Here is a 72,089-nt window from a genome sequence, read left to right on the forward strand (position 1 = left end):
TACATCAGGCAAAACTACCGACTCGACAAATTATTATTTTTTTTTTTTTTTGCTTTTTTTTATAGATGTGTTTATAATATCTTCATCTACGTTTGTGCAAAAAATTGTGGCCCAACTCACGTGAAAAGTAGGAGTTCTTATGGTTCTCATAACTCGTGGTGGTTCTTAATTGAACCGAAGCCTTAAAGATGTATAAGTAAATATGTGTATACCTTAACAAACAAACAAATGAATTCAATCACGCACAATCTTTTTGGACATTTCAAGATATTCATCCATTATGTCTAATGAAAGCCCATATGCTAGTTGCCGTAGAGCGGCAGTACATTTTTGTATAGAAGTGAACCCGAGTCTACCTCTCGCATCTTCCCTTTGTTGAAAAAAAATGGATATTGCTTTGACAAATCATTCGATAAACGCATAAATAATTGTCTACTCTTTCGAAAATGTCGACTAAAATGTTCTTCATCGTAAACGGGACCAGGCTAATATAGTGATGTATCAATGTTTGGTTTGCCCCCTCTCGATCACGATGAAGTGGTGGTTGTCTCGTTAGCCCTCGTCGCCTTTGAGACCGCTCAACCAAGTAGTTAATCGTTATCCTACCCGCTTCCATAATGAGACCATCTTCTTCGGAAGAATCGGATGAAGAAAATGCATTCCGTTCCATTTTTTGTGAGAGTAAGAAAGTTTAAAAAAAATGTGAGAAACGAGAGAGTAGGAGAGGTATTTTAGAAAGAATAATGGTGAAATGGGAGTTTGAAAGGGTTTTTGTAGGTTTTTTAAATAAAATTCGATTTTTTTATTAAACTCCAATGGCTATATTTAGCCTCCCAAGCCAACGGTCAAACAATCCCACCCGCTACCATACTCGCGTGAACCCCTTCCCGCTGGCGCTAGCTGAACCGCGTTGCGGTGTTCGTGAGTGATTCGATGTTTACGTGGCTTGCGGCAGGCTGCTCATGTGGCCACATGTAGTCTAAGGTGCCTCTTGATGTGTTTTATTACTATGAAGATGCCCTAGTACGTTTGTGATGTATGGACAATAATGTAAATGATGATCGAAAATCCTTTGTACAAAACTATTGGCATAAGATGGTTAAAAAATTCTTGAAAATCAATTTTATGAACTTCATGTGTTGATACTGCTTCATTTTTTTGGGATTCTGATGATGACTGTGTATTAGTCATTTACCATGATGATTTTTACATGCACTAATTTTAACTTTTTGATTATTCACAAAACAAACAAAAGTTGGTTTTCAAATTCGTTTTGTTTTAATCAGACTATCATTAGTTCACACATGAACCGACGACACCAATTTACATGTGATTTAGTGTATCAAATATATGAATTCACATATGAACTTACATTGAGTTTAAATCAAATCCAGATGCAATAATAATAATAATAATAATAATAATAATAATAATAATAATAATAATAATAATAATAATAATAATAATAATAATAATAATAATAATAATAATAATAATAATAATAATAATAATAATAATAATAATAATAGTAGAAAATAAACTAGTTAAACAAATTTATAGTTTGATTCTGATAGACTAATAATACCAAAATGTTGAACTCATAAATTTAAGGGTTATAATCAGTGGCGGATCTAGGGGGTTTTTGGGGGTTCCCAGGAACCCTCTTGGTTTGGGAAAAAATGAAAAAAAATTAATGAAAACCTTATACAATTTGGAAAAAAATAGTGAAAATCTATCAAAAGGAACTCGGTAGAAAAAATCCTGAATCCGCCACTGGTTATAATGGTATATACTAAGTAAATAAAGTAGGATGATAAGCTAACCAGTGGCGGACCCAGAAAATTTTTTTAAGGGGTGCGGATAAGTGGTTTAACCAACTTTTCAAGGGTTCAAGGGGTGCGGATAAGGGGTTTAACCAAATTTTCAAGGGGTGCGGAGAGAATTTTACCTTATAAAATACACTAAATTTTTTTTTTCAGGGGGTGCGCCCGCCCACCCTGAACCCTTACTAGGTCCGCCCTTGAAGCTAACTGTTTTTATTTTTAAACATTATCTGTATATGACACATATTTTTAATTGTATAATCTCTAGTGTGTGCTACCTTTTTTGTGAAAGTGTAGAATCTCAAGAAACGTGGAAAATGGATTATACGCCATGCAAATTCCCGTTTCTAGAAAGTTAGTTATGTGGTCAGATCAACACGTAGGCCCTTTCTTAACTGTAAAGAGAAAACTTAAAATTGTTAAATGTTAAGGACTTTCTTTTAATAAAGACGAAATTATATCAAATAAGTCAATTCAAACTATTTAAAATGATTATATTTTATGATATATTTTAGGAGAAAAAGAGCACTTCTTTTTGCGAGAAGAGAAAATGATGGATCAATTATAGCTATTTCAGTTAATAATGTAAGAAGTGACAATTCATTTAAAACAAGGATTTGGTGTGGGGGCGTGGGTGGGTTGGGGCGGCGGTTTGGGTTCAATGCCGGCTGCTCCACTCTGGGCAAGCGCTGGGCATGGCGTTGCTCCTTTGGCGTGTGGATTGAGCCTGGCGTGGGTCGGGGGCTGGGTGACATGACTGACTTTGGTTGGCTGGTTCGATCTAGCCGTTGGGGGTAGCCGTTGTCAAACCAAAAAAAAAATTCACATGGCTGGCCACGCCAAGCTAAGCCACATCGCACCACACCCTTAGTTTTTGAGTATTAGCTTGTGGATCACACCCTCGCCACGTGCCGAGCAATCCCCTCCAACCCAAACCCCTCCACACCACACCCCATAGTCTTAAGAGCGTTTGTTATATATATTCATCTAACCCTTAAAATCAATTATATATTTCCTCTTTCTAAACTATATATATTATGTATTTATCTATTTTATTAAAGTTATTCTTATTGAATGACTATTTTACCTTTAATAAATTTATTGAATAATAATTTATATATTTCCCATTTCTAATATCATTATGAATTACAGATTTCCTCTTTTCAAACACAAAAATATTTATTGGGTATGTTATGACTTTATTTTTTCTCAAACGAAGTGACACCTGAAACTATTAGTTTGTTTATGTTACAATTTTTTTTTTCCAACAAACCGAACCAATATCGATCGAACTCTTGACACATCTTCGCACCAACATGTGGGTTGAATCCCGCTAGTTATTATCACAAGGACACCTTAAAGGAGTTGACTTTGAAATTCAAAATTGAACAATCGGGTATAATATGAAACTAATGTTTGATTCAGAGGGAGGAAAGGGGGGGGGGGGGGGGTTTGTGATTAGACGATACGTTTGTGATTAGAAAACCTTGAAAATAGCTTTGAAGCAGTCAGGGGCGAACTATAGAACGGGCGGGGGGCATCCAAACCCTCGAACTTTTCGCTCAGTAGTGTTATATATGTAGTTTTCGTATAGAAATTTTTGGGTATATACGTTTTCGACCCCCAGTTCTATAGAAATTTTTTGGTATATACGTTTTCGATCCCCTCGTCATTCGGGTCAAACTTAATCTCCTTGATATAAAATAGAGGGAATAAATCTTATATTGGCAGTTTAAAATAATTACGCTGAACAACAATATAATTTTGAATACGTCATTGGATTGGGCATCATCGGTTGCTACATTTATCTCTTTTATTTGTATGTTGAGATGATGAACAAATAATGAGAAACTGTAAGGTTATTGAGAGAACGAAGAAGAATATTAGGGAAAATCTAAATTATATGTTAGGAATAACAAATTAATTGAGAAATGTTAGCTAAAATCCAAATCCTATACGAATTGGAATATGGAAAAAGGTTGTTGTGGAACCAGTTGCGAATGATTGTTTGATGTTGCCTTGGTTTTGATATAACATATTGATTTTAAGTAAAAGAATTTAAAAGGGTAAATTTTATAAAAAGGGGAAATATGTAGAAGTATTTACAATAAATAAGGATTAGTGTACAACTTAGGGGGTGTTTGGGATTGCGTTTTCAACCTGATTATTTGATTATTGTGTTTTGAAATCGCAAAAAATCTATTTTGAGTGTTTGGTAAAAAATTAATAAAAAGTGATTTTTTGCGTTTTGTAGAGTTCAAAACGTGATAATCCATAAGTAGGTCACCCCTTGCTGCAGGAAAACGGGATTCCACAAAATTTGGCGCCATAACTGCCGCTAAAATTCCCATGGAAGTTGACCTATGCTTCTTCATCACGATCCTTTGATTTTAATCCTCAATCACACTGTAGTTCGCTTCATCACTTCCAGAGAGGTATGATTCTTCATCACGATCCTTTGATTTTAATCCCCTTTGATTTTCTCATCACGATCCTGTTAATTGTTTTTGTTTTCGGTTTGGTGCAATTGGTGTTGAATGATAATATAAACAGAATGTTTGAATGATAATATAAACAGAATGATCTTGGTGATTGAATTGAATTGAAGTTGATCTTGGTGTTGAATGATAATATAAACAGAATGTTTGAATGATTGGTGTTAAAGGAAGATAAACGCAATGGATTGACGGAATCAGTTAACGGGAAACAAAAGCGATTGTTGATGATGATGATTGTTAAATCTTTTTTTATGACTTGCAAGATTGAATTTTGAGATGGCTTAGCGTTAACGTAGTACAGGAGTGTATCATGAAACAAGATTATTGTGATTATAGAAGTGAATTGTGGTGATCGAAAGTTAATTATAGATTATAGAAGTGTCTGGGGCACATATAACAATACTGAAGTGCATCCCACCCCCTTTCATTCGTTTCGACCGATACCGTTTCGACGCGAACCGTTTCGACCGGTACCGTTTCAAATAGAGCCATTTCGACGCGAACTATTTCGACCCGTACCGTTTCGAATCGAATCGAACCGTTCCGACGCGAACCGTTTTGACCCGTACCATTTCAAAGCGAACCATTTCGACACGAACCGTTTCGACCGGTATCGTTTTGAATACAACTCTTTCGACGCGAACCGTATCGACGTTTCGAATGGTACCGTTTCGACCGGCACTGTAAAACGGTTTTGGTGAACTTCAGACCATTTGACCCGTTTCTTATTCAGTGAACTTCTATTATTTAGCAAGTAAATGGGTCGAAGCTGTAAAAGCTAAATAGCTAATGCCTCTCGGGTTTACAGAAGGAACACATGAGTTTCTGAATCAAACCTGTCCATCCCCGTAGTCAACATTAACTAGGTTTGTAACTGTTTAATGCATCATGTGTAAATTGCATCTAATGCATCATGTGTGTTCACTTCTATAATCACAATTTCCACTGTCACGTCAATTGATTGTAACTAGTGGGTTATGCTCACGCTTCTATAATCATGTGTTTTACTATTGATTGTAAATAGTAAATGATTGCATAGATTTTAAATAACATAATGAACTTTAAGTATGTAGAAATAGCACTTGGTTTGTACGCTTCATTTGCTTATGTTTTCCTAAATTTCGTTGTTTAATTTCAAGCAGTTACTGAGTTACTTCAAGCACTTAGTGAGTTACTTCACCCCTCAACAATGAACATCTACATGAACTATATCATTCTAGCAAAATATAAAGTAATAGATATTGTTACTTGCATAATGTACATTTGCAGCCCCTTCCTTCAACTCTATTTGACATTATTCATCTATTACGAAATATAAAGTAATAGATATTGGAAAAACAGATGGTTGCCAGGAATTTGGTCAAAATCTTCGACAGAATCCAAGTTCTCTACCCACTGCCACAGTCTCTCTCAACTCCACTCATCACCACCAATCTCGACATCGAATGCCTACTTCGGTCGCTTAAATCGGCCAATCCATCCGGCGGATCTGGTTGTGATCAGGACATGTAGTCACGTCGGACGTCTTGCCTTCGTCGGATCTCAAGGCTATAACCATCACCGTTGTGATCAGGATATTGTTTGTTTGATTTGATGGTTAATGTCTTTTTTTTTGTCATTTCACTTATTTATTTTTTAAAATATATATATTTGCCAAACACTCAATAGTTGATTATCTGATTATTGTGATATCAAACAGCATAATCAAATCCAAACACTATCTTTCTGCAGCACGTTTTGTTACAGCTGATTATCTGATTTTGATTATTCAAAACGCATAATCTATTTTGAAAAAGCAATCCCAAACACCCCCTTAATATTGTATATTGATGCACATCATATGTATCTTCTATAGAAAATACAAGCATGTGTATAAGTGTTATATGAACTCGATGCAGATACCATTTTTTTGTAACTTGTTATTGTAAACTATTTTTTTAATCATATATACATATATTAATATTAATGGAATTGTTTGGGGAAGGTAGAAATTTTTGAACTTAAGGGTGGTCAGAGTCGATCCCGGGAAGGTGCGGCCCGACCAAGCACCTTATTTATATGATTTGAAGGTGCGGCCCGATCAAACACCCTATTTCAAAAGGGTAAATAAATAATTTTCTTATTGATTTAATTAATTGATAACATTTCATAACCGCCACCCTTAATTATAGGAATACGAATTAAGAATTAATCTACGAATTTGTGTCATCTCGTTCATCAATTATTAATTCTGAAGATCGCAGAATGAAAATTTATAGAGTGTTACATAGTGATGGATGCAGAATGAAGGTTTTTATATAACACTGCAAATCTCTATAAAACACTACGAATATCATATAACACCATATAACTCTTTTATAACTCTATATAACACTACAACATTATATATAACATTGCAACCACCATTCAGAACCGTATAGTGTTATATATTTTTATATAGTGTTATATAGTGTTACATAGTGTTATATACTGTTTTTTGGTGTTATATAGTGTTATATGGCGTTATATAGTGTTATTTAGAGTTATATAGTGTTATATAGTGTTATAGTGTTATATTTTTCTGATGGCATGTCTATGATAGATGTATAATATTATATATATTGTTATATAGTGTTACATAGTATTATATGGTGTTATATGGTGTTACATAGTGTTATACGGTGTTATATAGTGTTATATGATGGATGTATAGTGTTATATATTTCTTGTAGCAGTTACATATTTCTGGATTTTTTAGAATGTCTAGATTTTAGAATAAGTTTAAAATTGAATCGCTAGAGTTTAGGAGTGAATCCCTAGAATTTAGGAGAGGTTACCTCACTATTACCCCTACAATTTTCAAATCAGTCCAAATAATTAAAACACAATTTATAATTTGGTCCCTATTGATCTCAACCATTAGATCAACGATCTAATGGTTTAAAACATTTCTTACACTTCTCACACTTTAGACACTTTGTACGCTATCCCTACCCTAACGCTATATATATACATGTATATAGGGTTATAGGGTGGGGTTCTAAAGTGAACACCGACATATTTGCGAAGTGAGTGATCAAATTTTGACCATTGATTTACACACGTGTATGGCTAGGATTTTATCATTAAATCGTAAAATACACTAGCGTATTTCATCATAAAAAAATTATTGATGATGTAAAAGATTTTACATCGCTGTAAACAAATTTTATATCAGGCGTAACTACCAACTCGACAATTGTTTTTTTGTTCTTTTTTTTACGAATGTGTATATAAATTTTCATCTACGTTTGTGGAAAAATGATGGTCTAACTCGCATGAAAAATAGGAGTTTTTATCGTTCCCACAACTCGTGGTGATTACTAATTAAACCGAATCCTATATATACCGGTGAAATACTTGAATATGAAACCGGGTTTAGGCTAGAGTTTTATAATCATGTATGATTCCGTGATTATTGAAAAACTCATCCTAGACCCAACTTATTCTATCTCTATCGTGGACTTCATATGTGAGAATAACTTGTTTTCATGATTATCGGTCAACACCTTACACCTTCACTTGTGTTTGACATATTCAAACACATATATTTTGATTTTAGGGTTATTGGATTTTATCACTCTTAACTATTGGGTATTGACTGTCGCTACTCCAAACTATTATTTTGACTTCCATCACTCCCAACTTAACACTTTGTGTGTCGTGTCCCTCCAGTTGAGTGGTTTTTAGCCCTCCTTTTGTCTTTTAGGATGAGATTCACCTGCAGTCATTAGTAATTCACAAAGTATTAGTCTAATATCACCAACAACACAAGTCAAATATTAAGAAATGTTCACGTGCGAGGTGACACAACACACAAAGTGTTAAGTTAGGAGTGGTGGGAGTCAAAGTGATAGTTGGGAGAGACAGTGGTCAATACCTAATAGTCGGAAGTGATAAAATCCAATAACCCTTGATTTTATTGTGAGTCGTCTTTCTAAGATCATCTAATTGTTTTTAATTTACCTAACATATCTATGGTAATCTTTTATATAGTAATTAGATATCAAGTTAGATTGAGAATTGCTAAAACTTTATGTTAAAAGGATTACGATCAATCTCAACCATATAATTACACACAACTTTATTTTGATCATATACATCCAAAACATTTTGGAGCATTGCAATTGGAAGTATATTGGATTCTAGAAGATGCTATCATAACAAGTCAAAAAGTGACATCAAAACTTAACTACTTGAAATGTAGAATATGTGAGTACCACTCTGACCTTAAATTGATTGTTTACGTGGGTTTTAAAAAATGCAAAATGATAAGATAGGTCATTTTCACTGACCTTTTATAAAAGTTAAACCGCTATTTGACTTCAAAATTATAGCCATTGAATTGTTACAAATATTATCCACGAAATTATAATCCAGAAACGTCATGTTGACTTATAAACCGACATTTACAACATGGTCCTGGCTGTAAAGTCGACATTAGCGTAGAAACGGAATCAAAAGATCAAATATGACATGGTTTGAGGTAGAAACGCGAAAAGTGTAATTCATTTTCATCACAAAATGTCTCACGCGTTGTATTTCTCTAATATTGCTCTTGCTGTTGAAAGCGTGAAACGAAAGTTTGGGATATATGAAGATGAAAGCTTGTAACAGAAGCCTGAAACACGAGGGGCTAAGTGAGAGGAAGCATGAGTAAGTGCATCGACGATAAGGATATCTAAAAAACTCGTATTAGAAAAAAATTGTCCTTCAAAAACATCAAAAGGAGATCCGAAACACTCAAAAATATTGCTACATCATTACTGCCTTTTTAATTTTGAATACTTATCTCTCTTTGTATGTATGCTGGTATGTATGATGTGTGTATATATACATATACATATGTGAAAGATAATTTTAGAACTCTTATATATTATGATAACTTGAAAGAATTTTATGTGTGTCCATAAGAAAGATCATTTCAGAACTCTTATATATTGTGATAACTTGAAAAAATTATACGTGTCCATAGATCATTTGATAAATGGTTCGAAACAATAATATCAACTATGTAACTATATAGAAGGTCATGGATAATACTTAATAAGATAAAGGCATTATATTATAGAGATTGTAATTAATTTTAGTCTTTTACCATTTTTTTTGTACTCGTAATTCTTTATCCATGGAGTTCTTTAAATTTTTAACCCCAAAACACAAGCACATGTCTACCATTGTGTTCCACCACCCACTACCATCATCTACAACCCAACACCATCATATTCCATCATATACAAATACAACTCAAGACCACCATCTTCCACAAACATGGAAGTTGAAAAATGTAGCAAGAAACAAATATCTTAAATCTAACATGAACAAAAAAAAAAAGAGTAGATCTAACAAAACCCTAAGTTGATTTTCAAATAAGAAAATCTAAACTTAAACAAAACCAAATCATAAGTAACAAAACAACTTTGCAATTGATAAAAACTAATAATTAAAAAATAAACGTCATATGATGACCAAAGATTTATTTAAAAAGACATAAAAAGTAAAGTAATTTTTATGTTTGTATATAAACAATATTAAATAAGAGTATTTAGTAGAAGCCATTAAGAACAAAACAGAGGTTTAAAAAATACGTTAAAACACGGTATAGAACTAACCATTAATAAAAAAGGTATAACTATAAAAAGTGTTGAAAAGTAATGAAAGTTTAATAGCTAAAATAACATGAATCCAATGATGTAATTTTCTAATAGTTTTAAGAGAAAAACAAAGTTGTGTAGTTTGCTCACGCAATACACAAAAGAGTATTGTTTTGTCTTTCTGTCATTAGTTAAAGAATAATAAGATAAGAGATGGAAATATATGATACTACTAGGTTATGGCCCCGTGTGTTACACGGGTTGATTAATGAAAACGATATAATTTATTATTTGTAAATACTTATTAATTTTAATCTACTCTTGATAGCTTTGATTAACATATATGATAAATTCATCGGTTGTCATTAATAACATTGAATTTCCTGGGACAAACCTCTAATAACATTGAATTTCATGGGGATAAACCTCCTAAAATTATAAAATAAAAAACAAAGTCATCTAGATTCACACCAACAAAACTTGGGAAAGTTGAACTAAAGAAAGGAATATTGGATTTTAATAATCTCAACTATTCACCGTTGGCCGCTAACAGTTCCAATTTCAAAAATAACTACTGTTTGTCACAACTATTAACATCCAATGGACTCTGACTAACGAAAACCTAATGTTGTTAGTCTTTGATCGCCGGAAAAAGGTTCCTAAAGGTCTGATCTAAGGTTACAAAAAGGTTTTGGACGAAAATGTTGAGTGACGACCTCAATAATTGGGGCTTTTAGTAGAAAAGGGTTCCTAAAATAAGTAATAAGGTTACAAAGAGGTTTAGGACAAAAAAATTGAGTTTTCCGGCCAAAAACGCTTTTCCAGCGACCGAATACTAACAACGTTAGGCAACTGTTAGTCAGGGTCTATTGGAGGCCAATATGTTAATAGTTGGGACTGCCAGTGGTTATTTTTTAAGTTGAAACTGTTGGTGGCCAACGACGAATAGTTGTTATTATTGAAATCCAATATTCCCTAAAGAAACATGCAACTATTTTGATTCTTTTTTTACTCAATTTTACTATTTTGTGTGCGTTACTTATTGAAAAGAAAAGTCTTGGTATCAATACATGCATCTCAACCCAATGGAAAATGTCCCCATTTTATTTCTTTTTTATTATATAACCCCGTGTATTGTACGGGTCGAATAAATATAATTTTATTTACCAAATAATAAAAAAGTTATATCTTTAAAAACCCTATGTATTATACAGGTTGAATAAATGTAATTTTGTATACCAAATAATAAAAAAGTTATATCACTAAAAAATCACTCGTGTATTGTAAATGTTGAAGTAGGGACTGAATAAATGTAATTTTGTATGTCAAATAATAAGTGTATGTTTGTATATCTTTAAAAAGTCTCGTCAGGTTGAATAAATGTAATTTTATATATTAAATAATAAAAAAGTTATATCTTTAAAAATCACGTGTGTTGTACGGGTTGAATAAATAAAATTTTATATATCAAAAAATAAAAAAGTTACATCTTTAAAAACCCGTGTCTTGCACAGTTTGAATAAATGTAATTTCATATACTAAATAATAAAAATTATATTTAAAAAAACCCCGTGTATTGCACGTGTTGAATAAATTTAATTTTATAGACCAAATAATAAAATGGATAAATATAAATGGAAAATAAAACAGTAAAAAATAAAAAGATAAAATTATTACATGTATTTTCATTTATATTTTTACATTAAAAATCTAAAAATTAGTAGATGCCATGAGTTACCTATGCTTATTATTATAATTCAATTTTATTAATCCCTATTATAAAGTAAAGACATGATAAATATAAATGGAACAAAAATAGTAATATATAAAATTCATAGATTAAAATAATATATTCTTTTTTTGAATCTTATTAACAAATATTATCTATATCTATTTGTTTAGGATATATTCTTTATTTGAATCTTATTAACAAATATTATTTATATCAATTTGTTTAGGGTAAAAGATAAAAAGATAAAATTTATGGATTAAAATAATATATTTTTTATTTAAATCTTATTAACAAATATTATCTATATATCTATTTATTTAGGTGGGAAAAAACTATTGAGATCACCTGATAGAACGCCATGTGTACCCCATATGATTTACTTTATTATATGTATAGAAGATTATCATATGATTATAATTTTCATTAGAATAATAAGATAAGAGATAGAAATATATGATAATATTATCATATGATTATAATTTTCATTTTACACGGTTTAAATTTTTATATCTAGTTTAAGCACTAATTTAATCATTATTTTTATTTTTGTGAAGTTCTCATGTACCCAAAGTCTTTCCAAGAGTTCTAAATCTATATAGCAAAGCAATCATTCTTCTAGTTTATTTATTTATTTATTTATTTATTTATTTATTTATTATTATTATTATTATTATTATTATTATTATTATTACATTTATTATGTAAATCTATCATATGAACCAAGTTGTATCAAGATAAAAATCAAAATCAAATTTGATCAGTGATATTTCTAAATACGCAACTATAATTTTTATGTACTTGACTTTTTAATCGTTAAATATAGATGAAAACACACGATGTGCTTGCAAAAAATAATTATTAAAAGTATCATATATACGCTAAGAGCGTGTCAAGTCTTGTGAAAATCAAAATGATTCTTTTCTTGTAGGTCACAACCATGATTCTAGAAGTTCAAGTCAATAGCTGAAAGTAAAAAAAAAATAAAAAAAAAAATAAAGGAGAGCAATAACTATGCAAACACAATCACTAAAAAGACTTTTGATCGATGCTAGCTAATTGCTAATTTAATACAGTAAATGAACATGTGAGTTATGACTCACCATATAAGGTAGTCTAAGAAAAGTCTATATGAGTTATGATTCAAAGAATAAGGTAATCTAACGGGAGTCCTATATTATTGAAGAGTTAAAAGATATTCTACAAACAGTGATAACTCTAAGGTAGTGTTTGGTATGAAGGAATGAAAGGTGGAATGGAATGGATCATTCTGATGGAATGAAAATAAACATGTTTGGTTATCATTGATAATGGAATGGAGCATTCCAAGGGAATGTAACTCCTTCCAAATATAACAATTTCCATTCTTTGGTATGTAGGTGTTTTTTTTCCATTCCTTCAAGGAATGGAAAGAAATATGTTGTTGTTATTATTATTATTATTATTATTATTATTATTATTATTATTATTATTATTATTATTATTATACTTTTATTTGTATTTATATTTATATTTATTAATATTCATACTAATATTAATATATATGAAAAATCTATTATTAATTTTTTATCATTAATATATTATTATTATTATTATTATTATTATTATTATTATTGAGTCAATTATATTTTTGTCGCTTTAATATAGTTGTGTTTACTTCATTTTTTTTTGTTTATCAAATTGTACAAAGTAATGATTCATTCTATTCATATATGAGTAACCAAACATCACAATGGAATGGAATGATCCATTTCATTCCGTTGTCCATTCCATTACCTCGTCCATTCCATTCTCTCATCTATTCCATTACCCCATTCCAAACAGACCCTAAGAATTATGAGAACAGATTTGAGCCATTAATAGTTTAAATTAATTAAGGTTAATATTGATTACAAATAAAACCTCTATAATTAATAACTAATACTATCAAGTTAGGGGTATTTTAGTCATTTAGCCAACTCCCACTATATACTAATTCCACAAAGTTTTTTAAATTAAAATAACTTTTATATACTTCATTTTCTTTGAAAAAAAATTATACCATAAAATCAAGTATTTTTTATATTTAATATGAGTACCATATTATTATATTTTTTATTTATAAAAGTGACTTTTAAAAAAGTTATAAAAGGTGTTTTATAATTGTGCTAATTATGTAGTTGAAATGTGCTATTTTGAAAAAATGTATTGCGTTGACTTTAAATCTATACGTAAGTTCTTATTTTGTTGTGTAATTATTTATGTGTTGTTATTTTTTCCTTTTGTGTTGTTATTGAGAGCCTATTTGAAAATAAACTTGTTTTCTTATAGTTATGTAATAGTATGTGTTATTTACAAAATTAAAATAAAAACATGAAATTGTGCTAGTATGTAACAGTATGTGTTGTTTATTAAATTTAAAAAAATGAAACTGTGCTGATTATAGTGTTATGCTGATTACGGGATGTCACACCCTAACCGATGGCGGAATCATCGGGGCATGACACTGAGCGAAACAGATTGTCCAGAAGTTTCCATAACAACTATCATTACCATTCAATTTATATAATACGTCTCATACCGTACCTCAAATAGCAAACAAATTATTACAGATAACATCTAGTCAAATATTATGTTCTGACAACTCAGATTCAAATATAAAAATTGTTTATCTATGTCTAGAGACTCAAGCTGCAAGATCTACAGACAACTATACTCTAGACTTTTATTCTAGCTTCGCCTTCCTAACAGATAAGCATCTTAAACACCTGTCACATACGTTAAAATAAAGTCAATACATAAAATGTAAAGGTGAGCATACATGTTTGATAATAGCATAATAGAGTTCGAAATAGTTTACGCATAACCAACACGTACACAGAGGAAAACGAAGCATGTTAATTATCGACATGGATCTATCGATACCAATGACTGCGGGTTGACTGCCCGAGGCAGTTCGCAATACATGATTACCACCGTAATCCATGCAAGTAATTGTCCTTATCAACCCCCGTGCGAACGGGTGCGGAGTCCAAACTATAGTACTATTGTCGTTAAGGCAGGTAGACAGCATTCCACGTGTAAACATAACAACAAGCATTCACTTAGTCACGTAATACATGCGGTAACGGTTAGCGTTTAAAGTAACTGAGTAGTGCGTTCGATTGTGATTTAGGATAAGCAACGTATGTAACACCCAAAAGTGTTAAAGCAAAAAGGGTTCGAGTATACTCACAGTGATTGATGGATTGAAGGGAGCACTTGAGAGTAGGGTTAGCCTGAATAGTTCGATGGCATAACGATAAGCAACACGTAAAACGGAAAACAAATGTTGGAGGGTCGGACAGCGGGTCGATCGGACGGTAGTCCGATCGAACGGCTTGTCCGTTCGGATTGGCACTCCGTTCGGACAGTCTGTCCGGTCGGTCGGTAGGCCGAGCGGATGGCTGTTCGAGTGGATTGTTCCTTCCTTTAAGTAGGATGTGTTTGCGTATGATGGTTTGACTTTTGAAGTTTTCATTGTAGCATTTGGAAACATTGAAGTATCTTTACCTCTCAGGTCGATCGATCGGCCGGCTAATCGATTGGTTAGGTAGCTCAGCAGACAAGTTCTTATCAGGGTGTCACCTGATCGGACGACAGTTCGATCGGGTGGCACTCCAACGCGTTGAACATGTTGAAAATCGACTAAGTGTTGAAGCATAGTATCTCATGATCCGAAGAGTAATTCAACTCGGACGATAGTCCAATCGAATGGCAGTTCGTTCAATACTAGACTTCATGGAATTGTTCAAGTGTAGGGCCAGGTGCTAGCCGTTCGGCTGGCCTGGTCGATCGGCTGATGGTCCGATCGGCTGAGCTGTCCGTTCGGACAGCAGTCCGATCAGTCAGCTTCCTGACCTAGTCGACCTGTTCGTCTAACACTTGGCTGTTCTGATTTGTTTGACGTTATATCGAGATGTTTTGACAACAGTTGAACCATGGAACCCTCGTTTTTACTTGTTCCTCCTGCTCGGACAGGAATCACCCAAATCCGGCCGGTGAACTGTTCGGAACGGAGTTTAACGTTTAACCCGAGATCGGTGAACCTCATGGATAGAATCCAGATCTTGAGTCATGCAACCACCGGAATGATTTGCAAGTCGGCACAAGTTCCGTTTCTATCAGTTATGAAGGCATTGAGTGTAAAAGAGTTGAAAGAAAGTTGAAAAAAAAAACCATCTTTCAATCCTTTTCACCGTGTAAATGTTTAGATTTATCATAGATCTTTGTTTGTTTATGTGGAAATCGACTAGATCCAAGTTATTCTTGGTGGATTGAGGCCAAAACATGAAGTTCTTCAAGAACACCATGATGACATCATCCTAGAACACTTGAATCTTGATGATTTCACGGTTAGAAATCAAGATTTGAAAGATAGAAAGGTATAGGAGTGCGTGTAGATCAAGAAAGTACAAGATTTAGGATGAAATCTTACCGGAATCGAGAGAAATCTGAGAAAAGAAGGGGAGCACGAGCTGGTCGGTCAGAGCTTTCCAAAAGTGGTAAGTATGACAATGACAGGGGTATTTATAGGCTGCCAAAAGAGGAAAGGGTTGGCCGATCGGCCAGGTATCCCGATCGGACAGCCTGTCCGATCGGACTGGGCTGTTCGATCGGCTGAGAGCCTGATCGTTCAGCTGCCTGATTCGAGTGTTCGGTGCGACGATTTTTGATATTTCGATCCCGATTGAGGGCGATGCGAGTACGATAGAGTTCCTATTCAAATTACTTTTAATCCCAACCACTATATCTAACATACAATCATCTATATCTCGTGCTGTCTCTTCACCACCAATTATCATGATTCGATTTCGATTGAGTTCGACGGAGTTTCGAGTTTCGGTTAATTACCACACATAACATAAAGTAGACACGCACAAATAACACATAAGGCACACACACGCGTATATTAACACCAAAATTCGCGTAATTCGAGTCTCGAGTTCGATGATGTTTAGATTAGCTCGATTGTTGATTAATTGACTTTATCGCATTGTTACTTCCTATTATTCACAGTCGTAAAGCGGTTCGCGTCGATAAACGTTCGATTACTTCGATTGTAATTAATTACTCCACATAATACAACTAACGTAAAACATAAAATAGACTAACTACGGTCAAAGAAGTCAATCTTGACTTTGACTTTGACTTTCGGTAACACGGGGTGTTACACGGGATGTGCTAACGGTAGTGGTGTGAGATGTGCTGACGGGGGTGTTACCGTGTTGATCTTGACGATGTGCTAATTACGGTGTTGACGATGATGATGCTGATTAGGGTGATGCTGATTACGGTGCTGATTCGATGATGAAGAATAGATTAGGAAATTATAATTTGAATTAATCTTGTATGAATTTAGAGAATTTAATTATTGTTTTTAATTAGATATAAATAAAATAGCATAATAAATCTAAAATACCTTTAATTTAAAATTTTAAACTAACTTGTTGGTTGTTACATTTTATACAAAGATATACATGTTTGTATATAATCTTATAGCTATTATTGAATATGTATGATGTAAGATATGGTATTCTATTATCTTAGCCACCAAGTCATAAACTCATAATTCATCAACGGTCAACGGTCAACCGAAGTAAACATATCTAGCCTGTAAATACAATGTCTTTAAAGATTGGGGGTAAATTTTGTAACTTACGCACATCCACAAGGGTATTAATGCAAACATTTTTCATTGTCACCCAAAAAACTTCGAGAAACTGGTCAACAGCCCACCGAAGCCCATGCGTCACTCATTAAGTCATTAAATATTTCTACAGAATCTTTAATATAAAATAACCCATGATAGTATAAAAAAATTGCAATATAAGACCCCAAAGATCATCAAATCTCCAACGTGATTCCTGCATTCCAGCACACCTTTCTCTTCGATAATACCATATTTAACCCAAAATCAAATTTTGTATTTTGGCTGTGTTTTGTATCTCAGTAATTTCATCGAACACCTGGTGTACAATTGTTTGAATTATCTTCAGGTATATTAAGATGGTATTAATTTGGGTTTCGTTTGCTTTAAGACTTCGTTAATAGGTTGCTGCTTTTATGTTTCAACGACTTTGGTGTTATTATTATTATTATTTGCATAGCAATCATGAGTTCATGACTCAAATAAGCAGTTCTTAGTTCTGATTTTGATTTGTCTTATTTGTGTTTTTTTTGGTAGGAAACAATGATTTGATAAAGTGGGGTTTGCTTTTTGGTGGGAACAAAGAGTTTTATATCAACTTTTGGTTGAATTTCATGCTTTTGTACTTGATTTGGGAAACATAACAAAACAGAGCAAAACAGAGTAAAACAGAGTAAGGTTGGATTTTGGGTACTTTTTTGAGGTACAAATTGTGATCAATGAATGTTGTTTGGCTTCAAGTGACATTTTTATTATAGTTATGTTTAATAATCTTGAATTTTGATCAGGTTTTGGAGGGTAAGGTGTGATTGATCTTGAATCTTGATAACAACATTGAAGATAGTTACAGTTTTGAAAAATTGATAATGAGTGATGCTCAAAGTAATGCCAATGGTCTCCCTCCTTTCATTGTGAAGACATATGAAATGGTCAATGATCCTTTGACCGATCATATCGTGTCGTGGAGCCATAATAATCGGAGCTTCGTTGTCTGGAACCCGCCTGAGTTTTCGGGCGATTTGCTTCCAAGATACTTCAAGCACAACAATTTCTCAAGCTTTATTAGACAACTCAATACATATGTGAGTAATGTCTCATATTACTTTTTAATCTTCAGTTAATTCGGGTTTAGGATAACGTTTAAGCAGAACACAGTTTTTTGCGAGAACATCAAGAACAAAATAAATTAGTTGTTTTCTTAATCTTAAAAATGTTAAAATATAAAATTGAAATATAATGTTTATTCATCTATACTGAAATTCGAAAAAAGGGAACAAATTTCATTTTTTTATGGAAATGGCGTGTAGCTTGTATTACCTACACATGTGTAAAACGTTAAAGATTAAAAAATATATACATGAACAAGTTAGTTAAATGTTTTTTTCTCAATACATGACATGCGTATTTGTACGTAAGAAGTAAAAGTTTTGAAAAAAATGAACCACTGATAAAAAAAATATTGGATTTAAATAAACCTCATCTTTCATCAATTAGCCGATAACACTCCCAGCTTTCGATTTGTACACCAACACTCTCAACTTTCAACTTGTTGGCCGATAACACTCCCTAACTAACAAAACCCTAACCCAGTTAGCTAATGTCAGCTGCCATGTCATCAAAAAATGATACGTCATATGCCACGTCAGCAAAAAATGGCCACATCAGGTGCCACATCAGCAAAAACTAATTGGGTTAAGGTTAAGTTAGTTAGGGAGTGTTATCAGCCAATATGTTGAAAGTTGGGAGTGCTGGTGTACAAATCGAAAGTTTGGAGTGTTATCGGCCAATTGATGAAAGTTTGGGTTATTCAAATCCAATATCCCATAAAAAAATATTAAATGATTTAGGTTTGTTGTCGCGATAATTTAGTGTTTTGTAATGAACCTGACCCTACGTGTTCTTTCAGGGTTTTAAAAAAAGCGATCCAGAACAATGGGAATTTATGAATGAAGACTTCATTAGAGGAAAACCACATCTTCTAAGAAACATTCAAAGAAAAAAGCCAGTTCACAGTCACTCAATTCAGAACCTCCATATCCATGGAGGTATATCATCTTCTCCCATGACCGAATCCGAAAGAGTTCAATACAGAACCGAGATATACAGGCTGCGCTACGAGAAAGAATCACTATCTTTCGAGCTTCAAACACACAGGCAAGAACAAGAAGATATTGAAATGGCAGCACACGCGTTAACAGAACGCTTAAAGATTGTGGGAGAACACCAGAAAGAAATATTGCGCGCGTTGGATAGTACTTTGCATAAACCAGCTCAAATATTCGACACGTATGATCGAAAGAGACGGTTTTTGACCGAATTTAATGATCAGGTTTCCTCTTTTGATGTCCCTATCGATGAAAAGATGACCGTAGATGCCCTTTTGGCTTTCGATTCAGAATTGGTTGAGCAACTGGAGTCTTCTATTATTTTTTGGGAGGATATATTGGCCGAATTTCGTGAAAAATGGTCACACGAGTTGGATCACGAGTCGATAATAAATTTCGAAACAGGTTTTAAAGAATGTGATATCGTCACAAATTGTGAACCATACAGGCCTGTTGCTATCGCAAATGAAGAACAACAAAGTGGGAATAGAGGAATCACGGGTGGGAACGATGGGTTTTGGGAGCAGTTCATGACCGAGAATCCTGGTGGTTCGACGAATGAGGAACCCGGTTCAATGGCTGATAATGATAGCAGAGGGTTTGATCAATACAGGAAGTTTTGGTGGAACATGAGTTCTGTAAATAGTGTTGCAGAAACAACTTGAAATCTTTATGTTTAGTTGACATTTAGTTCTTTAATTATTTGTGTGTACGTAAATATTAGGAAATTAGACTTTAGATTATTATTATTTTAATTTTAATTCTGTATGTTTTATTTATAGTATTTTAGTTTTTTTAATTATTTGCGTGTATGTAAATATTAAGAAATTAGACTCTAGATTTTTTTTTATTTTGTATGTTTTATTTATAGTTTTTTAGTTTTTTTAATTATTTGCGTGTATGTAAATATTAAGAAATTAGACTCTAGATTATTATTATTTTTTTAATTTTGTATGTTTTATTTATAGTATTTTAGGTGATTTCTGCTGTTGAAATTTTGTGTTTTGAAGCTTTATAAGGGGAGAGGGTGGTCACTAGTGATAAAATTTTATCACTCACAATATTCAATCATGTTCTGCCATGTCAGCAACCATTTTTTCATAACTCACAACTTTTTTTAGTGGGGGTGGTCATCACTCATCACCACACCCAACAATTTCCTCCCAACCAACAACTACCCTCACAAAACAAAAGAATTAACGCCGTGAAGAAAATAACGAAATCATCAAACCGTGGAAGATTAACGTGTTATACTTGGAGGTGGGGGTGGGATTTTGTGATATTCCACGCGTTGAAGTATGTATCACTCGTTATATCACGGAGTGCCCCGTGTGGCCTAAATTAAATTTAGGAATTATAGGTTAATCTCATTGATTTTTTAGTGAGATGTTGTGGCAATGGTATCTTGCAGCTTAAACAAACGTTGATAGCAAGGAAAAACTCATAATGAAAGACCGAAAAGTGGATCAAATAGGAACCTAGTAACCTATATCTAAACCAATATTTTTTTTTGAACGGAAAAAGAATCTGGTGAAACTTGAGATTTCTGACCGGAGATCTAAAACGTATATACCCAAAAATTTCTATAAAATCGGGGGATCGAAAACGTATATACCCAACAATTTCTATACGAAAACTACATACTCTCCATTACTGAGCGAAAAGTCCGGGGGTCGGCCGCCCCCTCCCGCCCACTAGAAGCTGCGCCAATGATCTCACGTGTAAATCCACCCTGCTCGGGGCTCCTCGACCGCCATGAGACCATGCCCCCCGATGCGCGGGAACCGGATGGAATCCGTAAACCCTCATCACCCGTCAGATTCGAACCCGAGATTAAAGCCCCGATTCGTCCCTTCACCCAAATATCCCTTGAAAGTGGCCCACGTGAAAATCGAAATTGCATCTCCACTAAAGAGAACACACCAATTTACCACTGGACAAAGTTCTCAAAACATATCTAAACCACCAATATTTGTTAACACGTTTACTTGTAAATTTGTAATAGAGTTCCAAAGTAACATCAAATTCTTGGTGTTGGTCAAGAGCACTTACAAACCAATAACTCATTCACACACCTCAATCAATAACTCATTGACACATCACAGGTAAAGCTTCTTAATGCCATAAATGCATTTCCATTGGGATGCTTCACTAGGTCTTAATGCCTTAAATGCATTTCCATTGGGATGCTTCACTAGGTTGGTTTTGCGGGTGTAAATGAGGCCGAGCGGCCAATGAGATAGTAGTTGAGTGGTTGAGGAAAGATCTAATGTTACTTGGGACTCAGGTTAGACTTTCACTCTCCCCATTATTTTCTACGGCATTCAGGGTGAAGGGTGAATACGGGTGGCGCCGGTTCGTCTTGGATGGGAGGCGGGGTTTTACCGATTATTCCATTGTCGTGCCTTCAGGCGGATGTAGGTCGGGTTTCCGCGCATCTGGGAGAGCCAAGGGGCTGGCGACAGTTGAGTAGTCGACCTTGGCTAAAGCGCCCAGTGTCACGGTAGTGGTACGTCGTTCCTTGCCGTTAAAAAAATGAGGTGGAGCGGCTCAAGAATTACTTGGGATCAGATCGGTCAAAAGCTTGTACGAGCCGAGCCTGAGCGCGAGCCTGAATATGGCTCATTTAGTTATCGAACCTGAGCTCGAGCTTTACATACAAACCTCGCTTAGGCTCGCGAGCCGAAACGAGCGCAAACAAACTCTATATTATTTTTTATATATAATATACCTACTATATGACATTGGCGAGCCGAGCTTTGACTCATCTAAGCTATCAAAACGAGCTCGACCCGAGCTTTTAGCTCATTTAAAATTGTTTTCAAATTACCTCGAGTTGAGTTGAGGCAAACTCGAGCTTTTGATTTTACTTTCGAGCCGAGCTCGATCTTAAAATAGTAGGCTTAAACCGAGCCGAGTTACATAAAAGCATGACGAGAAGAGCTCGAGCCTAGTCGGGCTCGCCTCAGCTCGTTTACACCCTTAGACTGTTGCGTCCACTACTCCCTCGTATTTTTCCCAATTTCCATGAACATCGATGGGTGAACACCCTTTCTCTCCTCCCCTCTCATATTCCTTACAAATGAATACACCCCTTCCCCCTCCTATCTTTTCTATGAGTTTTCTTGTCTTCCAATTGGAGGTGCTTTTATCTTCATGTTTTTTTTTACTTGTACCAACCTATAAACCCAAAATAATATTCAAATCCTTCATGAATGCACAAAATTCATCCATCATCATACTTAATAAATTCCATCAATAGCAAAACTAAAATAGGGTCAGAGAAGGGTAAGATGTAGACAACCTGACCTCTACCCATAGGAATAGAGAGACTGCTTCCAGTGAGAACCCCTGACTCAATAGTAGTTTTGCATCAAGCCTTTGACATAAGACAATATAGCCCTCTTATCTTTCGACTATCAACGCCACCACATGATGCAAGATTAACTGTCCCCCACTTTTAACGTTATTTTCACGAAATTAATAAAATAACATTAAAATTAATGCAATTTCACTTTTGCCTCCCAAGTGCCTGCACATATATGCGCTAAGTGCGCACACCACAATCATGACGTAATGAATGCACAAAATTACTAAAACAATAAATCATATTCATTATCTCGTTTGAGGTTCAACTCCAATGATGGAAATTTTGTAGCCTGCTTACTTTCTTTCTTTCGTGAATAAACCACTTACTTCTAGGGGGTTAGATGTCCTACACTTTAATTAGACTTTGCATGTGATTGTTTACATGTATTTACGTCAATATGTTGTCGTATGATATTATATCTGTTTCAGTGTTTTGTGTGTTTGCTTATTTGTTTATCGTGTGTTTCATGCTTCCAAATTTAACTGCAAATTAGTTTAAGTTAGCATAATTCAATTCAATCAACTTCTTTAATTTTACCTTTCACAATACTAACCAAACACTATTCGTAGATACAATACCCGATTACCCTACCAATCTTGGTTAACGGCTTTTTTTACTTTGACACTTTTTTTTTTTAACACAACAATATCATTCAACACGAAAAAGGGCAATTACAAAGCAATGACAGGTAGTCGGGTAACAAGTTGCGCCGCCACCACCTTTTGAATAGAAAAACCAATTCTACTAAATACAAAGTTTGAAACCTTTAGCGACGAAGAATTACTATTAACGACTTTTTGAACCCGATTCAAAAGTCGCACAGCGTCAGGAGCGAGACCACCAAAGGTATCAAACGCAAACGGGACAAACACATGTTGGGGCAGGCTTTCTCATGTTTTGCCACTTTGCTTGCCTCTGCCTTGAGCACCGCTTGCCCTATGACAAAGCCCTTGTCCTTGAGCCCGACAAGGGGGGAGACTCCAGTTAGATCTACACAAGCGTGTTTCCCCCTTCCCATCCAAACACAAGGATGTCTGCCGGGCGTAAAGTGGACCTACCCTCTAAGGGGTCAGTCAGGAAATTTACTGGAGCCTCCTTTTTGGCAGAGATCTCGGCCCGCATAAGAACATCACATAACACATCTCTCACTCAATCATGCCGATATTTAAACCCTGGTAGCTCTTTACAGTGGATCGCGTGCTCGCCGAAAGAATCCAAACACACTTTGCGGCATACCGGACATGGCTCGTCAACTGGGAACAAAGGAATCATCAGTCGGTATCTAAGGATAGCACGGTATTCCACAACCGACATGTGTTGCCCCAAACCTTCAATAGGTGCGATAGACATAAAATCCTGAGCATGTGGGGCACGTAGACATTCAAACACAGCTCTTTACCGAGGGGATAAAACAAACTTCTCTTCAAACCTCTTGACAATTTCGCCATATAAGGCATTCGTCAGAATTTTCTGGGATTTAGGAGGGGCGGTGTCTTTAATGTAGAAACCGCCAATATCAAGGTCGGGAAGAGAACTATGCAAAGGGTCCAACGCACTCCTGTAATCGGAGTCTAAAACATCCCCACCACATTCTCGGAGTATGTGGTCTTGTAAACCCCAAGATTGGGCCCTTGAAGCCACGAAAGCATATGAAGAGGCATCCTCGGCCGTACAAATCCCTAAGCCTCCGAACTGGGTCGGGAGAGAAGCCAACCTCCATTGGAAATCTCTAAAAAAGGCACCCCCACAAACAACAATATCCTCTAATGCTCCCCGGAGGCCTTCATAAAAAAACAGAGACAACTCCCCCGACCAAAAAAGGTTGACACGTTTGAAGACCAAACAGTAATTTAGCAACACCCATACAAGAACGAACAAGAGGAGCTCGCTCTGAGGGTCCCGTAGGCGTTTAAGGCACCTCATCAGCTCGATTTCACAGTTCGCTCTTTTAAAAGCCATACTACTAATAAACTCTGCATCACGACTAACGGCACCCCCCAGGAGTTTCACACCCAGCTCCGGCCTCCCAATCCCCTGAGGGAATAAGCCCTCCTGAACCTTTACACCATTGCAGGTTGGCCAGAAAACTTCAGTTTTCTTTATATTAAGTTGAAGCCCTAAGGAAGGACCCTCAGCTCTGATGATATCTAAAGCATTAGCCACTTGGGTGGCATCTCCAATAAGCGTTCCGTCATCTAGGTACCAGGCGTGAAATAGAAGTTTGCAGCGATCCCTTATTCGGTGAACAAGGGGGTGTAGAACAAGGGCAAAAAGGAGGGGCCCCAAGGGGTTCCCCTGCTGAACGACAGTAGTAGACAAAATAAACTCATCCCCCACATATAATCTAACTGGTTGACCATATAAAAAATCGACTCATGTAGAAATCAAAGGACACCTTTTCCTTACCTCGCACAGTAGGGCTGTCCTATCAACCAAATTAAAAGCGTTCGAAAAATCAACAGTAAGCATAGCAAGAGACCCATCTTGGTGGTACTCATTAAGGAACTTGTTCGCACTATGAAGAACGACATCTGCCCCACACGGAATTCCTACCCCCAACTGGAAATCGCCAAGGTATTTGGCTATCTCCTTCCCAACACCTTTCATGGCCACTTTGGAGATCACCCTCCTCCAAATCGACCCAACAGCGATAGGCCTAATCCTATTATCCGGTTTGAGAAGAGGTGTAAGAGGAGCAGAAGCAACAAACTCCGCTAGATTCCTCGGGCACCTCCCCCCAAGCACAAATTAACCATAGCTGAAGTAGCCCTAAGCAGGCTATCAACAATCACAGACCCCTCCCCACAAAAAGCATCTAAAAGATGTTGGGCCCTTAAGCCGTCTCTCCCGCACGACGTACCTTTGGGGAAAGATTTAATACACCCGAGCACACAATCGGGCTCCACCACAAGAGGAGACTCAGAAGGCAAGGAGGCAGGCATGAAAGGAGGGGGCATATATGGGTGCTTAGCCACTAAAGCCTCCAGAGTATTCTTATTGAGAGGGGCGACCCCCGAGGAGCATAAAACCTTAACCGCTGCAGTGAAATGACCATCAGCAACCTTACGTAAACATTGTTTCACATTGGTCCCCCCACACTCATTATCAATCTCAGTGCTCTTTTTGATTCCATCCGTAACCCCCCTCACGGGTTGATCAAACGACTGGACAAGAGTGGCAAACCCCTCACGATCCCCCTACTGAGCCAAAGACCGCTGGATGCTAAGGCATTGGCCCGTCTTCCTATTGCCCGACCTCTTGTCCTGACGACCAGCAGGCTTGAACACCCGCAAGGTGCAACGTGGTAATATTAAAAGTCGAACCCATGCCTCAACAGAATCAGGCATAGCAACCACCTTGTCCAAAGCTGCAGTTAATACTTGGGCAAAAGCCATACGACAACTAAGGGGGATACTCTTAACAGTCTTGATGGGGAGAGAGAAAACACGGTCAAGCAAAGCAATATCTACACCCAACTCTTCCGACGAGGTATCAACGTTTTCAACACCGGGTCTAGTAATGCCAACAATAAAACCCTGTTCATCTCTCTCACCTGGCACAAACCGAATAACCTTATCCTCATGGTGGCACACCCGACTGAAAGCATGAGGGCACATACACTCACCACATAACCATTGTCCGGACACCCTCAAAGCTTCACAAACAGAGGTAAAAAGATTAAGATCGTCAGCAATTGCACATCTCAAAGAATCTTTCCTCTCGTCTGAGCCCAAATGGTGACTCTTGATATGTGCCATTAACCTTGGGAATCCCTTAGCCCCCACCAAGCCATCGGGGCAACAATAAAACCGTTGGAAAGGACAAGGCCAGAAACCGCTACCATGAAAAAGAGAGTGCATAACATAAATGTCAATAAAAGAATCTGTAACACCTCGAAATTTTGTGTCCAATAATGTGTTGACACGTGTCCCGAGTTTACACGTGGCATTAGATATTAAATAAAGGACTAAAGTTGACAAACCTTGAAAGTATGTAAATTCGAGGGTTATAGATGTCAACAAAGGGTAAATATACTATATAGTAACCCTAAACGATGCTCGTACCTTCAAACGAATAAATCATAGATCGTACGGAAGCGAAACGCGGAAGAAAGTGAGAGATTACAAGCTGCAGGGGTTAACTGTGTCAACATGTTTAATTATACCACTGAGTGACCCTTTGACGAACCCGAGGCTTTCTAACAGTAAAATACGCTCACTGGAATGTACTATATAAATTTCGCGAAGTTCCGTTTTAAAACAAGAAAGTTATGATCAAATTCGTACGAGAGGGGTTAAAAGCGTCAACAATAAAAGTTAAGGCTTTTCGGATAGTAATTAAACTAACCGGGGACTTAACAGTACAGGTAAATGGCACGAGGCCCTTAATTGTAATTAACCGAGGGCCAAATCGCAAAGTTACCCCTTCAAACCCGAAAGGTCAGGTTATTAATTACAAAGATTTCGTTAATCATTACAAAAGATTCAAAAATCCAGAAAATTAGACCTAACGCGGGCCGCGTAAAGGTTAGGGGTTAGTTGATGCGGGCCGCGAGCCACCTGTTAATCCGGTTTCTGACTTAAGGATTCAGGCGGCCCGCGAACAAGTTGCATGATTCTTCATGCGGGCCGCGTGGGACGCCCAGTAACAGAAAACATGGGCAGATTCAATGATTTGGCTTGTAAACGATCTTGTGAGCAATCAATGAAGCATGGGCGCCCTCTACCTGACCTCTAGCACCTTAGGACACTTGCTGATCATCGATGAGCAATGTAGGATGTGCTGTAATGATCTTGTGCACCAAACTTTACTATAAAAAGGCCTACATTATGCATAAGTTCACCACACCTCAAACACTGCTCTCAAGATCATTCCTGGAGCTCTCAAGTGTTCTTCTATCATCCTAAGTCGTGCACAAGCTTCTGTAAGTTGTCTAACCCTTTTATGGCTTAGTTTTTGCTTAGTATAGCTTAAAAGTCAATCCGTCGTAGTTAACGATTGACTTTGTGATAAATCACGAATGGTCCAGTGATTTGTCGAATCAAAGATAGTTATGTGTTGGTATTTATGTGGGTAATAAACCCTTAAAAGGGTTCCCCCTGATCACCACTCTAACTAGGTCAAATGTCGAGTCAAACGTGTACTTAAAAAGTCAACAGAAAGCCATTTTTGCGATTTTACGCATAATCTGTAATGTAGATGATATGCAACCTGTTTAAACGCTCACAAAATATGATAATAAGTGTATTAACAAATCTAAGCTTGTTTGATTCGGCCATTTGCTATATTGACCCGGTTCGAAGCCGAAAGTCGCAAAACTTTGACTTTTGCTTTGACTTCAGTTCTGACCCGTTTTAGTACAAGGTAGATATGCCTTAGGACTCTCTTAGGACCAGGTCACATGATGGTATCACCCTCTGTGACCGGTTCGTCGTTTGTCCAAGTCTTTTACACATTTCCGTTAAATGCTTAAAAGTTGACCGTAACGCCCTTTATAAATTAAAACGAGAATTTCGGACATGTGAAAGGATCACAACCTTGGTTACTGATTTCTAAGCATGTCCCTAAAATTCCAGGTCAATCCGAGGTCCAAAATAGGAGTTATGCTAAATAGCGCAATTTAAGAAAACTTTTATAATTACCGGCGCAATTAGCATAACGCCTATCTAAACCAAGATTTCGACACCAAACCTTTTATTCACTGATGTAAAATAATATTTTGGGATTTTTAAAGATTTTTAAAGATTTTTAATTATTTTTAACCTGCTCATAACCTGCGGTTATGGCAACGGGTCGGTAAATACCGAATATACCCTTTTCGGCCATAACTTGAGTTCTACAAGGTCTTTTGACCCGATTCCAGTTGCTACTGATTTTACATAATAAATAAAGTATTTTAGACTTTATAAAATGTTCGGGAAACTCAGATTTCCTGTAGAACTCTAAAACCTCTTTTATAATCTCTAAAAAGACCGAAATACCCCTACGGGGCATAATAACAACTTAAACTCGTTACGGGCAATACGGAAGGTATCCTACTGACACCACAACCTCTTTAAGGCATGTTGACTTAGAAAAACAGTGTAGGACTCTTACGGTTACCCGTTGCGCCTATTGCGCGCACGGTTCGGCTTATGTAACTAGTTTACATAAATTAGCCGAAACGGGTCAAACCATATGGTTTGGACCCCAAAATCCAGAGTATGATTATTATACCCATATAAAACAAGTCTTCAAACTTGTTGGGTCAAAATCACACTCCATTCACGGTTTTCGCCTTTCACGCGATTAAACCGTAACTATCCTTTGAAACCAACCGGTCTAAGCTACGGCAAATATAAAGACCCGTTAGGATTCTAATAGGTTATTTTGAACCTTCGTTCCAGAATAGGAGACCAGTAAAAGCTATCTGTGATTTATTCAATTAAGGATTATACTTGCAAAGGTAAATACTTTTAACTTATTTTCCGTTATACGGGCTTGGGTTACGGTATCTAAAATACCGCTTGGTCGGGCAATTGACCCCAACTCATTAGTAGCTGGGTATTATCAATATGACCCGTTTAAACTTGTTTTGTTGACTGAACGCCTTTGGGGGCTTAATGACCATGTCCCGGATATCCTTGGCAGCATTTATGAATGGCCACGACCTTGACATCCCGGTGTAGGCGTACACCCGGCATTATGTCTATAATTATAAAAGTGTAGCCGTTGGTTACCCGCCACGGTTTTATACTATGTGGTGCGTCTATTAAACTTTAACCCGACACGACTCGGGCGACCGAACGCATAGTGAACATGTAATTCTTTACAAGATTATATATTTAAATAATTCTCCCAAGTTATAAAAGAGTTTGTGCCTTGTGCATTCAAATCAATTTTAATAAACATTTTACAAAAGTGTCGGTTGAATGTATTTACCAGTGTAAACTGACGTATTTTCCCAAAAAGATTAAATGCAGGTACTAAACGTAATCGGCTGGCTATAGCTCCTTAGCATCTTAAAGAGTCTCGCAAGCTTTTGATGCCTTGTCTGTTGAACAATACTTTTTATTATTTTGATCCCCCTGTGGATACCATTCGACTATTTGTGATACATTCGATATTACAATCAATGGTTGAATTATAATTATCTTTATGCTTCCGCTGTGCATTCATATATTGTGTGGTTTGACTATAATGTTACCAACTACGTCACATAATCCCCCACCGGGCCCACCGGTGAGACACGTGGAAATCGGGGTGTGACAGAATCACCTACAAAACATGCACATAACATAAACAATGTCAATAAAAGAATCACCTACAATACATGCAACAATAGTACTTACTAGTAACTAATTCATTACAAGTTTGTTTAACTTTTTTATTTGTGTATTTTAAATAAATTAATCGATACTAACATCACCGGGTCAAAAAGAAGTGTTGCTAAACGTACATCTCTCTCATAAAACGTGAGGAAGACCCACCATTAAGGAGGAGGGGGCCCTTCTAGCCAAACTCACAACTACTCACACTACCCTCTAATAATATTGGTTCACCTCATTTACACTCATTACATCCATTTCAACCCCAAAGGGGCACACTCCTAGTTGAACGCACTGCCCACATCACCATCCAAAGCATCCCTTGAAAAGTTGTTATTCGTCCTCGAGTTGAACAACGCGCATATCATTCTCGCATGGGTTGCAACAGTGTATCCAACCCAACTTGTCTAACCCACTACCAATTAAACACCCCTCCACCATTAAAAACTAATATCTATCTCACATGATGGTACGGTTAGCTTTTAACATTAAAAAACCAATGGTTGTAACAATGGCTAAGCGCTAGTCGACCAGTGGGGCATCGACTAGCGATTAATCGGGATTAGTCGTGAATAATCGGATTGAGATTTTTATATGTGATTTTTAATTTTATACATATATATACACACACATTTTTATATGTTATTATTTATTTAAGTAAATATGTTTTAACCCCTCCTCTACCTATTTTTGTAAGTATCGAGATTAATTGGCAGAATTTACAGGTTTTAGCCGGAATTTGGACGAAGTCTGATCGGAATCTTGTTGGAAGCGCCGATTTTAGGCCCACTAGAGCCGACTAGCGATTAATTTAACGATTACCTAAAAATTAATGAGTGACCAGCTTAACAATTAATCACGATTAGTAACCAATTACTCTCGATTTGTCCGATACTAAAAAAAACCTTAATAAAAAGCATAATGTCAGCAACCTTTGAGCTCCTACAGTACAATCAACACAAAAATGTCATCCACCTTCTTGTCTTCACCACCATCAATCCTTCAATTCACAGAAAAAGCCACCACCATCTCCACCCTCCGTCAATCACACGCTTACATGCTCAAAACCGGTCTCATTCACGACCCTTTTTCCGCCAGTAAACTCATTTCTTCAGCCGCTTCTTCTCCACACACCCTCTCATATGCTCACTCCATTTTTACCCACTTACAAAACCCCAATTCATACTCTTACAACTCGTTAATTCGAGCATACGCCAATACCCACACCCCTGAAACTTCACTCACTCTCTTTTTCCACATGTTGTTTGATGATGATGTTGAACCGGATAAGTATACTTTCACGTTTGTGTTGAAAGCTTGCTCGGTTGCTAGAAGTGTTAGTGTTGGGGAACAGGTTCATGGGCATGTGATTAAAGTTGGGGTTGAGGATGATGTGTTTGTTTGTAACACTTTGATCCATATGTATGCAAAAAGCGGGTGTTTTGAGGTTGCGCGTAAGGTGCTCGATGAAATGCCTGAGAGAGATGTGATATCGTGGAATGCGGTTTTGAGTGCGTATGTGGATGTGGGTATGATGGAGTTTGCGCGTCGGGTGTTTGATGAAATGCCTGAGAGGAATGTGGAGTCTGGGAATTTTATGATTTCCGGGTATGTTAACGATGGGTTGGTTGGAGAAGCGAGATGCGTGTTTGATGGTATGGATGTGAAAGATGTCGTTTCTTGGAACGGGATTATTACGGGGTATGCTCGTGATGGACAGTTTGATGAGGTGTTTTGGCTTTTTGAAGATATGCAGAAGGTAGGGATGGTTCCTGATGATTACACGCTGGTTAACGTGTTGTCGTGTTGTGCGCGTGTGGGTGGTTTGAGCCAAGGTGAATGGATTTATAGTTACATTAATAGAAACAAGATTTCGGTGGGTGGGTTCTTAGCCACTGCTCTTGTCGACATGTACGCAAAATGTGGGTGTATCGAAAAGGCGTTAGAAATCTTTAGTAAAACATCAAACAAAGATATTAGCACATGGAATTCAATGATTACCGGATTCGCCCTTCATGGCTATGGAGGACGAGCGGTAGAAACATTCTATGAATTAGTAACCGACGGTTTTAAACCCAACGAGGTGACTTTCGTTAGCGTTTTATCGGCTTGCAGCCGTTCTGGTTTACTAGATGAAGGTTACAAGATGTTCGAGCTTATGGTGCACACATATGATATCAAGCCCACCATATCACATTACGGATGCATGGTTGACTTGCTTGGCCGGTTTGGACTGTTGGACGAGGCTGAGAAACTTGCGAAACAAGTTCCGTTTGAAGAGTCTCAGGTGGTTTGGGAGTCTCTTTTGGGTGCTTGCAGAAATCACAATGATGTTAATATGGCAGAGCGCGTAACCAAGAAGCTTCTAGAATTGGACCCCCGTGACAGTGCTGGTTATGTTCAGTTATCTAATGTTCATGCATCTAAAGGTAGGTTTGATGATGCCGTAGAGTTGAGAAGGAAGATGAGGGCACAAGGTGTGTATAAAGATCCCGGTTGCAGCATGATTGAAGTCGACGGTGTTGTTCATGAGTTCTTAGCTGGTGAAGGAATGATCTTGTAGCATGAATGTCATTAGAAGATGAATGCATTATTAGGTTGTACGACGTCCATATGGATTTGTACAGTAGATGCCTGATTAACGAATCCGGTGACTGTTGAATTTGAGTGAGAAACACCCTTTTAACTTGAGATGAATCCTAAAAATCGTGTCACATACATGAGTGCATGCATATTCATGGTTTAACACGACTCATTAACCTGCGAGATGGTATTGTTTTACTTTTTTTTTTCTTCATATTAGTTGTATGAAACAATTACTTTTAAACTATTATATATCTCTCTAATTTTCAACATCTTTGTGCATGGTGGATTGTACATTCAGCTTTAATAGTTTTCTATGCTTTTATTGTTTGTATTTTGAGTTTAAGGGATTGTACTATGCTACACAGCCACACATGTCAACCACTACCATGCCACACACCCCCCTTTTAAACCACGAATCTTGGTTACAGGTTTGACAAAGTCATCCGACAAAACGACCACCAAACCTCCGTTCTCACCGTCTTCAATTCCCGCAACCACCGTATGAGTAAACCCTAATCCTAACTAAACCCCAACTTTAAAGCCTGAAAATCACTGTAATTTGTCAGTAATTGGCATCCAATGAAGAAGGGGCCATGCAAAGAAGGGGATGTTGACTGCGTTGAAGTATCGGTTCTCCATCCAGATCTTCCGATCACAACTACGATTCCGGTAAAAAAATCACTAATACTCCTTTCTGTTCATCAACGGATTTTCCTGTACAAACGCGATTGCATTTCGCGTATAATTGATCCGTTGTTTACTTGCAGAATTTAGAATTGTTGTTGTGACGTATTTTGAATTCGATTTGTTTGTTTAGTTGTTTAGAGCTATGGCACTCTTCGATTGATTACCTGTTCCGAAAGATAAAGAGGTGAGTGAGTTCTAATTAAGCATTGTACCGATTATTATTATTATCTGTTAATGTTATTATTTTTGTTATTTTTATTATTGTTATTGTTATTGTGTGTGTGTGTGGTAGTTTAAAGAGATTTAGGTTTTTAGAATTGCTGGATATTCATTGCAAATCTTTCCGTTTAAGTACGAAACTAACACATTTGGGATCATGTGATGTTGCAGGTTTTAATTTGTTACAGTTGAAGTTTGATGTTGTTCAGGTAATCCTTTTTAGCTTTTAGTTTACATTCAACTTAGCATAACTAGATTACTGGTATGCGTAAATGCCCGTTCATAGAGAACCTTAAAGAACTGCAAATTAAACCTTTGCTAACCAAAATTTTAGAAATTTAGAATAGTTTTAGTTATTTGGTACCTTTTTTTATAAAACGACCTGTTTTGACGCGAACCTAATTTAGCCAAAGCCTGTTCTGACCCGACCTAAAATAACCATGTTTTGAAACGACCCGTTTCGACCCAGACCTGTTCTGGCCCATTTCTACGCAGTCCTGTTCTGATCCGAACACATCCTGACCCACCACCCCGCCCCACCCAACCCGACCGTTTTGCCACTCAGCCGAATACTTGGCGCACTTGAAAAAAAAAACTAAATATAGGAATTCCAAGATATGTCTGTGCATTTATTAAGTGAATGTCAATTACATGTGAGTTGTTTGCCAAAATGTCATTGTATGATCATAGTTAGACTTAGACTGGTTCTTAGACAAATAAAAAGACAAAAAATAGTCTTTGTAGAATACTAATTCAAGGTGTTTCAAATAAATGGCCACAGTTGTTAGTGAGTTTCAATTAATGACCATATTGTGGAAATGTCTCAGTGCCATGCTTTATGTATTGCATCATCGACATGTTGAATTTGTTTTAAATTGCATTGAATGATAAGGATAACAAAATATATTTTTAAATGATTTCTCAGGTTCGCATAGAAACGAATCCAGCTGCTAGAACCTGATCACGCATGATAGTGGCATGAGAGAACCCCAAACTAACATTTGAGTATGCATTCGGTTTTGATATTATCTGGTTGAATGTCAACAAAGGCCGAATCTTTGTGATCACTATCTTTTATTCGGTTTCGCAAAACAATAACTCAACAGACTTGGTGAAATATTGAATTGCCACAATCTTTTTCCATTTAATCAAAATTAGAGGTGTATGTATGGGAATATAGTTTGGTGATCGAGTTAGGAATGAACTCGGTAATGAGTCAAGTCAAAGTTTTCGTGTTTTTTATGTGCGGGTTAAGTTGGTCTACGTTTTAACGTAAATTTTGTTTGGAAATGAGTCAACCAAATATTGGATGGTATAAACTGAGTTACTTTAAGTTTGAGGCCGCCGCAACGCGCGGCGAGTCAAAAACCTAGTTAAACCTAATAACCATTTCTCCTAACTTTTAAATTCAATGCTAGCATGATCAAGTTTTTGTCTCAAATAAATGATCAAGTTTCCTCCTTTGATGTCCTGATCGCTAAAAAGATGACTGAACATGCCCTATTGGCTTTAGATTCGGAATTGGTGGTTGAGCAATTGGAGTCTTCTATTATATTTTGGGAACGATGGGATGGTTCATGACCGAGAATCCTGACGATTCGACGACTGAGGATCCTGGTGAAAATCAAAATGGTTCTTTGCTAAGGGTGTAACAGATGTAGGTCACAACCATGATTCTTGATGCTTATAAGTCGAAGTCAAGTGTAGCCGACGAATACACTGAATTAATAAAAGTTACTCGAAAGCTGAAAGTAAAAAGACAGAAAGCAATGATTATTGCCTAAGTGACCCGCCCTTCTGACCCGCTCCCTACCAAGACTTGTTTGCATTTTTCTATCGCAAACGAACTCGGGTACCCGTTTATCCCTGATCTAACAATCCAACCATAAAAGAATGGACTGCCCAGATCGGCAAACCCCTCTAAACAACACAACCAGATCTATACGACTATACCTGCCTTCTCAAAATCAAACGATAAGCCATTGACCTGTTTCCAACGGCTAGTAAAAGACAACATAGCCTGGATGTAATTCCAAATTCTTTTTTTTTTGGGTAAGGTGTATTAATTCAAATTCCACGGAATAAGTGCAAACAATTTCTAGACAACATTTTTCAGTCACCCAAAAAAAAACTTTTAGAGAAACTGTAATACATCAAAATATAATACTCAAAAATCATCAATCCTCATCCAAACCCCTAAATCCAAATTCTCTATAAAGAGGATTTTATTACATCCGTTAAAACAAAATTCAAATTCATGATCACCTGTGGAAAATCCTATCGATGAGCGTCCTTCGGTTGATATTGGTAGGGGTACTCAATACAAATTTTGGGAGCACGTACCTATTACCTGTAAGAGTTAAAATTTAAGATCATTACTATAACATGCATATTTCTATATAAGATTTGAAATTGAAAGGTCGCATGCCCCGCTTGCAGTGTGCACATATAATATATATATATATGTGCACAAGTGAAATGGTACTAACTTTAACGTTATTTTACTAATTTTGCAAAAATAACGTTAAAAGCGGTGGATGGTTAATCATGCATCATGTGGTGACGTTGATAGCTGAAAGACACGGGGGTACATGCACCAATCAGTCTCTATCTCGATTGTTTGAGTATTATGTGTCTTAGATCCAAGGCTTAATACAAAACTACAATCGAGCCGGGGGTCTCCCTGGAAGCAACCTCTCTATTCATACGGGGTAGAGGTAAATGTCACGATCCGCCAAAATACACAACTTTTTTCGTGAGTTCCGGAAGGTTCCGGAACAGTAAAGATGCGTCTAGGGCTGCCCGGAAGTTTCTAGAACAACCTACAAGTTGCTGTTGGCACCATCGGAAGACTCTAGATCAGCCAAAAACACTCTAGAATGACCATGAAAACACTTAGAAGTCATGGATATTTTAAAGAAACTCTCTAGAAAACATGGTTTTTGTGACCGCATTTTCGGTTGCAAAACGGTAATAAGTGCCTTGTTTTCACCGTTTTGCAACAAAAAATGTAGTGGCAAATACCTCCGTGTCAATTGCCCTATTACCACGAAATAGGGACCGATTCTATTTTTTGCTACCAACTTTTTGCCACCACAAAAAAAGGTCAAGATTATTTGCAACCGCTCCTTGGAGTCGGACTTGTTATGTTTTGCCACCGTTAATGCTACCGCCTTTTAATTTTTTCTTACCATTTTGGTACCATTTAGCTATCTATATTGCCACCATTTAGCCACTGCTTTTATTTAAAATATTGTCACCATTTAGTCACCACTTGCATTTAAGATATATGAATAATGGATTTTAATAATCTCAACTATTAGCCGTTTGCCGGCAACGGTCCTAACTTCAAAAATAACTATTGGTGGTCCCACATTTTCATATATTGTAAACCAATGGATTTTTAGTAACATAACCTTAATTTCTTTTTGTCTCGTTTTCCGTTTCTATTAGTAAAGGTCCATTGGTTTACAATATGTGAAAATGTGGGACCACCACTGGTTATTTTTGAAATTGGGACCGTTACCAACCAACTGCTAATAGTTCGGGGAGTAAATTGCAAAGATTGTCCTTTATCTTTATGCCTCTTTGCAGGCGGTGTCCTTTATGTTTAAAATTGACGAGTTTTATACTTTATGTTTAAAAATATTGCACGTTATGTCCTTTAGACCTAACCTAGTCAATATTTTCAGTTAAATCAGATAACAAAAGGGTATTTTAGTCTTTTTACCCATTTAAATAAAAATGTTTTAATAAATAAAACAAAAATAAAAATGTTTTAATGATGTATATATAATATTTCTATCATCTTTGAACATCTCTATTTATCTTCTTTCTTTACATCTCTCTCTACCCTCTCCACCACCACCAACAACCGCCTCCATCAACCACCAACTGCCGCCCACCACTGCCCCACCTATCAGAAACATTTATCGAGCTTTATCTTGAGATCTGTGCTGCACTCACCAAAAAAAATTCCATATGGATGCTTATTCTGAAACAGTTCGATTACCTACACCAAACAATCAGTTTCAGCAAATTTCATATCAACAAAACTTTACACATAAGACCTATACAAGCCACGCTTATATCCTAAACTTATGTAAAGCATTAAAGCTGTATAAGTGTTTGTTATAGATGATATGGGCAATTGAGTCTTTTAACTTACTTCAGCACACCTAGTTTTAGGGGATTTTTGTTGAATTGAGTTGAATCTGAAAAATTTTGGGGTTTTGTATTGAATCTGGAAATTTGGGGGTTTGTGTAAACTTGGCATGGTGGATGGGTGCTGATGGTGCCATTGCAACGGTGGTGGGTTGGTGGTTATGGTGGAAACAGGTGGCGGTGGTGGAAGGAGGCTGTGGTGGTAGCGGCGGTGGTGGAAGGAGGTTGTGGTGGTAGTGGTGGCGATGGTGGAAGGAGGTTGTGGTGGTGGTGGCGGTTATGGTGGAAACAGGTGGAAGGAGGTTGTGGTGGTGATGAAGGAGTTTGTGGTGGTTGTCTGCTTGAATGAAATACAGAGGGAGGGAGATGGAGTACAGAGGAGGGAAATGGAGTAGAGAGGGAGAATTGTCTTTTTTAATCTTTCTTTTAAAGTGTTTTTTTTTAATAAAATGGTTACTTATTTATATAATTAGTCCCTAAAAGATAAAATGACAAAATTGCCCTTATGTGCAAGGCACATGACAAGATTTAACGAAAAAAATTAACTGGGTTAGGCCCAAAGGGTAAAACGTGCTTGATTTTTAAACATAAAGAACAAAACTCGTCAATTTTAAACATAAAGGACACCGCCTGCAAAGAGGCATAAAGATAAAGGACAATTCTTGCAATTCACTCTAGTTGGGATTATTAAAATCCATTATTCCTAAGATATATTTGTCACAATACCCTCTCAAGATTTTTACTTTTTCCTGTTTTTTCGTTAAAATTACAATTTAAGAAAACTACGAAATTATATAAAACACTCAAATCAAATAAAAAATCTCAATATTATATAAAAAATCTCTGTTTCAAAATCATATATAATATTCAAATAAAAATACCAACTAAACATCAAATAACCGAAATTATCCTAACATAATAAATATCGAACAATTTGAAACCAAGTGTTTATAGTCTATCTTCGATCTGTAGCTCTTAACATAGCCACAATTTGTGACATCCTATCGAGCATAGCATCTCTATCCACCTTATCTCTTTCTTTTTCAAGCCAACAGCCCCATAGTAAGTCATTTAACCTTTCTTTGTCTTCATTCTTTTGCTTAACGAGCCACGTGATAACCAAATGCAACTTTTCAATCTACAAACACCCAATGAACAGAATTAAAAAGTCAGAATTAAAGAAAATTGATAACGGGTCATGTTGGTTGAGGAAGAACAAAATCCAATAATGAGTTACAATTCAAGTGATAAAAGCCAAATATTATGTTCTCGTATGCTTAGATATTAAGAATGAAATACCTAATTTCAACTCAATAAAAAAATTCCTAAGTCAACGCAATTGCGCTTTGATTCTCCAGGTGACGGTTCCGGCACATATTCTGGCGAAACTCCTAGATTCCGAAAAGTTTTTGGCCAAATTATCTAAATTCCGGCAAGATTCCAACTAGATTTCTACTATTATATAACAAAAACTACTTTTCTACACTAATACACTAATATTTTAGAACTTTTCCTACTAAATAGCAAATTTTATATAATAGCTTTAGTTTATTTTTATTTGAAGAATAGTATTAATTTTCTAATACACAAAATATTTTTATTTTATTGTGTTCTTTGTGCGTCTTTTCTTTTTTCAGGACCTCGTTTTTTTGCGTTTTGCGCCTAGGCCCCAGGCGAGGCCTATTCGCCTTGAGTGCACCTAGCACCTTGATAACTATGGTACAGTGTTCCCATGTTATACAAATCACTAAACCTCAAAATAAAGTCGTTTGCAAAACAAAAGGCACTTGCTCAGTTCTAGCTCAAATAACACATAATTAAGTAACTGTATCTCAAAAAAGATGCATAAGTTAACCTCATCTGACAAAAAAAACCACATTTTTTGTCAAGTCTTGAAATCCCTAAATTACACAACTGAAAATAGAACAAAAAACCAACATTTGTACAGGAGTTAAATGCCCGGATAGTCCCTGTGGTTTGCCCTTTTTTCACCTTTAGTCCCTAACTTTCTAAAATTATAGCTATAGTGCCCAATTTTTGTAATTTCGTTCCCGAATAGTCCCTAGTGTAGATGGAGGTTAGTTTTTATTGTGAAGTAAGTGTAAAATTACTAACATACCCTTATTCTTAAAATATAAACTAAAGTAGGGCCAACCATTAATAAAATAACACCTAACAAATTAATTTTAAAAAACCCTTGTCAGCCCCACCCTCACCTCCTCTTCACCATGTGCAGCTGCAACATCATCTTCACCGGCAATCATCATCGGAATAAATATCGGGAGCTGCAAGTCCACCAGGTTGCAGTTTTGCCGGACACGATTAAAAGGTTTGCAGATTTCCAGGTTATTTAGACGCGATCCAGATTTGCAGATGGTTGCAGGTTGTTCAGACGCGATCCATATTTTCCGGTATTTGGTGGTTACAGATCTGATGCGGGTGGGATGATTTGCAGATCACCGGTGGTAATATTATTTGTATTAGCATTGGAAGTGGTAAACGACAGCGTTTGGGCGATATTGCGGATGCAAACGACGTCGTATTGGAGGTGTACAAGCTGTTGATCGAAGAAGTAGAGGACAATAAGTAGAAGACTAAACGAGAGAATCTGAATCCGAGAACTAGACTAATGAGACAGCATAAACAATGGAGGATTTGATTGATGGTTGTTGGAGGAGATGATGGGGGTGGGTGGGTTGAACTAACGGAGAATGAGGTGTTAAATCAGGATGAATGCTTTGAATCTACGAATCAGTTTGATTGGGAATTCGAATTTTGTTAATTAATTGAGGAAGCTAGTGTTGGAGTCACTTTCGTTAGTTGTACTGTAGATGAAATGAGATTCTGGATGAATGCTTTGAATCTATGAATCAATTTGATTGGGAATTCTAATTTTGTAAATTAATTCAGGAAGTTGGTGTTTGTGTGCAGAGGAGGGGAGGTGGGCAGTGGCGGACCCAGGATTTTTGGACAATGGGGTCCAAAAAAAAAAAAACACAAAAAAACAAAAAAACAGGTATCGAACCCATGACCTTTTGTATGTAAACAAGGGGTTTTACCACTACACTAGGGTCACTTTCATTGTTATGGGGTCCAACTAAATTATTTTATGGGGTCCATAGACAATTTTATATACCGTTTCTACTACTTTTTAAAAAAAGATTGGGGTCCGGGGACCCCGTTCCTCGTAACATAGGTCCGCCCCTGGAGGTGGGGTTGGGGGGTAGTTATAGCGGTGAAAGGTGGATGGTGGTGGTAGTGAAAGGTGGAGTGGTGGTGGTGGTGAAGGGTGAGGAAGATGAAGTGGTGAGGTGGGTGGGTGGTGGGTCCCACATATATCTTTAAATATTAATTATATTTATTTTAATTTTTTAGTTATTAACAGTAAGAGCATTTAGGTAATTTCATACCCACTTAACTGAACAAACTAACCCCTATTCATGCCAGGGACTATCCGAGAACAAATTTGCAAAAGTTGGGGACTATAGCTGTAATTTTAGAAAGTTAGGGACTAAAGGTGAAAAATGGCAAACCCCAGGGACTATCCGGGCACTTTTCTCTTTGTACAGATAAAAGTAAAACGAAAAATAAATAACAAAAAGGTGTACTTACTTCGAGAACAGATTTTAGAGCTTCACGAACATGATGAGTCAACTCATAATCACTAACATCTCCCATATCAGCAACCTCATCACCTACAGCTCCCATCGCAGCTTGTAATTCGACAAATTGGAATATTATGATATTCAAGGGGGTTCTGTCCTCCGATTATTGTAGGTTGCAGCAGAGTGGTATTTGTTTCCGCCAGACCCCGGGTAATAATTGCAGGAGCATTATACCACTACACCTATTTTAAGATAATGCCCCATAATATCCAAAAGAGAAATAGCTTTACCCTTGAATACACAAGAGCTGACACTGCATTAGGAGTTAGGACACATTCAAGGTTTTAAAAACTAGTGCATGTTAATAGAATGCTAATACCAAACAAGATAACTAAAATATGAAAAAATAGTAGTAATTAATAGCAAATTTCAGCACTGTAAAACCACAACAAATTTGTAAATTTCTTTTTATTCATGGATGGCACATCAAATTCGTAAACAAAACCCTACTTTCTACTCAGTATTAATGGCAATTTTCACATATTTCATCACACTAATCATATTGAAACCCTGATCCTAACCTAAAAACACAGTTCAACACTGTTATACACTTAGGCTATAGGATGTGGGGGTCATGGTTAGGACATGATTTGCCACCTAGAAACATGAATAGAAGGCTACACCACCCCCTTGATTGATCCACCATGGTTTGCATGGATTAAACCATGGCAACCATGGTCCTCCTTTCCATTTTTCAACAAATCATTTCTTTTTTTCTCTTTAGACAAAGATAAATTAAAACAAATAAGGGGCTAGTGGTTTGGGTTATGACCACACCCTTAGGATAGTGGTTTTGGATGGTGGATTAGAGGTGAGTTACATGTCACTAACATGGAGGGTCATGGTGGTCATAAGGGTCATGACCACACCCTATAGCCTCAGTGGAGGGTTCAAATGAGAACAATTTTTTTGTAAGAATAAAAAAGAACAAATTTCAACCAATAAGAATCCTTCATTTTACTTCATTTAATTTTTGTATTTAATATTAGTGTAAGGGTATATTGGTAAACTTAGATAGATCATTAATTGTTAGTCTACCTTTTTAATAGCTAGTAAATTAAATTTGTAACTTATTTTCAAAAAAAAATTTTTTTTTCAAAGAAGAAAAACAATTAATTTAAAGTGTAGGATAAATTACGAGGTGTGTAGGATGAATTACGAGTTGTGTAGGATAAATTTCAATATATGTAGGATAAATTTTCAAAACGTGTAGGATAAATTTTGATGTGTGTAGGCAAAAAATTTAGCGTGAAGGACAATAGTCTTTATGACTAATTAATTAGTCAAAGATAATAATCTATACTATATAATAAAAGAAACCACTTTAGGGACACTTGTCATCACATTAGCTAATCTCTTATAGATAATTATAATTTTAATTTAATATTTTATATTATAAATAATCTTCCTACTAAATATTATTGTAACCGTGTAATTCGGCGGCTGCTATCTTTCTTCGATGTACACACAACAAATCAACAACCAGAAAAAACTACAACTTGAAACTAATTACGTCATCTTTTTACAACTACAAACTACATCTTTGATTTAAACACCTCATCTTTTCTATGGCAATACAAAATCAATCAAGAACTGAAACTCAAATCAAAAACGAATTCTTAAAAATTATCACAGCAAACACATTTATTAGTTTAATATCTTTTATTAGTTTAATATCTGAAAGATAATTATTATTTAGTTTAATCTCCTTCTCATTTATAATATTATTTATTTTAATTAATTATATTTAAACGTTTTGTTTTGTTTGGTATCAAATAGATTTTATGAAACTTAAAATAAAATTAACTAATATTTATTTTAAGTTTCATACATTTACGGAGTTTTCAATAAAGGGTTAAATTTATTGAGACTTCGTTAACAAATTTTGCAACAACAGAATAATCTATTTTTATCACGAAAACCAAAATTTGTATTAATATATTAAATATTTTTATTTTCACTATACAAAATTACATTTACTCGACCCACGTAATACATGAGGTTTTTAAGATATAACTTTTTATTATTCGATATATAAAATTAGATTTATTCAATTTGTACAATACACAGGGTTTTTAAAGATATATATTTTTTTTATTATTTAGTACAGAAAATTACATTTCTTCAAACCGTGTAATGCGCATATTTTTAAAGATGTAATTTTTTTATGATTTGGTATATAAAATTACATTTATTCAACCCGTGTTATAAATGATGTTTTTTAAAGATGTATTATTTTATTAGTTGGTAAACAATATTACATTTATTCAACTCGTGTAGTACACGTGGTGTTAAATATATAACTTTTTTATTTGGTATATAAAATTACATTTATTCAACCCGTACAATATGATTCTTATAGATATAAGTTTTTATTATTTAATATATAGAATTATATTTATTCAACCCGTACAATAAATGAGGTTTTTAAAGATATATTATTTTTATTATTTAGTATATAAAATTTATTTATTCAACCCCGTGTAATACACGGGGTTATAACCTAGTAAATGAGATGTAAGAAATACTATTTAATGTTTTACAATTGTACCCTTTGTTCTTTTTCTTCTCAATTTAATTTTCTTCTCAAACTAGAATTACGACCCGTCGCAATGCGGCGGGGATTCTTTAGTTATAAGTCGATTTAGGACGCGCAGGTTATGTTGAACCTGTCAAATGGGAAAAAATAGACGATGTAAAACGTTCACCTACACACGCACGTTGCGTCGTGTTAACTCGCAAAATTTAGAACAAAACGTAAAAACGTTAAACCAAAGACGCACGTTGCGATGTGTTAAGTCACAAAATTTAGAACGAAGAATAAAGCGAAAAATTTGCGGAAAATGAAAACTATAAAGGACCAAAGTTGAAAGTAAAAAAAATGTGAGGATAGATTGCAAAAGATAAAAAGTTTTGTGTTAAAAGAAAAAAAAAACAAATAGTTTTGGGTTAAAAGTAATCTATGAAATACTTTTGGGTGAAAAGTAAAATTTTTTTTTTTGTGAAAACCCCCCAAAGCCAGGGTTACAACAATCATATGCATAACCATTTTTCTTTGAAAAACCTCCAAAGCCAAGATTACAACACGTAAGTAAAAAAAATCAAAGTGGTTAAATCGCAAAAGTTGAAAACTTTTGAATTAGAAGTGAAAAATCAAATTAATCAAAGGGGTTAAATTGTATAAGATGAAAACTTTTGAATTAGAAGTGAAAAATCAAATTAATCAAAGGGGTTAAATTACCAAAGATTAAAACTTTAAACTTAAATTGTCAAAGATTAAAACTTTAGGGTTAAAAGGAAACAAAATTAAAACTTTATACTTAAATTGTCAAAGATTAAAACTTTAGGGTTAAAAAGGAAAATTCCATTTTTTTTTTGAAAAACACCCTAAGCCAAACTTACAACACATGTATGCATAAAGATGTTGCTTTACCAAAGATTAAAACTTTAAACTTAAATTGATAAAGATTAAAACTTTAGGGTTAAAAAGGAAACAAAGATTAAAACTTTATACTTCAATTGTCAAAGATTAAAACTTTAGGGTTGAAGAGAAAATTTTCATTTTTTTTTGAAAAACACCCTAAGCCAAACTTAGAACACATGTATGCATAAAGATTTTGCTTCTTTATAATGTTTAATGAACCTCCCCCTATACACTTATACCACAACAAAAGCGTATGAGATTCAAGAAATCAACAATTTGAAAATTTAATTAAATTAAAACATCGCTAACCCTAATTTTTAGTAACAGACACGACACAAAACAACATCCCCAAAATCAATCATATATTTTGATCTATAACAACAAACTTGAAGTGGATTAAAGCTTAATTCCATCAAAAAACATCATAATCATCCCCAATTTGACGAAAATCAAACACATAGATAAGGTAAAAAATACCTAAAATCTATGTAGCACGGATACGGGTACGGGACTGAAGTACGAGGACGATACGGGTCTAGGGAACGGCAAAATTAAAAAATACAAGATACGGGTATGGCAAAAAAATATTAAAAAGAAAATTATATTAAACAAAGTCCAAAAAATAAAAAGATATTAAACAAAGTCAAAAAATATATTAAACTCCAAAAACACTACATAAACCATAGGTAATTAATTATCGTTAATCAAAACGTTTTCAAACTCCGGTTCATCCAGCGAAAGATCAGCAACCTCCAAAAATCCAACATCTTCCATTGAATCAAAAGCATCTCCACCCACATCCCACATCCCACATCTTTACATCATCTTTCGGATTCCTTGACAAAAGTCGTAGATTATTATGGATGTAAACCAAGTCTTCAGCATGACTTGTAGTCAACTTGTTACTCCTTAGCAAATGAATAAATGCATAAGTACTCCAATTACGCTCAGCACAGGAAGAAGAACTAGGTTGTCTAAGTAATTTAAAAGCCAAAGTCCGGAGAAAAGGAGTTTGAGCACTAAAGTTAACCCACCAATTCTTGGGTTCCATAGTAGCCATCTGTTCAATGCTTGTTAAATCCGCAAAAGGACCACTCTTCATTGAAAACATTGCATACTCATCAAGGACTCTCGTATGCTTGTTCCAATAGCTTGTGAACATTTTGTTATAGTATGATGATATAACGTGAGCGTGTTTTAGTAATTAAGTTGAATATGAAGTTCATGGGCCTGAGATTCATTGGACCGATTAAATTGATAGGTAGCATTTCGTAAGGTTTTGAAATTTGGGAAATAAAACGTTTTAAGGTATGATTAAGAATTTCGTGTATGTGAGTTATGTGAAAATACATTGTAGGATAAGAAGTACGTTTGATAAAACAATGTATTTTGAAATTGATATAAGTGGGTATTTCGATAAATGATAAATGATTTAGGTATGAAACATGATTGTGTTTGCTTGATAAAGTATTTTGAAGGAAAGTTTTGGTAACGATCGCCTAGGTAAGGGAATCACCCCTAACTCATTGGTGAGGTCGTTTAAAAAAAAGGAGTGGAGTTAATCGTCAAGGTAAGAAAATCACTCCTAACTCAATGATATGTCTCCATTTTGGCGTTATAAAAAATGTAAACAAAACTGAGTGACGTTTTGAAATCATGCATAGGTATAAATGTATGTAAAAGATTTAGTATGATGTGTGTGTGAGAGGAAAATATCGAAAGTAAATTCGAATTTGGAAGATTGCATCGTATAAAATAAATAATAGAAACACATGTTTGATTAAAATTTGGGATGGTTCCAAAACGGAACTTTGACTAACCAAAGTGGTCGAAGAGTCTTTCGAATTTGAGGAGCATGATTTGGCCTAATAGGTGGAATACTCTCGCCGACAAGTCGGTTAACGGTATTTACCCTTCCGGTTACTACATGTCCCCAATCAATCGAAATTTCGAGACTTGGAGGGATTTATGAAAAATTCAAGGAGTGGAACTAGTCGACAAGGTGCGGGTTTCACCCCTAACTTGACGATTTCGTATCCTAAGTGTGGTTGGTACTCGTCGGGTCAAAATTTAATTTCAACACTTTGATGAGGGTCCACTAGAATTTAAAAGCGGAAATTCTCCATCAAGGTGAGGATCTCACTCCTAACTTGGTGGCGAATTTCGTGTAAAAAGAATAAGTGGATTGAGAGTCTTTCACCAAATTGTGGGTTTCATGCCTATTTTGGTGAAGTCGTCTCGTTTGTGTATTACAAGTGGTTTCAAATTTAGTATAAATGAGTAAAAGACGTATGTTCAAAATAATAATAACAAGTATAAGCACATAAAACATTTTAAGAAAATAACACGTAAGAGACATTTCAAGAATAACATGTAAAGATATTTCATAAAAGTAGCATGTGAAGCAAGTATGGTCGAATTTTGGTGCTTAACTATAGACTAGGTCAAAAGCATGGCAATTTTCCTAATTCCCTATAGTTATGGCTCTGATACCAATCTGTCACACCCCAACCGATGACGGAAACATCAGAGTGAGACGAAAACGAGATTGCAAGAGACTTTATAACACTATTTGTGACAATAATTAAATAATGGATTTCATTTCATTTCTAAAAGTCGATCACAAAGGTTAAAATCAAATACAACAACTTGATATACAATATGTTCAATACAAGAATACAAAAACAAGTACATTAACTTAAGACGTCTAGGTGTGTATCTAAGCATTGTCACTACTTCAAGTTCAAAGCGTCGTCATCCTCAACCTGTAACATGTTTTAAAATAAAGTTCAATGCAAAAGGAAAGGCGAGTATACAAGTTTTTCATACGTAGCATAAAAAGATAAGTTTCAAACAATTCCATGTGGCAAGCTCTTGATACAAGATAAACAATAAATTCGGCATGTGTCTAACATATCAAACCAATGATGAAACGCAATATGCTCATGACATAACCACAAGTCTACGGGCGGTGCGTTAATCCTATAGCGCTTTATATGTCACGGATAGGCTCGTACGAAGTTAATGATAAGTCTAACACAAGATGTCATAAACCCAAGTTTAAAGTATCAAGTAATCAAATAAGCATGCGTGTATGAGGAATGTTTGTGCAATATGAATAAAGTTTGTGTGTAAGTTTATAAATAACATGTTACACCCCAAAAAGTGGTAAACGAAAAAGGGGTTCAAGTATACCCACAAAATTTGCATAAGCTTTCCGATTATCCAATTGTTGACGAGTAATGAGATTAGGAGTTCGAATGTATAAGGGTTAAAGTTCAAGGTATGTTTAGAGTCGAGGTTCGAAATTTAAAACATAAGATTATAACATATGAAAGTAATCACCTAGCACATATGATACTTGTTCTTGAGACTAGGAAACTCTAAGGAGTTTAAATGTTTTCATGGAACAAGGTTCCATTAGAATCGTGACAAGTTATCAAAGTCTAGGATGATATAATCTAGTACCTTGACATATGAACACTAGTTCATCATCAAAGATTCGATTATTCGGATAATATGTTTATGTATTATATAGATATACTAATATGTCCAATAGTTTAATAGTTCAAGCATGAGGTAGAAGATTAAAATCTTCATTTAGGTACCTCTAAATGTCATAGAAATCACGTAGGAGGTAGGAAGATCAAGTCTTCCATTTAGGCACCTCTAAGTGTTCACCACTACACTTGATGTAAAAACATTCAAGGAGGGTCATGAACTATAAGTAATACAAGAATATTAAACACTAATCTATAAGAAAACATCAAGCAATGTGTGGATTTTCAAGTAGGTTAGCCCAAGCTAATCCTAAATCACACAATCATCAAGTCTTGAACTTGAACATCACTTGTGGGTTAAAACCCTTGAACAAAACAGAAAGTTTGTGAGGTTTATACCTCTGATTTTGAATGTCTCAACCTTGTTTTTAAGCCTAACTAACCATAGAAGTGGTTATAAGCATAAGGACATAGGTTTGAGATGAGTTTCCTCAAGTTTAAACAAGTTTATCAAAGTTTAAAACAAACACAGAAAAATCAGTCCACTTTGGAGCCCTTTCGGCAACGTTCCAGGCTCTGGTTTTTCAGGGAAAACCCATGGAAACGTATCTAAGGTCAATACAAAGCAGTAGGAAAAAGAATCGAGTGAATCAGATAAGAATTGAGCGAGTTATGCTCACTTTAGTGAAGTGGTATAAATCTGTTCGAACTTCTGCAATCAGCTACGGTTTGGAGTGTTTGAGAGTGAATGGAGAGTGTTTAGAAAGTGAAAAATGCTTGGAGGAGGCTTGGGTTATATAGGGGATGGATTAGGGTTTCATTGGGTTGGGCTTTGGAAGTGTTTAATGGGCTAAATAACTCAAAACAAGGAAATTAAGTGGGCTGATACAAGGTTGTTAACAACCCTATAATTTTTATTTTATTTTATTTTTTTGACATTAGAAGGTATATATTTGATGTTTATTAAAGTGTTACATGGTGTCTAGTATGTATGTAACTTGTAACAAGGTCCAAAATGCATAAATGACATGTTTTAATTTAGCAAAAAGTGTGATAGCATAGGTGTGTATAACACATGAAATGTAACAAGTATGTATGGTTTATAGTTTGGTATGATCAAGTGAAAAAAACATACAACTTAATCTTATAATCGAATAACTAAGTGTTTAAATGTATGAAGATTTAAGGATTACGAATACACGATCGTTGTTTACGAGTTAAGCTTACGTTTATACGAATTACGAACCATGTATCAAACGAGTGCACGTATCAATGTATAAACATGTATAAACGATGTATAAAAGATTCGTTTCATTACGATCAAAGTCTCAGATTTTACAACGATACAACGAAATACGATTACTAGGAATACAAGATTTCCAAAAAATAGAATTTCAAGCAATGGTTTCTAAATATGGAAAGTATGAAAACGCAGGGCGTTACAGTTGTTATATCCTCCCCACCTTGATTTAAATCTCGTCCTCGAGATCTACTGGAACAAGTGTGGGTATTTCCTTTGCATCTCTGACTCGAGCTCCCAAGTGTACTCTGGTCCTCTCTTGGAATCCCATTTTACTTTGACTAGGGTTAATCTCTTGTGTTTGAGATTCTTGATCTTTCTATATTCAATTCGAAGTGGTTTTTCTATAAACTTAAGTTTCTCATTTACCTCTATGTCTTGAAGAGGTATTACTAATGATTCGTCTGCTAAGCATTTTTTGAGATTACATATATGGAACACATCATGTATTCCTGCCATTTCCTCTGGCAGTTGTAGCTGATAAGCTACTGGTCCAATTCTTCTAATAATCTCGAAAGGTCCAACATACCTGGGGCTTAGCTTTTCTCTTTTGACAAATCTGACTACTCCTTTCCATGGAGAAACCTTTAACAATACCTTATCTCCTACTTGAAATTCCAAAGGTTTTCGTTTGTTATCTGCATAACTCTTTTGATGATCTCGTGCTGCTTTTAGTCTTTCCTTGACTTGAATAATCTTGTCCGTTGTTTCTTGTACTATCTCTGGTCCAGATAATTGCTTTTCCCCAATTTCTGCCCAACAGACTGGGGTTCGGCATTTTCGTCCATAAAGTGCTTCAAATGGTGCATCATTAATACTTGTATGATGGCTGTTATTGTAGGAAAATTCTATTAATGGTAGATAATCGTCCCAATTTCCTCCAAAATCAATTACACAGGCTCTAAGCATATCTTCCATCGTTTGTATTGTTCTTTCGCTTTGTCCATCCGTTTGAGGATGATAACCTGTGCTTAGATTTATCCTGGTTCCCATTGCTTTTTGGAAACTTGTCCAAAAAATGAGAAGTAAAACGGCTATCTCTATCAGATACAATAGATAAAGGAATTCCGTGCAATGAAACTATTTCATTTACATATAACTTGGCTAACTGTTCCATACTGAAATTTTCCTTCATAGGTAAGAAATGAGCAGATTTTGTCAGTCTGTCAACAATCACCCATATTGCATCATTACCTTTTGTAGGATTGGTTTTGACGCCGTTCGATTGCGTAACGAACGTTTGAAGTGCGGAATCCGTGAACGTGCGTGACCGAACACACAATAACGTACTAGTAACGTGATTTTATTGCAAGATATGACAAGTACAATACAAAAATCACGTGTAGAGAGTTTTCTCTCTCTAGACTTGAATCACAAAAATCACCAAATGGAGCAAAAGTCTTCAAAAAATCTTACAACTTATGACATAACTCTCCTATTTATATGACATTGGAATTAATGAGATTTCTCATTAATTACCAAAATGACACCTTGCTAATTTTATCTACTTGTGACATTATGAGCTTGATTTCTTCCGGCTTTTCACTACGACTCGAATTGATGAAGGCGATAGACAATAAATGCATCAACAAACTCTCCCTTGGATATTGCCGCAGTCAATTCGTAGTTAAACTCGTAGTGGCTTGTCTTTCTTTAACTAAGACTCGAACGAGGATGTAGTCGACAGACAACTGCACCAACAGACTCCCCCTTGAATGTTGACGGAATCTTCAGTGAGAGTCTTCAAACATGACACTCTTCAATCTCGATCGGTCTTCTTCAGGACCTCTTCCTGGAATCATGTACCCGGATCCTTCTCTCTCTTGAATCTTCTTTAAGATTTAACATCTTCAGTAAACACAGACTCTCTCTTGCTCGAACAAAATCCCAGTGGATCTGTCTTCAGCTTCCATTGCTCTCTTTCTTCAGGCTCCCCCTTTCGTCAAGCTTCCGTGCTTTTGGGATCGACGCCTGGCTTTCCGTAGCAATAAAATCAGAAGCCTGCACATCTCAACCTCTCGTAAGACAAAATAATTTTGACTCTAAAAGAATTCACTCAAAATTCTCAAACATATAATACACAATATTGTGATTCAAATTAATGAATCAACTAAACATTTGAGACTTTTCACATTTAAAATTTATCAACTTTGAAACATTCCAAAATCTGATTCAAATTAATGAATCATCTTAAACATTTCAAACCATTTAACCAACCTGTCTGTTCATCATGTTTAGCCTTTGAGATTTTGAATGTCAGCTTTTCAACATCAGTTGTCGAAAATCTTTTTGGATTTTTCAAAATAAGAAACATAAATGCAAAGACAGAAATTAAATGCAGAAGTGAAATATGTACAAACATATTTTTGTGAGTTTGTGCAAGAGGATCATATCAGTTTTGAGACATATCACCAACACCGTTAAGCTTTGAACATTGTAAGCTCTAAACAATTTACCTAGATTGTCAGTTATATCTTTACACAAAGTTTAACTGGTTCGAGATACGAGATTAATGTTTTAGATACTTAAACTTATTCGAGTGTCCCATCTCTTGAATATACTCCTGTATCCAGATTCAAATATTCAATCTTACAAACTTAATTGAGTGTCCCATTTCAGAATATACTCCCGTATCCAGATCTCAATATTCGGAATTACAGGTAAGTATACAAAGATGATATCTGTAAAGGGTTAGATTTAAAATCATGAGAGCTCAGGTCAGAACTACCGTTCAGCAGAGAGATCATGATTTGTGTCCCCTTTAGAGGATCTTTTTACAACAACAAGAATGATCAATTTTATTGTCTCATTTTGCTGAGGGCTTATGCTGTGTTTCAAGCATTTGCAGCAAGTATTATCCGAGGACTAGGTCAGAACTTCCATTCAGCAGAAGTCCCGGGATAATACCCCAGATATCACTAAGTATAAACAAACCTAGTATTTCAGAAAGAGAAACCTTTCAAACGAGATTTCAGGGGTTACCCATATATCCGTGAAATGTTACCCACAAAATAAGAAAGTTTGACATCTTATAGACTCTTTCAAACGAGATTTCGGGGGTTACCCATATATCCAAGAGATGTTCCCCACGAGATAAGCAAGTTTGACGTTTTATGTTTATATCCCGAAAACAATCTACTGAATGTGTAAAAATTTACTAATAAATCCACAATAAAATTGTTTATCACATTTAACATTCCATATCTTTAGCGTGCTGTGATAGTCCACTGATGTACTATCATTTCCTATTTTATGCAACAAAAACTCATTTTTGCATTTTTCAATGTTTTTGACATTTTCAAATTTTCTATTTTTTTAAAATTTTTCTCCCCCTAAAATCAAAATATGTTTCAATTTTGATTTTCTGGGAAAATTTGAAACAAACTGTACAAACTTGACAACTTGATGAGAATCACTTCAATTCTCCATCCACTTGGCGTAAACAATCAGAACTCCCCCTCACAACAAACTATTTTCCCATTATGATTTCAAAACACTTAAGTTTGTTTTAATCAAAATGGTTTTTCCGGAAAAATTAGTTTGTTTACCAAACAATTTTAGGTTCGGGGTTACTTCATCACATTGTTTTTCAAATTATCCCTTGTAGGAAAGATGAATCAAGTACAACTTAATGTCCTTAATTTATCTTTTGAAAGACGAAATATCACCGAAGTGAATTTCTCAAGAAAGATGCCGATTCCTACTCCCCAATTACCAACCTGGGAGTTCCGGCAAGTCAGGTTTTTCAGTTAAAGAGATTCACCCAAGCCTGACGGTCCTTGGGTGATTTCGAATTCTTGTTCAACAATGGTGGAAAGTTTGCATCATCCATTGTTAAACCCGAATTCTCCTTTTTTACCTCAACACCAGGCTCTTCTGGCTTTGACGAACCAGAATCATTGCCTACACATGGCTTGTCTGACTTTGATCTGTCAGATTCATCGTCTGAAGGTGGCTTGTCTGACTTTGACACGTCAGATTCATCGCTGACCATTTTCTTCTTCTTCTTTTCTTCCTTCGTCCTCAGATTTGTATCTGATGAATTCGTCTTGCTTGACTTTGCAGTCGAGGGAGTTGATTCATCAGAACTCTTATTCGATCTGTCTGGTGAACCCGAGGACAAAATCTTCTCCAGATATTCTCTGGCCTTCTTCCTCTTCTTTCTCAGTCTGTCTTTCTGCCCTTGAGAAAGCTTTACTTTCTTTTCTTGAACTTTAGGTTCTTTAACCTTCTCCTATTTGGGCTTGACATTGACTGTTTTCTTTGCCACTTTATGAGAATTAACCCTCAATCTTTCACTTGATTTCCTTGGGCAATCCCTGGCAATGTGACCTTTGATTTGACAATTATAGCATCTTCTCGTCTCATAGCTCCAATTCTGGCAGTTAACAGCAATGTGTCCTTGATAGCTGCATCGGTAACACACTCTGTTATCGTACGAATCACCATTTTCACACCAAATGCTCAGATCATAGCATTGTTTGGCTTGGTGATATTCCTTTCTCCTCTTGATTGCTGGATTTGACTTTTGAGCACTGTGGTCCGACCTGCACCACTTATTACCAACAATTTTTGAGTTTTCATTTTTCAATTTTTGTGATTTTTGATTGCGATTGGATGATTGATCTGATGAGCTTTTATTTTCTTTTTGAACAATTTTCTCAGTTTTAATTTTTTGTTTTTGTTCCACTTTCTTCTTCAAAGGTTTTTGCTTAGAGCATTCTCCCTTTTCAGTCGATTGTAGAACAGTCTTTTTGAATTTTTCTTTTAATTCTAAAAACAACTTTTGTTTTTCAATTTTTTCATTTTCATCATCAGATTTATCATCGCAATCTTCAACTTTGACATTGTCAAAGTTTGTGACATCGTCACTTATTGGAAGAGAATTGATCGGTTTTGGACAGGGGATATTCAAAAACTCAGATGATGTCACAAAACCTTTCAATTTCTTTTCAAGCTCATTAATTTTAGCTTTCGAATTCTCAGCTTCTTTTTCAAGCTGAGATATTCTATCAGAATGAGACTTGATTGTTTTTTCATTTTCAATTTTCATGTTTTCAAGAACAGATTTTTGATTTTCCAAAACTTTTATCTGTTCTTGAAATTTCGTTTCATTTGATTTCAAGTTCTTGTTCTCAAGCTTTATCCAGAAATCTTCATTTTCTGAAGATTTCTTTTTGCTTTCATCCTTTTCTTCTAACTCTTTGATTTTCTTTCGAGCACATTCACCTTCTTTTTCAAGTCTAATAATTTTCTGAAGATGAGAATTTATCATTTTTTGCTTTTCAATGTTGTTTTGACTAAAAACATTTCTCCCATCTTCAAGAATTTTTATTTGACTTTGAAATTCTTTTTCCATTTTTAATTTTTCATTTTCAAAAATTTTAATTTTATCTTCAAAGATTTTTGCACTTTCATTCAATTTATTGTTTTCCAATGTTAAACTGTTCAAATCACTTAACAGTTTAACATTTTCGGATTTCAGCATCTCACAAGTTTTCTTCAATCCCAATATCTGTTTATCATCATCTTTCATCTCAATCTGTTCCTTTCCCCTTTGGTCATCATTTTGACTTTTCTGATTTTCAGCATTGTTCACCATCTGTTCTTCAAGCTTTTCAATGAGTTGACAAATTGTCAATCGAGAAAATTCTCCGGAGTGCTTTAACTTCAAAAGATATTCTCCCCATTCTTCTTGAGATAAAGCTTTGACAAATTTATTGACCCATTCATCTGGATTTTTAGTTATACCTATCTCAGACATCGAACGAACAAATTTATTGACCCATTCATCTGGATTTTTAGTTATACCTCTCAATGATACTCTTTGTATTTTCTCCTGGACAACATGAAAACGAGTCAAACTCTTTCTTTAATACATTTATTCTATTTAGTGTTTCACTATTCATATTAAAGAAATTTATATCCATGATTTGGAAACCCACTAATCAATATCTGATGTCACTTAGGCTGATAAACACATGCAAGCATAATGGCAATACTCTTCAACAATTGGACCAAAATTATTTAAGTCACATGGGCTGCTAACTTTGATTAGGCCGATGAACTTTAATTCACGTGACAGGCCTCTATGTGAAACACATGGAACTGATTAATTCTTTCGAACACAATCACATGCAAACACATGGACTGACACAAGCAGCCTTGAATGTTTTCAACTAAAGCTAGCCGACAACCTTTTTTTATTTTTATATTCAGTCGATTTGGGCTTTAAAGGTGATTGGGCCTTAGCTTACACTAAGCCGACAACATCGATTTGCAATTCAATGCTCATTGGACCAAATAAACCACTTAGCCTATATCCGACACCTATGATTGTGATTGGGCCTCTTGTTAACAACTGTAGGACCGAATAAACAGTTAACAACTGATTGTGATTGGACCTCTTGTATTTCACATGCAAAAATCAACAATCTTTTAAAACTGATTTGGCCTCAACTTTGCCGACAAATTGAAATCTTAAACACTAGTTCCAACAATCATCACATGCAATTCATTGATTACCTCAAAGGTATTAAATGATCAACTTTAAATCTGACTTTGTGATTGGCCCGACAGTCTTTTAAATGTTCAGACAATACAATGAAGATGACAATTGTAAGCGAAACTATTATTAGACCGTATGAGCGAACCTACTGAAAATGTTCGAATAAGCGGACCTTATGGACTTTTGTCATTAAAAGCGGACCTTTTGCTATCCTATAAGTGGACCTCACAAAGTTGTTCGAAAAACGAACCGCAAAAGCGAACCACTAATTTTTACCCTATGAGCGAACCACAACAGTCACCTAGCTTGTTCGTAAAAGCGAACCTGCAAATTTTACGCGAATTCGAACAGAAAAACTTAGATTTCTCCTAAACGGTTACGAATTTGGATCTGAAACTTGGTAGGTTTATAGATCAGGTATTTTCGCACAACATATCAAAAATTCAGCCGATTCGGACCGTAAAAACCCGTTCAATTTGACGTTTTTCAGAAAAAAACGTGAAAAATAGGTAGAAGATGAAGAAATGATGAAATTCGGATCTGAAATCGCTGAAATCTGGTACGAATCAATGTGTTTGATCGTGCAATCGAGCTCCTAGCTCTGATACCACTTGTAGGATCGGTTTTGACGTCGTTCGATTGCGTAACGAACGTTCGACGTGCGGAATCCGTGAACGTGCGTGACCGAACACACAATAACGTACTAGTAACGTGATTTTATTGCAAGATATGACAAGTACAATACAAAAATCACGTGTAGAGAGTTTTCTCTCTCTAGACTTTCTCTCTGTAGACTTGAATCACAAAAATCACCAAATGGAGCAAAAGTCTTCAAAAAATCTTACAACTTATGACATAACTCTCCTATTTATATGACATTGGAATTAATGAGATTTCTCATTAATTACCAAAATGACACCTTGCTAATTTTATCTACTTGTGACATTGTGAGCTTGATTTCTTCCGGCTTTTCACTACGACTCGAATTGACGAAGGCGATAGACAATAAATGCATCAACAAACTCCCCCTTGGATATTGCCGCAGTCAATTCGTAGTTAAACTCATAGTGGCTTGTCTTTCTTTAACTAAGACTCGAACGAGGATGTAGTCGACAGACAACTGCACCAACACCTTTCTTGTTTTGGGTAATTTGGTAACAAAGTACATTGTTATTAGTTCCCATTTCCATATTGGCATTTCTAGTTGCTGTAATAATCCTGAGGGTTTCTGATGTTCAACTTTAACCTATGAACAGGTTAGACATTTAGCAATGTAGTTGGCTATATCCTTTTTCATTCCTATCCACCAGAAATTCTTTCTTAAGTCTTGATACATCTTATCACTTCTAGGATGTATCGTATACTTTGACTTATGGACTTCTTCTAAAATTCTGTGGCGTTGGTTTCCTTGTTTAGGTATCCACATCCTTTTCTTATGGAATCTCCAAATTTCATCAGTTCCTTGTTCTAATTCCTTAATCATTCCTTTTAAACCTTCAGCATCATCCTTGATTTCTATTTCCTGTACCTCTCTAATTTGCTTATTTAAATCTATCTGCAGATTTATTCTGAGAGAGCGTACTCTTTTTGGCTTTTCATGATACTTTCGACTTAAAGTATCAGCTACTATATTAGCTCTTCCTGCATGATACTGGATATCACAATCATAATCACTAAGAACTTCCATCCATCGTCTTTGTCTCATATTAAATTCCTTTTTCTCTAATACATATCTTAAACTTTTATGATCTGTGAAGATAACAAATTTACTACCGTAAAGATAGTGTCTCCAAATCTTAAGGGCAAAAATTATGGCTCCTAATTCTAGATCATGGGTAGTATAATTTTCTTCATGTTTCTTAAGCTGTCTAAAGGCATAAGCTATAACTTTTTGATGTTGCATCAATACACATCCATAACCTAACTTAGATGCGTTACAATAGACTATAAAGTCCTCAGTTCCTTCAGGTAACGCGAGTATGGGTGCGTTGGTTAACCTTTGCTTAAGAATCCTAAATGCTTCTTCCTGTTTTGATCCCCATTCAAACTTAACTGATTTGCAGGTCAGTTTGGTTAATGGAATGGCTATTCTAGAGAAATCTCGAATAAATCGTCTATAATATCCTGCCAGTCCAAGAAAACTTCTCACTTCTGTTGGTGATTCAGGGACCTTCCATTTGGTAATCGCCTCGATCTTTGTGGGATCCACATGAATTCCTTCATGATTAACCAGATGTTCAAGGAATTGCACTTCTTGTAACCAAAATTCGCATTTTAAGAATTTAGCATAAAAATTTTCTTTTCTCAATACCGTTAGAAGTGTATGTAGATGTTTTGCATGATCCTCTTTATTCTTAGTGTAAATTAGAATATCATCTATAAAGACAATTATGAATTTATCCAGGTATGGTTTACATATCTTGTTCATCATGTCCATAAATGCGGCTGGGGCATTGGTTAAACCAAATGGCATGACTGTAAATTCATAATGACCGTACCTTGTTCTGAAAGCAGTTTTAGGAATGTCCTCTTCCTGTACTTTCAATTGATGATATCCTGAGCGTAAATCGATCGTAGAAAAGAATCGAGCTCCTTGAAGTTGATCGAACAGATCATCGATTCTCGGTAGTGGGTACCGATTCTTAATTGTAATCTTGTTCAATTCTCGGTAATCAATGCACATACGTATTGACCCATCCTTTTTATTGACAAACAAAACCGGTGCTCCCCATGGAGATGAACTAGGCTGTATGAAACCTTTGTCAAGACGTTCGTCCAATTGGTTCTTCAGTTCCTGTATCTCCGTTGGTGCTAGTCGGTATGGTGCTTTGGCAATTGGTGTTGTACCTGGTATTAAGTGAATTCTAAATTCAACCTCTCTATCAGGGGGTAATCCAGGTAGCTCTTCTGGAAAAAACATATGAGAATTTAGATACTACAGGAATATCTTTTAATTCTTTTTCTTTAGTGTTAATGATTACAGAAATCATATACATTATTGCCCCTTTCCTTACATAACTCGCAGTTTTCATCACATAGATGAATTTTATTGACCTAGTTGGCTTGTCTCCTTTGATTGTGATCTTTTCTCTCTTTGGTGTACTTACTTGTACTGACCTTTGATCACATAAAATACTGGCATGATTGGCTGTTAACCAATCCATTCCTAATACAATATCGAATCCGGCTAGATTCATTGGGTAAAGGTTAGCAGAGAATTTATGGTTTAAAAATTTTATTCTTGCTCCCTGCAAGATTTCACTTATCTTAATAGAATCTCCATTTGCCGTTTCTACCAGACAATCTTGTCGAAGTTTGGTTAATGGTTGGTCGAGAAGTTGGTAGAAGGAAGTATTTATGAAACTTTGGTTTGCACCAGAGTCAAATAATACTTTGGCAAAAATATCATTAACTAAAAACATACCGGCGATCACATCCGGAATCATTTTGGCTTCTTCAGCTGTCAGAACAAATGCTCTAGCATTCTTCTTGGGTCCTTCAGTTGTCTTGGCTTTGCTGGTTGTTGCTAGAGCTAGTTTCGGACAGTTCGGTCTGATGTGCCCAGTTTCTCCACAATTAAAACATAATCTATTGTTAGGTTTCTTACTACAGTCTTCTTCCTTGTGTCCAAACATTTTGCAAAAGTTGCAGTATTTTGAGCATCTTCCAGAGTGTTTCCTTTTGCAATACTTACAGTAGGGTGTAGAGGAAGAACTTTTACCTTTTCCACGGTAATGAAATTCTTGAGTAAGCTTTTGGGCTAGGTTCTTTCTCTGGTTTTCCTCTTGTGTGCGTACCAATTCATCAGTCAGGGTGTTGGCTAATTCTACTCCCTCTTCTATGGTTTGGGGTCTAGCTGCCTTGACTACATGTCGAATTTCACTAATTAATCCCCACATGTACCGGGAGATTAATACTGGCTCGGGTGAGGCTAGGGTTGACACTATTCTAGCATATTCAAAGAATAAGGTAGTGTAACCTTTGCAGTCTATTCCAGTCATTCTAAGATTTAGGAACTTATTGGCGATTTGTTCCTTCTCATGAGGAGGACAAAATTTTCTTTCGACCATTTCCTTAAAGTCAGTCCATTCCATATAATAAACTCTGTCACTTCCTCTAGACTGGAGAATAGTATTCCACCATTCTAGAGCTGCATTCTTGAAAAGATTTGAGGCAAACATAATTTTATCTTCATCTGCACATTTACTAATTTTTATGACTGCTTCTGTCTTTTCTATCCAACGTAAGGATGCAGTGGCTCCTTCATTGCCTGAGAATTCTATTGGTTTGCAGGCCAAGAATTCTTTATAAAAACAACCATACAGCATGGTTCTTCTTCTTTTTGGAATTGGAGCTTGGATAAGGGGTCTGTGATTTCCGTTCACACAGTGACTTGGTTCAGTGTGTTGTCGTTTACTTCCAGTTAAAGATTTATTTTCTGCTTCTTTAATAGTCTTGATAATATATGGCATAGCATCTATAATTCCTTGTGCGATGCAGGATCGTGAAACGACCTAACGAGTCGATCAGAAGAGTGCTCAAACAGAATCAGAGGCGGAATTCATTGATTCTGTCTTTGTTTAGCTTGCTTAACACTAGAAATCAATAATTTGTCTCTGTTTATTGATCTTGATAACAGTTTACAAGCTGGAGACGTTTTGGCAGAGCTTCGCCGTCACATACAAGAACTGATCCATGATTTCGCTCAAGACTGCCTATATATAGGCTTTGGGGTTCCGCTTGAACATGCGTGAGCATTTCAAGCGGAATCAACATAATAGTTTCGAGCGGAATCAATGATAACTATCTCGAGCGGAATCAAGATCTTGAGTGATTTCGCTTGAAACTGACTTAGGTCATTTCAAGCGGAATCAGCTCTAAATCACCATTTCTCGATTCTCGTGCACTATACAAACAGCCCTAAACTAAGACTCGAACGAAGATGAAGTCGACAGACAACTGCACCAACAGACTCCCCCTTGAATGTTGACGGAATCTTCAGTGAGAGTCTTAAAACAATTACGAATCTTCAATCTTGATCGATCTTCTTCAGGAATATCTCCTGGAATCATGTACCCGGATCTTTCTCTGGCTCAAACTCTCGTCAGACTCCCCCTATCACCAAGCTGGGATCGTTGTCTGGAATTTGTTATCACCTTTGAGATTTCATCCTGGCCTTTTCTCTGATTAAGCTCTTCACAGGTTCTGATGCATCTCCTGGCTTTTCGTAGCAACAAGATCAAAACCTACACAACTCAACCACTTATAAGACAAACAAATTTTCACATTTGAAAATCTTATCAAATTCGAAACATTCTCAAATCTGATTCAAATTAAAGAATCATTTTAAACATTTCAAACCATTTAACCAACCCATCATGTTTAGCCTTTGAGATTTTGAAAATCAGCTCTCCAACATCAGTTGTCGAAAATCTTTTTGGATTTTTCAAAACATGTAAACAAAACAGAAATTTAAACGCAGGAATGAAATATGTACAAACATTATTTTTGTGAGATTGCGAAAGAGGATCACATCAGTTTTGAGACACATCACACGCACCGTTAAGCTTTTAATCGTTTTAAGTTTTAAACAATTCACATAGATTGACGATATTGTTGTCCACATAAACTCAAACTAAAAATTTTCGAAATGCTTACCGATACTTTTAGATATATTAATTTTTGCACTAAGTTCTTATGGACCCCACGATCTCAGCATATCCCCTCATCATGCAATACACTGACTCAAGTAATGCCTTTAAACTTTGATCAACTGTGATTTGTGCGAAAACAACGCAGAATGTTTAAACATTAACAATCAGGTCGATACTTCCGTATACGCAGAGAAAGTCCAATGTTTAAACAAAATAAGAAAATAAAAACAAGTGGAAGTTGTTTCGGCTTTAACCACCAGGTCGATACTTTCGTATACGCAGAGGTGATCCAAAGCTTAAACGAAACACCAAAGAAAATAAAGCAGAACGTTTAGGCACTAACATCCAGGTCGATACTCACGTATACGCAGAGGATGTCCAATGCTTAAACAAAATAAAGAAATAAAACAAGTTTAAATCTTTGCAAAAGAAATACACAATCACAGTGTCATTTTCAGCAAAGTTGTGAAAGCTCACAAACTTAACCAGTTTTTATGCTTTTTCGGCATTCAGCGATTACTGAGCAGGCACACAATCAAGAAGGACAAAACTAAGTACTATGCTTTTGATCATGTTTCCCACTAGAACTAGGCATTTTCTTTATGTTTGTATCGTTATCGCAAATCTACTAGTCTAGCTGAGCCTACCGTCACATCTTTAGTGAAACCGTTTATCACTTTTAGACTTTACATTTCTTTAGCATGCTGTGATAGTCCACTGATTTTCTATCATTTCCTTTTGTCTCAACAAAACTCATTTTTAAATTTTTCATGTTTTTGACATTTTCAAATTTTCTAATTTTTTAAAATTTTTACTCCCCCTAAAATCAAAATATGTTTCAATTTTGATTTTCTGGGAAAATTTGAACAAACTGTACAAACATGACAACTTGATGAGAATTGCTTCAATTCTCCATCCACCTGGCGTAAACAATCAGAACTCCCCCTCACAACAAACTATTCTCCCATTGTGATTTCAAAACACTTAAGTTTGTTTCAATCAAAATGGTTTTTCCGGAAAATAAGTTTGTTTACCAACCATTTGTAGGTTCGGGGTCACTTCATCACTTTGTTTTCTTCAAACACATGAAAGATTTATCACTTTCATTTTTAAATCTCAAAACCACTTGTAGAAAATCAAGTACAATTTAATGTCCTTGATTAACCACTTGTCGATCGAAATTTCACCTAAGTGAATTTCTCAAGAAATGTGCCGATTCATGTTCCACACTTACCAACCTGGGAACTCCGGCGAGTCAGGTTTTTCATTTGAACAGATTCACCCAAGCCTGACGGTCCTTGGGTGATTTTGAATTCTTGTTTAACAATGGTGGAAAATTTGCATCATCCATTGTTAAACCTGAATTCTCCATTTTTACCTCAACACATGGCTCTTCTGGCTTTAATGAACCAGAATCATTGCCTGAATGTGGCTTGTCTGACTTTGATGAGCCAAATTCATCGCTGACATGTGGCTCCTTTGTTTCCACAGAAATAGATTAATCGCCAACAACTTTCTTCTTCTTCTTCTTCTTCTTCTTCTTCTCTTCTTTCGTCCTCAGATTTGTATCTGATGAATTCGTTTTGCTTGATTTGTCGTTCTTTAGAGAGCAAGACGATTTATCAGAACTTTTGTTAGTGCACCTACGTCTGTCGACTACGTCTTACATCGAGTCTTGAAGATTGAACAGATCGGAAATGACACGGATACCTAGAAATAGGATATTGTATAGGATCGCTTATATGTACATACTCTAGGACCGCTTTTGTGTCATTGTTGGGCTGGATCGCTTATTTGGTCGTTGTTTGGACCGCTTTTCTGTCATGTTGTTGGACTGCTCATACGTACATGTCGTATGAGCGGACCAGAAAGTCTATATATAGGTCCTAGGGGCGATCCAAAACAGTGAGTTGATGGTATTTTGTCCCGGTACTCTGCCGAAGTGCTGTCAGATCGTGTAATTGTGTTCAATATCAATAAAACAGCAAGATTAAAGTGAATACAGCTTGAATAGCACCGAATTATTAGTTTCCGCCTCTTAATTCGGATACGAACTTCTCTGAATGACTCAAACAGGTCGGAGAACGATCCTACAAGTGGTATCAGAGCTCAGGAGGAGGAGTTCTTGCCATTTTAGCTGCAAATCTTCTGATTTTCTACACTTTCTTCACTATTTCAAAATTTTTCACGGTATAAATGGCTCAAAATCACACAGTGCACTCAGAATCATGTATTAACAAACCCTTGAAGTTTTCAGATCTAAAATCAACGTAGAAACTAAGGTTTTAGGTGGTTCGTTCATACAGATTCGCGCAAAAAGTGACATCAGCATCTGGACCGCTCCAAATTACTGTCTGGACCGCTCGAAATTTAAGCTTGAACTGCTCGAATTGACACTGTCTGAACCGCTCGAAAACTCATTTCTGGACCGCTCGAAATAACTTGTGGACCGCTCGAACGAACAACTTGTGGACCGCTCGAACGAACAACTTGTGGACCGCTCGAACGAACAGCTTGTGGATCGCTCAAACGAACAGTTTCTGGACCGCTCATTTGACAGTTTTTGGTCCGCTCGGTCAGACATTGTTTGGACCGCTTATTTGACACTTGATCGGTTCGCTCGAAGGGATTAGTTGTTTGATCCACTTATCAGGACAAGTCTATTGGTTCGCTTATCTGAACAATAGTTGGGTTCGATTTTAGGACTGTGACAGATTTGCGTAGTTGAACAGTTTGCATAAGTTGTGAAAATTTTTGTGACATTTGAACATTTGATCAATGGATACTGAATTTTATAATGCTTTTGCTACCCCGGTCTCGATTACTCAGAATTCTTTGATTGAAAATGAAACCGGAACGTCTCAGAAACCACCGAAAGTCATGGATATTGATGATTACAACGTGTGGTCAGAACGGTTCGGAAATTGGGTCGAAGCTTATCATCTCGATGCGTGGGAACATACTGAAGAACCATATGTTAGACCAGTTAAAAATGGTGTACAGCAAACACTGCGAGAAATGAGTTCAGATGATAAAAAGAAATACCGTGATGACAAGCTTATGGTGAGTCTACTTCAGCAAGCAATAAAAGAAGATATTCTGATCTTGCTTCAACATGATGGAACTGCATATTCGATTTGGACAGAATTGGAAGCAAAGTTTATTGGAAGTGATGATATGCTTAAGAATAAAAAATCTCTCATGAAGAAAGAATTCGATTTGTTTCGTGGTTTAAAATCTGAAAACACCAAGCAGATTATTGATAGATATTGTAACTTGGTGAGAAATATGACAAAACTTGGTATTAAGAAAGATACTGATGAGTTAATTGAAAAACTTGCAGATGCTCTTCCATACGAAACATGGGGAACATTTCTGATGATGCTGAGATCTAACAGAAAATATTACAAAACTATGACCTTGGGAGATTTTATCAAGCATTTGGAAGCTCAAGAGATGGAGCAGAGAAAGATCGCTAGGATGAAGAACTACGATGGAGAACAGGATATCAGTTTGTACTACAAGCATGGTGCTACTGATTCAACAAAGTATTCTTCTAAGATCGAAACTGCTTACAGTGTTAAAGACTCTCCTGAAAAGAAGACATCTCAAGGATCAAGCAACAGCACAAGATTCTCATCTTTTGATCCTAACATCTCTGTAACAAAGAATGGTAGAAAACTTCAGTGTAACATTGTATTAAGCCTTGAAAATGATCAAGACTACACTGAAGAGATTGCTAAAAATCAAATGTCTTTGTTAGGGATGATTTTAGAGTCTTATAGTTGTTTTGTTGCAGGAAAGATCGGAAATCCAATGCTCACGAAAGAGGATTACGATCAAATTGATGCTGAAGAAATGGAATTGATGGACATCAAATGGTGTATGGCAAGTGTGATGAGACGTGCTGAAAAGTTTAAACAAATTACTGGCCGTGATGATTTTCGTGATGCAAACGTTTCAGCTTAGGTTTTGACAAATCTAAAGTTACGTGTTTTCGTTGTAGGGAAAAAGGGCATTTCAAGAGGGAGTGCAAAAACCATGAAGCTACCGGTGCCCAGAATCCTTTCGGAAACAATGATTATCACAAGAAGGCCATCTATCATCAAATCACTCAGCCAGCACAACAGCATGCACAAACGGCTCATGGGAGAGATGTGGTTGATAAAAAGGCATGTGTTGTTAGTCAGGGAAAATATGATAATTTTACCTGGGAAAAGTATCTTCCGAAAGAAAGCAAAGTGTGTTTAGCTGAACAAGATGACGAGAAGATGGCTGAAGGATTTACTTGGGATGATTTCTGTCCAGATCAAGACTTTATGGCCAAAAATACTTCTCATGCTTTCTTTGCTAATGCTTATGATCTAAAATGTGCAGAAAGATGCAGGAAAGTCATGGAAGCTGCTGAAGAGAGACGAAGAAAGATCAGAGAGGAGGCAGAAGAGGAAGAGAGATTGAAGGAAGAAGCAAAAGCTGAGAAATTGAGAAGAGCTCAATTTTTAAATTCAAGCAGGACAGTGAAAGAGGTTCCTGAATTCGAGATTAAAGTGGATGCTGAACCGGTCATGGTCCAAGAAAAATGCATGAACTGTGATTCGCTGATTAAGCAGAACAATGAGCTGTTGCACAATATTCACAAGTTGAAGGAATCGTATGATACAATGAACAGAGAAATCAACAAATATACAGATTCTGATGGTGAACAAGCTGAAGCTATGAATACTTTGAAGATAGCTTATCTGAGACAGCTTGATACAACGAACTATAACATAAAGAAATGTGCAGATCTCGAACTGGAATTGGCAACACAAAAGATAGAAACTGAGAAAGTCAAGAAATTATTAGATAGTTACTCATGTTCTACTTTTGTGGTTGACAGGATTTATCAGGTGGTAAAAGATTTGAAGACATTTAAAGAAGAGGAGACATCGGATGAAGAAAAGTGTGTGACAAATGTAGAGAAAAAATTGAAAGCTTCTGGTAAGAAACCGAGTGTATCCTACAATAGATGTCCGCCCCCGGTCGAAAATGGATATTCACCTCGAAAACCAAATTCAGAAAGAGTCAATAAAGCGATCAATTTGAAATGGGAGTCTGGGTCGTCGGATAACTTACCAGAAAGTATTGATGTCACATACACGTCATCAGACACTGATCATGAGTCAAAGTTGATAAAAAGTATGGTCGATCAGGTGTTAGACACAGATGACAATAAGGAATCAAAACCGAAGTCAAAACCCGAGTCAAAGTCCGGGTCCAGTGTGTCGAAGCCAACTGTTAAAAAGGACAAACGGGTTTATGATAAAGAATTTTTACTTTCAAAGTCTAATTTGAATGATGAATCGGTCAAAGTGGCATATACTTTGAAAGGTTCTGACAAATTATATTCAGATGGAAGTTTTCCAATAAGAAGTGTCAGAATTGAAATGATTCAAAAGGTTTTGAAATAACAGAAATTAATATTTCTGAAATAAAAGATTTCAATCTTAATGAAAAACCTAAACAATACACATCAAGAGATCAACAGAGAATCAACAAGAAAATGGGTTACAATTGTGGTTATAGTTTCCTACAGAAACCAAACCATAATCGTAATTTCAAAAAGAAAGGTCTTGGTTTTATTCCACAGAAAAACTATAAAAATGAAAAAGTTTATAAACCAAAAACAATGTTTGTTGCAGGAAAAACTACAGAAGCTGAAAAAGAAAAATCTTTCAGAAATCAAACGAATCAAGAATTCCTTGCTAAGAAGCAAGAGGACATGAAGAAGAAGGAAGATCCAAAGAAGGTTGAAAAGAGATCTTGTTTTCAGTGTAAAGCTGTGGGTCATGTTGCGAAAGATTGTTCAAAGACATTTCGACCAAAACAAGAAGTCTCAAGAAAAATGAAAGAAAAAGTTGTTGAAAATACTGAACTATTAACCCGGAAGTTTACTGGCTTTGAAAATTCAACTTTCGAAAAAGGAGAATGTTCAAAGAGTGCTTCAAAAAGGAAAGAAAATGTGCCAAATCAGAAATGGGTTGTGAAAGGTTCAGGTAATTGTTCTGGTGATGAATCTGATTCCATAAAATCAGAGGAGCCACGTGTTGAGAAAAAGATTGAAAAGAAAGTTCCGAAAGTGGATGATGTGAATTTTCCGCCACTAAATGCTAAAAATTACAAATCTAAAATCGGAAAAGTTGAAATTTCAAATCAATTTTATTCCGATAAGAAGAAAGTTGATGTTGAAAAAACTTTTAACGGAAATGTAAAACGCATCTTTGGAAAAATGGTCAGTGGTAAGGCCCAGAGCATTAAAGATTTTTATGCTTCCAAAGGATGGGTTTACAAGTCGGTTGAAAGAAACAATGAAAACGATGAGGTTACACCCAAGGAAGGTCAGGCTTGGGTGGATATATTTTTCCAAGAATAAAATCCTGACTTGCCGGAGATCCCAAGATGGTATTGTGGATCATGAATCGGCATCTTTCTAAGTTTGAGATTTTTGCAAGACTTGGGGAACTCCCAGGTTTGTAAGCGAGAAGTAGGAATCGGCACTTTGAAAATTCAACCAAACGATGGTAATTGGTTGAAAAACAGGTTTGAAAGTTTTTAGTTGTGGAATGGTGTTGATCTTACAAGTGGTTAAATCAAGGTCATTGAATTGGACTTGATTTAATTATCATTCAAGAATTTGGTAAACAATGTGATGATTTTGCCCCATTTTTACAAAAGGTAAAAGCAACTAAACTTATTTTTCGGAAAAACCATTATGATTAAAACAAACTTAAGTGTTTTGAAATCATTATGGGAAAATAGTTTGTTGTGAGGGGGAGTTCTGATTGTTTAAGCCAAATGGATGGAGAATTGAAGTATTTCGATATCAGTTGTCATGTTTTGTACAGTTTGTTTTCAATTTTCTTTAGATGTATTTGAATTTTAGGGGGAGTAAGAATTTTTAGAAAATCCAAAAACATCAGAAAATTTGAAAAAGCCAAAAACATGATTAAATCAAAAATGAGTTTTGTTGCGAAAAAGAGGAAATGATAGTACATCAGTGAACTATCACAGCACACTAAAGAGTTGTAAAGTCAAAATGTGATAAACAATCTTACTGCGGATGTGTCAGTAGATTTTCGCACATTTAGTAAATTGAAACGAGATATAAACCTAAATCAAACTTACTTAATTCGTGGGTAACTATTCTTGAATATATGGGTAACCCCCAAAATCTTGTTTGAAAGGTCCCGTATTTTGAGATACTAGGTCTTTATGCTCAGTGATATCTGGGGTATTATTCCGGGACTTCTGCTGTATGGAAATACTGACCTAGTCCCCGAATAATACTTTCTGCAAAAAGCTTTGAAACATAAGCGCCGCTCTCAGCAAACTGATTAAACAATAAAATTGATAATCTTTGCTGTTGTAAAAAGATCCTCTAAAGGGGACCCACCAAAAGTCGAGCCGTCATCTCTCTGCTGAACGGAAGTTCTGACCTGAGCTCTCACGGTTTCGCATTTACCCCTTTACAGATATCATCTGTGGTATACTCACCTGTAAGACTGAATATTTGGGATCTGGATACGGGAGTATATTCAAGTGGAGTGATACACAATTAAGTTTAAGTCTTTAAAACATTAATATCGTATCTTGAATCAGTTGAAATTTGTGTGAAAATTTAGGTGGACAAACATACTGACAATCTAGGTAAATTGTTTAGAACTTAAAATGTAATCAAGCTTAACGGTGTTAGTGATTTGTTTCATAACTGATATGATCCTCTTGCACAAACTCACAAAAATATTGTTTGTAAATATTTCATTTCTGCATTTACTTTCTTTCAGAAAATCCAAAAAGATTTTTGGTGTGTTTTAGCATAAATTTTGAAAAATCAAAAAGATTTTCGATAACTGGAGTTGAGATGCTGATTTTCGAAATTCAAAGTGCTAAACTTGAAGAACTGGTTTGGGGAGTGTTTGTGTAGATGGTAAAGTTGTTTTGATAAGAACCAGTAATAAATTCTTGAATGCAAAATCATTATTGTTTTGGTTCAACATAGTTTCTAAATTGTCGAAAATTTTAATCTTTGTAGAAACTTATGTTTCGGTAGAGATTGTGCAGGACTTGAGCCAGATATTGATCCTGAGAGAAAATGGAGCCAGGTATCGATCTGAAACCTGATGGAAGCCTGTTAACGATCTTAGAACCAGTGAAAGTTTGAATTCCAGACTACGATCCCAGCTGTGGAGGGGGAGTCTGAAGACACCGAGATAACATTCAAGAGAGAAGAGTTGTTGATAATGAAGATTGAGAACGAGGATTCTTGAAACGACAGATATTTCAGAGGCAAATTGTCGACTGATGAAGATTGTAGATTGACATGTGCGAAGACTCTATGAAGACTCCGTCAACATCCGAGGGGGAGTCTATTAGTGCACCTACGTCTGTCGACTACGTCTTACATCGAGTCTTGAAGATTGAACAGATCGGAAATGACACGGATACCTAGAAATAGGAGATTGTATAGGATCGCTTATATGTACATACTCTAGGACTGCTTTTGTGTCATTGTTGGGCTGGATCGCTTATTTGGTCGTTGTTTGGACCGCTTTTCTGTCATGTTGTTGGACCGCTCATACGTACATGTCGTATGAGCGGACCAGAAAGTCTATATATAGGTCCTAGGGGCGATCCAAAACAGTGAGTTGATGGTATTTTGTTCCGGTACTCTGCCGAAGTGCTGTCAGATCGTGTAATTGTGTTCAATATCAATAAAACAGCAAGATTAAAGTGAATACAGCTTGAATAGCACCGAATTATTAGTTTCCGCCTCTTAATTCGGATACGAACTTCTCTGAACGACTCAAACAGGTCGGAGAACGATCCTACAACTTTTATCTGCTTTTCCAGTTGTATCCGAGGACAAAATCTTCTCGAGATACTCTCTCGCCTTCTTTCTCAGTCTGTCTTTCTGCCCCTAAGAAAGCTTTACTTTCTTTTCTTGAACTTTAGGTTCTTGAACCTTCTGTTCTTTGGGCTTGACATTGACTAGTTTCTTTGTCACTTTCTGAGAATTAGCCCTCGATCTTTCATTTGATCTCCTTGGGCAATTTCTGGCAATGTGACCTAAGATATTGCAATTAAAGCATCTCCTCGTTTCAAAACTCCAACTTTGGCAGTTAACAGCAATGTGTCCTTGATAACCGCATCTGTAACACACTCTGTTATCGTACCATGTACCACCTTTAGTCCAAACATTCAGATCATAGCACTGTTTGGCTTTGTGGTAATCATCACTCCTCCTAAAAGCTGGATTTGGCTTTGAAGCATTGTGGTCAAACCTGCGCCACTCATCACCAACTATTTTTGAGTTTTAATTTTTCAATTTTTGTGGTTTTTTAATGTGATTGGATGATTGATCTGATGAACTTTTATTTTCTTTTTGAATATTTTTCAAATTTTTCTCTTTTTGTTTCTGTTCCACTTTCTTCTTCAAAGGTTTTTGCTTAGAGCATTCTCCCTTTTCAGTAGAATGTAAAACTGTATTTTGAAACATTTCATTTAATTTCAAAAATGTTTTTCTTTTTTCTTCTTTTTCTTTTTCATCATCAGATTTGTCATCACAATCTTCAATTTTGACTTTGTCAAAATTTGTGACATTGTCACTTATTGGAACTGAATTGATCGGTTTTGGACAGGAAAACTCTGAAGAAGTCTCAAAACCTTTCAATTTATCTTCTAACTCTTTGATTTTCTTTCGAGCACATTCAGCTTCCTTTTCAAGTCGAATAATCGTCTGAAGATGGGAATTTATCATCTTTTGTTTTTCAATGTTATTCTTGCTAAAAACAGATCTCCCATCTTCAAGAATCTTTATTTGACTTTGAAAATCTTTTTCAATTTTTGATTTTTCATTTTCAAAACTTTTAATTTTTTCTTCAAAAATTTTTGCATTTTCTTTCAAAACCTTGTTTTTTAATGTCAAACTGTTCAAATCACTCAACAGTTTGCTATTTTCAGATTTCAACTTCTCACAATTTTCCTGCATTTCAAGACTTTGTTTATCATCAGGTCTCTTCTCATCTTTCAACCTTTTGATTTCCAATGCCAAACTTTCCGTAACCTTCAAAAGTTTAGCATTGTCTGATTCAGATTTTTCACAGTTTACGCACTTCCCAGAAATCTGTTTATCAACAGCTTTCGGTTCAACCTTCAAAGCTGAAATTTTTCCAAACTGTTCTTCTCCCACTTGAACACCTATATTCCTGCTTCTTTTCAATATTGATTTTCC

At 35.8% G+C, this 72,089-nt stretch overlaps 2 protein-coding genes across 4 annotated transcripts; both read left to right on the forward strand.

Moving 5' to 3' along the window:
* Nucleotides 1-17,496: 17,496 nt before the first annotated feature.
* LOC110889385 (heat stress transcription factor A-4c) lies at nucleotides 17,497-20,285 on the forward strand. 3 transcript variants are annotated; one of them, XM_022136895.2, is made up of 4 exons: nucleotides 17,497-17,679; nucleotides 17,868-18,033; nucleotides 18,119-18,412; nucleotides 19,237-20,285. In XM_022136895.2, exons 3-4 carry the CDS (start codon nucleotides 18,197-18,199, stop codon nucleotides 20,098-20,100), a joined length of 1,080 nt encoding a protein of 359 aa, XP_021992587.1. In that variant the 5' UTR covers nucleotides 17,497-17,679; nucleotides 17,868-18,033; nucleotides 18,119-18,196; the 3' UTR covers nucleotides 20,101-20,285. The 3 variants fall into 3 exon arrangements, with proteins under 3 accessions (XP_021992587.1, XP_035840565.1, XP_035840566.1); XM_035984672.1 differs by having other exon boundaries at nucleotides 17,868-18,008; XM_035984673.1 differs by having other exon boundaries at nucleotides 17,868-18,003.
* Nucleotides 20,286-31,043: 10,758 nt separating this feature from the next.
* Nucleotides 31,044-34,844, forward strand: LOC110889384 (pentatricopeptide repeat-containing protein At4g18840). Its single transcript, XM_035984674.1, has 5 exons — nucleotides 31,044-32,882; nucleotides 33,127-33,367; nucleotides 33,516-33,569; nucleotides 33,776-33,813; nucleotides 34,530-34,844. Exon 1 carries the CDS (start codon nucleotides 31,077-31,079, stop codon nucleotides 32,673-32,675), a length of 1,599 nt encoding a protein of 532 aa, XP_035840567.1. The 5' UTR covers nucleotides 31,044-31,076; the 3' UTR covers nucleotides 32,676-32,882; nucleotides 33,127-33,367; nucleotides 33,516-33,569; nucleotides 33,776-33,813; nucleotides 34,530-34,844.
* Nucleotides 34,845-72,089: the final 37,245 nt, after the last annotated feature.

This window comes from Helianthus annuus, chromosome 15 (genome assembly GCF_002127325.2).
Source record: "Helianthus annuus cultivar XRQ/B chromosome 15, HanXRQr2.0-SUNRISE, whole genome shotgun sequence".
NCBI lineage: Eukaryota > Viridiplantae > Streptophyta > Magnoliopsida > Asterales > Asteraceae > Helianthus > Helianthus annuus.

Coding starts and splice junctions, on each gene's coding strand:
- LOC110889385 (XM_022136895.2), top strand. CDS start 18,197: ATGAGTGATGCTCAAAGTAATGCCAATGGTCTCCCTCCTTTCATTGTG. Junction 18,413..19,236: donor TTAGACAACTCAATACATAT/GTGAGTAATGTC, acceptor GTGTTCTTTCAG/GGTTTTAAAAAAAGCGATCC.
- LOC110889384 (XM_035984674.1), top strand. CDS start 31,077: ATGTCATCCACCTTCTTGTCTTCACCACCATCAATCCTTCAATTCACA.